The 70,762-nt window shown below is 49.8% G+C and overlaps 1 protein-coding gene and 1 long non-coding RNA gene across 3 annotated transcripts in view; one reads left to right on the top strand and one right to left on the bottom strand.

Annotated features, from left to right (window-relative positions):
- LOC103676445 overlaps window positions 1–10,981 on the top strand; it is a 172,555-nt gene extending 161,574 nt beyond the window's left edge. For both annotated transcript variants that reach the window (XR_572128.2, XR_572127.2), the window contains exon 3: window positions 10,738–10,981. This is a non-coding gene — a long non-coding RNA (uncharacterized LOC103676445). The remainder of the gene's footprint in view (window positions 1–10,737) is intronic.
- Window positions 10,982–31,597: 20,616 nt separating this feature from the next.
- ISX (intestine specific homeobox) lies at window positions 31,598–50,044 on the bottom strand. The gene is made up of 4 exons (XM_008705630.1): window positions 49,852–50,044; window positions 34,501–34,652; window positions 32,718–32,831; window positions 31,598–31,837 (listed from the first exon to the last, which is right to left on the bottom strand). Exons 1-4 carry the CDS (start codon window positions 50,042–50,044, stop codon window positions 31,598–31,600), a joined length of 699 nt encoding a protein of 232 aa, XP_008703852.1.
- Between the last annotated feature and the right edge of the window lie 20,718 nt (window positions 50,045–70,762).

The raw sequence follows: 70,762 nt of genomic DNA, 5'->3' as shown, positions 1-70,762 counted from the left end.
CCTCCAAGGTAAGCAGTTATTGATTTGTGAGGACAGATGAAAAGAAGTCCAGGTGGAGGGACTCCCCTCAGCCAGGCTGAACAATGAGCCAATCTAGGCCACGAGTTCCTTGTCTTACGATGGCTTCGTTCCCAGGGTCTGGGGGCACTGCCTCAGGGGATTCAGGGGGCTGAGCCCCCTCAAAGGCCTTGGATCCTCTGCTCCAAAGATTGTCTTGGACTGCAGAGAGGAGATGGCCATCCTTACCCTGCAGAGAAGGGGCAGAGAGAAACAGGTGCCATGGGACCAGCCACAGTGACAATATTATGACCTACTGGCACTTACTATGGCCAGGCAGTGTCCTAATTTTTACTGATATTATCTCACTGTTTGTTAACAACACCTCTGTGAGGTACATATCATTATGTACCCATTTTATAGGTAGAGAAATTGAGGTTGTGAGAGACAAAGTCCTTTCCCCCCAGTCCCATAGCTGGTAAGGGAAGGGCCTTGTCTCAGGATTTCTGGAAGGTTTTGCATGTTCATGCAAAGCATCTTGATCCCCCCCTTTTTTTTTTTTTTAAGATTTTATTTATTTATTTGACAGAGGGAGAGGGAGATAGAGAGAGCATTAGCAGGGGGAGTGGTAGGCAGAGGGAAGAGGGAGAAGCAGGTTCCCCGCTAAGCAGAGAGCCCGATGCGGGGCTCAATCCCAGGACTTAACTGACTGAGCCACCCAGGCACCTTGCAAAGCATCTTGATCCTTAAGATGAACCCCTGCCCTAGGGACCTGTGTTCATCTTACAGATGGGGAAACTGAGGCCCACAAGGAGTAGGGTATCACTGATAGGCAGCGGGGCCAGGACGCAGGGCAGGTCTGCCTGTTTCCAAGGCCACTCCTCTTTTTCCTCCTGGACCCTGAGACGGGGGCAAAGAGGAGCTCTAACTGGAAGAGGAAGTTTCGACATTGACTCTGATGTGGAGAGCTTGTGACCTTTGCTCAGTGCACTTGTGCTGGGACCAAAGCCACAGATGCAATTCCCTAGTGGGCCTGGGAGCTCTGGCCTCTGCCCTGGCCTCATCTGTGTCCCAGGAAGGTAATTCCAGCTCTATAAAGTGATTTCACATCCCTTTGCTCAACTCTGCCCAGGAGGCAGGACAAGGAAACAAGTGCCTGTCCCCAGGGCAGAGCCACTCCTGAACTTAGCATCTGATGTCTCTCCACGGCCTGGACCCACTTAATGGGTGCCTGGGCCTCCACCGTTGGAGGAAAGCAGCTGAACGCCTCCCGTTGCTTCATACCGCGGTAGGCACTTGTACTCACTACCAGGACGACGCCACCTCTCAGTGTCCTCAGTGTCGGGGAAAGAGGGAGTCACCCAAAGACCCCCAGCTAGCAGGCAAGTAAGCCGGCTTTGGATGCAGGCACTCCTGCTCCCAGCCCACACGTTTAACTGCCACGCTTACCCGCCTGCCCTGGAAAGGGGCGTGCACAGTGTACCACTGATCATAAAAGCTGACATTTCTGAATGCTTATTGTATGGCCTGCAGGGCCTTTTTCTGTAATCCCCACAGTAATCGTCTGCGGGAGGAGTCACTGTGGCCATTTCACAGACGAAGTGTTCAAGAGAAGCGAGTGAATAGCTTTCCTGGTGAGCCGGGAAGCAGGACTTGGGACTGGGGTCCATCTGACTCCAAAACCCAGCTGGACTCATCATGCTGAGACTTATTTTAAGTTCGTTCCTCATACTCAGATGCCTCCTGGCGTCACCTCTCCGCAGCTGCCCAGTTTCTGTCCTGCTGCTCAGGCTTCAAAGTCAAGTTTCCTCACTGGAAGCAGGGCATCATTATGGCTCAGCAGTCGAATGACCTGGGCATCAAGCTCTATGAGAGCTTTTCCAGGAGGTTCTCACGTGCAGCCCGGGTTGAGGACCATGGTCTAAAGGAAAAGGCACAGAATCGAGATCTCAGCCCTGAACTGATCTCACAAAATCCTCTGGTTCGGTGTCCTGTCTTTACCCTATTCACACTGGAGTCCAGAAAGCTGAGGTGATGGGATGAAGAGGGCCAGCAAGTCGGGCTGGGAGTGGAGGCTGGAGCCAGAGCTCCTGAACCCAGAGCAGGGCCTGTTCCTCACTGCTGCCCACCTCCGAGGCTGTAGTCTTGAACGTGGACTATCTCTGGCTGCTCGCTGGTCCCCAGTCCTAGAGCCTTGTTCCTCCGACCCCTGGGCAGCTTCCTTCTGGTCAGTCACAAGTCAGGGCCTCCAAAGACTTTGTATCCAAGGAGTGGTAGACATTACACAGAAAGAGGCCTAGGGAGGAACAGTTGTTGTGGAATGGGAGGGCCGTACTGTCCCCCAAACACACTAGTGTCCTCCACCTCCCAACCTTTGTGCCTGGGAGTGAGATGCAGGAGGAAGGCAGATGGGCCAGGATAGCATCTTTACTACTGATTGAGCTGAGCTTGGAGGATGTGGCTTCATTCCAGAGGCCAGAGTCTGACAGCCTGCCCCTCACGCTCACTCCTTCCCCGCATCCCTCCATGGACAGGGCTCCCCAGGGAAGAGCAAGAGGGGGGCTCATGCCGCCCATGAAAGTGTGGCTCTCAGGAGCCTGGAAAGAAAAAAGGGCGGGACTGCACAGGCCTGGCTCCCCTTCCAAGCTCCCTAGGGCACAGGCGTGAGGGTTGGGGGGATAGTGGGGTGCTGATACCTGGCCCTCCTGTGGAGAGCAGGGGTGGTGAGGCTTCCTTTCATTATCAGAGGATGTGGGGGTGTTTTATGAACACCTGTGTGATACAAGAATGTGTCTGCAAATTGGGTGGTGATACTTGCTGCCCCAGGACAGCTGAGGGGGCCATGAGGCCAACCCCATTCTGCTAAAATATGCTGCCCCATAGACACCAGTTTGTGAGAAGAACGGTGGTGTCAGAGCTCTGGACCCGAGTTCTCGTCCTGGCTGGGCTCTGTGTGTGTGGGCTTGGACATGCCCCCTCTCTGGGCCTCAGGCCCATCCTCTGTAGAGGGAAGATCGTCTTACAACCTGGCTCATTTCTCAGTGTCGTTCGAGGTCACGGGGAACACCGGGCAGGAAGATGCCAGCGGCTGCCTAGATGCTCAGGCAGGATTTGGGGCCGCTGCTTCAAGGTCAGGGCTCCTCTGGGCCTTGCTGGGGGCGAGCCTGGGCTGGGGGCCTGTCCTCCCTGGGACCGTGGACGGTTCCTGCTGGAGCAGCCCTGGGATGCCTCCTAGCTGGGCCCGCACCACTTTATAAAGCCCGGGGGGTGCTCTCCCCCACAGCTACGCCCTGGGCACATGCTTTCACCCTGCAGCCATAAAGTGGGATCAAGGAAGAATTTACGATCGAGGCTGTAAAGTCATAACAGCAAAGAGGCTATCTCATTGGGTTCAGGTGGAGGTGAGAAGGTTCAGAAGTTCAAGACCTCCAGGCAATTCCTGGCAGCTGAGGACCCTCCCTGGGCACTGGACCAGCTGATGTTCCCCGCTGCAGAGGCTTCTCCCCACCTGAACGAGGGGGCCCACTCTCGACCGTTCCCAGCTTGGACTCATGAACACCTGTGGGCTTGGGGAGTTTCCTCAAGACAGGGCACTGGGGGTGGGGCACCCTCTTCCTGGGATCTCACCTCTGTGCCACCTGCAGACTATGTCTTCCCTGGCTCCTGCCCCTCTCTGAGCACAAAAAAAGGAGGGGAAGACCATGGCCAGAGAAGTCAACCGAGCCCTCTGCGTGGGGTCCGACGGGCCTGGGTTCATGTCCTGGCTCCCACTTCCTGGCTGTGTGAACTTGGGCAAGTCTCTGTTCCTCTCTGGGCCCGATTCCTCATCTGTTCACCTCCCGTAATTGAGATCACAGCCTGGCACATAGCTGTGTAATGGAAGGAGCTGCCCCGCTCCCCTTTGCCGTCCTTCTCATCGCACTTGTGGGGTCCTCCACCCTCCCAGGACTCAGACAAGTGGATCGGAAGGGCCACTGGAATTATCCCAGGAGAGATGTGTGGGGTGGAGACAGGCGCTCCGGCCTCTGGTGCCAAAGGAATGGGTTCCGGTCCCAGTCTCGACACTTCTTCCTGGCTCTGTGACATCAAGCAAGTTGCTTCATTTCCCTGAGTCCAAGTGTCTACCTTTGTGGGGGGCAGGTCTTGGTACCAGTGTTCTGGGGCTGTTCCCCGGGACACCCCACTGGCTGCTGCCCCTGTCCTAGAGGAGGTCTTTGAAAAGTACATAGGAGGCTGAGGCCCGGAAATGGTGTGGGGACTCTCCCAACATCACCTAGCTAGGAGTTCGGTCTGAAGGAGGAAGATGCTTGCTGTGTGTCCTCATGGGGGTTACCCTGGTTTTAAGAGAATCACACGTCCACGGCAGGACAGACTTGGTGGGGTGGTCGAAAAAAGTGTCCAGTCACAGAGATGTTTGTGTTCAAATCCTCTTTATCACCACCGAAGTCCAGCAGTATTTTGGGGTCCCTTTAGGGCAGGGGTTAGCAAATGATGGGCTGGGGGACAAATATGCCTGGTCTTGGAAGTGACATTTTCTGGAGCACAGCCACACCCGTTCATTTAGGCCCCGGCTCCTTTTGAGCTCCAACAACAGAGTTAAGTCCTTGCTACAGAGACCCTAAGGCCCGTAAAGCCCCTTTATAGAAAATGTTTGCCACCCCTGCCCTGGCAGCTGGCGGGGGCTGCTGAGACTGGGATCTGCACTCGACTCCGCGGACCCCTTTCATTTTACAGGCGAGGAAGCTGAGGGCCAGTGACTTGCCTGTGGCCACATGCCCCTGGATGGCTTCTTAGGGTCAGGGCACAACGTGGCTAGCTCAGGACTGTTCTCACCCAGGGGTCACACCAGAGAGCGGGAAATGGTCCTGCCAGCCCTGCCCACCAGGCGTGAGGTGCTCTGTGGTTGGTACTGCACGTTCCGATCCCCTGTTGGTTTCCTCCAAGCCTTACAGCAACCCTCCGGGCAAGTATGTGTGTCAGGAAATGCTGAATGAATGAATGTGTAAGGGCATCCCCGCTGCATGGCTCAAGTCCCACGGCTGGTACTGGCAGGTTTGGAACTCAGAGCCCTGCCTGCTGCTTTCTGGCTTCTCCGTTGGGCTCAGAGACCTCAGGGTCCCTCTGCCCCGGAGACACAGGTCAGGGCTGGTGGAGCCTGTGCTAGGGAGTGAGTGCTCTGGACCCCGGTCTGCACTATGATCCTGCACCCCAAGCTCTGGAGGTCACAGAACTCTTCATTTTTTTTTTATTATGTTATGTTAGTCACCATACAGTACATCATTAGTTTTTGATGTAGTGTTCCATGATTCATTGTTTGCGTATAACACCCAGTGCTCCATGCAATACAGATCTCTTGAAAGACACCTCCTTGCGTGAGTCATTTGAGAGCATTTTCCTGTCCTAAAAGAAGGTGTGTTGGTGACAGGCCCGCATTGGCTGTGTGAGCCTGGGGCTTCAGGAGAGGATTCTTACTCCTTCCTCTCATTCCCACCAAACCTGGGAAGCTGCTTGTCCCGCTGCCCCCGCCCCCTCAAGGGAGAGCTCCCAGATGCTTTTTGCAGAGAGCCCAGCTCAGGTCAGCAAAAGGGGGCCAGGACCCAGCTGGAGTGAGGACCTGTTTCTTTGCTCTTCCCATGAGATCTGGGGATTGCAGCATGGGGCAGGAGAGGGCAAATGCTGGGCAGCCAGACGGCCCCGGATTTGAATTCTGAAATTGTCCCTAGCTGTGTGGTTTAGAGCCTGTTCTAAGACCCTCTGGGCATTCCTTCCTTCGTTTATAACTGAGGTCGATGAGGATTACCGCAAGCATGCAACTCACGTGTGCTGGAGTTTCTTCCACATGCCAGCAGCTGCTATGGGAATTAGATACCCTGATTCCCCCAAGGGGTCTGGGCCCAGCCAGCCCTCCTTTGGCAGCTACCGGTGTCCTGGTTCTTGTTCTTGTCCCCGGTCCTGGCTTCTCGACCTTCCTCTCCTCTGGGGCCATAAGCATGGGCTGGCTCTTCATACAGAGTCCTGAGAGGGCCCCGAGGGAGAACGGCACTCAGCAGCGTGGGGTGGAGATTGGCTCCCTGTGACACTTCTGCCTTGGTCTTGCCAGAGGCTTCCAGCCCCATTGGATCGCCCTGAACCCCAGTGCCAGTCATCGCCCCTTTGCACGTTCACCTTTGCACACGTGGCGGTGAAAGAACCGATGGAACCGTGTGGGAAGCAGCTTCCCACGTGACTCCTGCTGGAAAGGGAGCTCAGAGAGCCCAGTGGTGTCCATCTTGTCTGCTGCTGAACCCCCAGCCCCAGTGGAGCTCTGGGGACACAGCAGGTGCTGAGTGAATGGTGAAGGGAAGGAGGAGTCTTCTCTCCCCTCAAGGTCTTCCAGCTGGACTGAGAGTAAAATGGACAAGAGACAGATTCACAGGAGAAAAAGCCAGGGTTTTATTACAGGCACAGGGAGGCCCAATAATGAAATTGAGACCGAAAGAAAGGACCAAGGCAGGCGGTTTATTTACTTTTTAGACAAAGAGACAATACATCTGGGAGGAAGTCACAGGTCAAAGAACACGTAACTTTAATAAAGAGGCTCAATTAGTGAGGAATTCTGAACAGCATTTGGGCTGGGGTAGTACGTTAGTAAAAGGAACCAGGGGTGTTTCTACAGCCTTCTCGGCTCTCCATTTCTCATCTCTGGAGATGGGGGTGTCTCTCCACCTCTTGCTATCTCTGCCTTTCATGTGGGGGATTTGTTTCCTGCTTCCAGGGGGGTGGAGGAGGGTCTGAGTGTCCTTCCTGCACAAATCCTCTCTTGAGTGACTTTTATTTAAAAGAATCAATATGCCATCGGCGCCAGGGTGGCTCAGTCGGTCAAACGTCTGCCTTCTGCTGTCATGATCTCAGGGTCCTGGGATCGAGCCCCGCACTGGGCTCCCTGCTTCAGCAGGAAGTCTGCTTCTCCCTCTGCCCCTCTCCCTCCCCCTGCTCATACTCTCTCTCTCAAATAAATAAACAAAATCTGTAAACTAAATAAAAGAATCAATATGCCATAGTGGCAGATTTTGGGGGCGGCCAGCCCTCGGCCCCTACAATGAATAAACCTCTCATTCCTGAGGGTCACTTGCAAGTTGAAACTGAACTTTGCTTTGGAGCTGTAAATGCCATTTCAAAGATCACATGCTGGATAAGAAAACAACTTTGTCCCCCGCCCAGTGTCATCCGTTGCATTGTTGTGAAATTTTCAAGGAAAGACTCAAGCCCAGTCAGGGGCCCTGGGATTTCACACTCAAGTGCTTCTTGACAATTTGTTCCAGTCCAGGGTCAGGGGCCGTCTGCCCACCAGCCTTCTTTTCCTGCCTTGGGGTTTTGTTCATGCTGACCCCCCTGCTGGAAAGCCAGACCTCCATTTCTCTCCGTCTCTGTCTCTGTCTCTCTCAGCAGCTAGGAACCTATCCCACCTGCATGAAACCTTTTCAGGCCTCTCAAAGCATATGTTCATCTCTCATCCTTTACTGAAGTCCTTTGGCAGAATTACTTCTGCCACACTTTTATTTATTTTTATTTTTTTGAAGATTTCTTTATTTATTTGAGAGAGAGACAGAGAAAGTGAGTGTGGGAGGAGGGGCAGAGAGAGAGGGAGAGAGAATCCCAAGCAGACTCCCTGCCCAACACAGGGGTCGATCCCAGGACCCTGAGATCATGACCTGAGCTGAAACCGAGAGTTGGCTGCTTATCCGACTGAGCCACTCGGGTGCCCCTGCCACACTTTTAGACCCTTACCTTGGGATTTAATTGTTTGATCGCCTGTTTCCTCAACCAGGTGCCACATTTCCTGAAGGCCATGTGTCACACCTTCTAATCTCAGAGTGTGGCACGGGGCGGGGCACACGGGAGCTCAGCATGAGGACCTCAGCACTAGCACACCAACACTCACTGTGTGCCCAGGACCATGCCAGGTTGCCTTGTACATTGCCTTATGGGGGCCCACAGCTTTCTTATCACCCCCATTTTGTAGGTGAGGACATTTACAGAAGCTTGCACAGCTGGGAGGTGGTGGTCGAGCAGGACTTCCAGGGTCTGGCACAGCGTGTCACGCTCCATGGGTTCACACCCACAGGGATCAGCGAGATGAGGCTTGTCCTCTAGTTTCTTCATTTCTTGGACTATGGCCACTTTGACAAGAGGTAATTATGTGAGGGGACAGAGGTGTTAAGTAAGCATCTGCTGGAAAGAGCTAGGGCTTTGGAGACAAGAGGTCCCAGGCTCCAGAGCTGGCTTCGCTGTTTCTGTCCTTTGACCGCAGGCATGCTGTTTTTCCTCTTGAGAGCTCCGTCCCTCTTCTGCAGAGTGAAGTCAGCAGCAGCAACCCCGCAGGGCCGTGGAGAGGACCACGGTGCCATGCTCTGTGGGAGGCGGTGCACATGGTGCCTGGCCCGCTGGGACCACCCAACACGTGGAGATTCCCTCTCTCATCTTCTCCCTTTCAGTGCTTAAATTCCGCTGAAGTCTTCATCTGATTTCGATTGTGATCTTTGTAAATTTGGGGATGTAAACAAATCTCGACTCCTAACTTAAAACAAATGTCCCACAGTGGTTTGTTTGTTTTTAATTAATTAATTAATTTTTAAAGATTTTATTTGAGAGAGAGAGAGAGCGTGCGCATGTGAACGAGCTGGGGGGAGGGGCAGAGGGAGAGGGAGAAGCAGACTCTCTGCTGAGCGCGGAGCCTAACACAGGCCTTGATCCCAGGATCCTGAGATCATGACCTGAGACGAAGGCAGACAACGCACTGAGCCACCCAGGCACCCCTCCCACAGTGGTTTGTGAATTGGTCCAAGTTATGTTGAAGAGAAACATCTTGTAACATGTCACCCGGACACAGGGTGATGGAATCAGAGAGGTGCAGGTCCCACTCCCAGCCTACATTGACCTTACTTTGACTTTGCAACCACGGGCAGCTCACCAACCCCATGGAGCCCCGGGCTCTTGACATGGGCAATGGAGGTAACAGAACTCATCTCATTGGGCCATTTTTTCCGCCCTCCTTCCTAGCTTTATTGAGATACCCAGAACTTATTCCTCTTCTGGCTAGAAGTTTGTACCCTTTGACCAGCCTCTCCCCATCTCCCTCACCTCCCCTGCCCCTGGCAGCCATCATTCTACTCTGTTTCTCTGAGTCTGGCTTTTTTAGAATCCATAAGAAAGCGACATAGTGTTTGTCTTTCTCTGTCTGACTTACTGCACTTAGCATTCATTCAGTTATTTTAAGAATTAAATGAGATCGTGAAAGTAAAGCAGTTTGCATGATGCCTTACTAAGTACTCACTAAGTGCTAAGAATCATTAGTTTTGATAATAATAGTTATTCCCATTTCATGCTAGTTATATAAAAAATTCTCAAAACTCGAGAGTGAAAAAAAAAACAATTCAATTTGAACATGACTGGCATGGATGAAGACATCTCACCAGAGAGGCTACACAGATGGCAGGCCCAAGGAAAGATATTCAATGTCATTAGCCATTAGGGGAATGCAAACGAAGACCACATTGAAATTTCACTACATACCTATCATAAGGGCTAAAATTAAAAATAGTGACAACACCAAAGGTTGGTGAGGATGTGGAGAAGCTGGATTGCTCATCTGCTGCTGGTGGGAACGTAAAATGGCCCAGCCATTCTGGAAAACAGCTTCGTAGTTTCTTGAAAAACTAAAATGCAGCCCAGCCATTGCATTCCTGGGCATTCCTCCCAGAGAAATGAAGACTTAGGTTCACACAAAATCTGTACTCCAATATTTATAGCATCATTATTCGGAATAGCCACAAAAGGGAGACAACACAAATGTTTTCCAGTGGGTGAACGATCAAGCAAACCATGGTACATCTGTACCACGGAACGGTACGTGGCAACAGAAGGAGCAGATTACCCACAGCTTGGGTGGCTCTCAGAACCATGCTAAGTGAGCAAGGCCAACCCAGCAGGTCCATGCTGTGTGATCCCATTCCTATAAATTATCAAGAGGACAGAATTAGAAACTGGAAAGCAGCTGAGTGGTGGCCGGGGTTAAGTTTGGAGTGAGGGAGGGAGGGAAGGGTATGGCTATAAAAGGGCCACATGAGAGATCCTTGTGCTTTGGGGAATGTTCTATATCTTCGCTGTGTCAATGTCAGTATCCTGGTTGTGATACTATACTCTGGCGTTTCCAGATGTCACCATTGGAAAAACCAGGTAAAGGGTACCTGAGATGGTTCTATGTTATTTCTTACAACTGCATGTGAATATACAAGGATCCCCAAATAGAAAGTTCAGTTAAAAAATGCATAATCTATTCCAAGAATTGTGAGTAGTTTCAAGTGGCTGGAAAGAAATGGTGCGTGGGAGGCTTTACTGGAGGTGAGGCAGGAGAGGTCTCCTGGGGGCAGATCACAAAAGGTTGGGGGGTCTGGACCTTCTGCCTGGATGTCTTGGCAAATGCTGGGGTCACAGAGGCACTGGAAGGTTTTCAGCAAGGGGTGCTTTTGGAGGCTCACTCCAGTAGTGCTGTAGAAAGGTACTGAGTGGATGATTCTGGAAGCTGGGAGACCAACCACAAGGCTGGAGGTGATGAAGTCAGAAGCTGGGTGGGGGGAAGATGGCCAGGAAGGATGGCCTTTTGTGTGGTGTCTAACGGCCTTGTTTTTGAAGACCCCTTCCAGAAATCCCTACTGGTATCCACCTTAGGGAAAAAAGGTTGACAGCCCCTTTCTCTTCCAGGTCATCGGGACTGAGAGAAGAAACCATCTGAATACAGCAGGACGCAGCCCCCCATCAGCTCCAGAGTGCCAGCTCCTCTCCTGGGCCTTTTGGGAGCAGCCGAGGAGATTCAGGTAGCTTTGCCCTCTCCGCTGGGAGTTGGGGGCTGGGGAGGAGCACAGGCTCACCATGCCTAGGCTGTGGGTTGAGGGGCGAGGGAGAGGAGATGATAATTGTCTTCACACATCACCTCTGTGTTGTTGGAATCACTGCAGCAAACATGCATCCTTTTGTCATTAAAAAAAATCAATAAAATAAGTAAAAACGGGGAGAGAAGGACTATATTCTAGTTCTCTTGACACCACCGTGTGCTCCTGAGCAAGGCCCTTGGCCTCTCTGTCTCCCCAACCCCCTGTTGTAAACTAAGAGTTGGCATGAGAGACTTTTCAGGGCAATGATTCCTCACCCTGTTGTCCTCACAGGCTTTTCTGCGTGCTCACTCCCAGGATCCTCCCGGGGGAGGCAGGGATGGTATGCATTGTTGCCTCTGTGCTGCTCCCAGGGGCTCCTGTGCCAGCCTTCCTCACCCCGGCCAGCACGGCAGTAACCCAGTGGGACCCAGAAGGAAGTGTGTCTGTGAGGGAGGTTCCCACCCAGCAAGAGGCAGGGTGCACTTCCTGGACTGTTGGCTGAAGACCCCTGGACATCATGTCCACAGGAAGGGGCTCCTTCTCATGGCAGGGGGCTGTGGGTTCTGTAGCGTTGGTCATGGGCAGCACTGCCCCCCCCCCACTCTGGTTTTGATGTTAGTACCTAAGGCCTTAAAGAGAAGGATTAGCCAATCATCCTTTCTCATTCTACAGATGGGGACACTGAGGCACAGGGCTGAGGGGGCCACTGTCCAAAGGCATCCAGCAGGCAAGGAAAGTTTGGGTTTGAATCCAGAATCTTCCACAGCTAGCCCTGGATCCTCCTTCCTCAGCCCTGGGCTACATCTTCTCAGAGGGCTTTGGAAACATTCTGAAAAATGTGTAGCGGGTGGGTACCTGGAAAGCAAAATTGCTAAGTGGTGCCTCCACATATAATCCGAAACGTGGGACGCCCCTCAAGCCCTCAGTGAGCATCCAGGGGCAAAGCATCCCCCCAGATTTCCCTGGAAGACAGCATGCTTGAAGATCCGGGTCAGGTAATTCTAGGAGAGAAGGTTTCCTTAAAGCTGATGGAACATCTTTAATTCCGTCCTTGAACTCATTGGAGGTGTTTCAGGCACCATCTTCCGCTTCTTTGGAGGGAAATGTGAGCCTGTTAGCAGAAGGCAGTTGGTTCACATCTGGGGGAGCTTGTGAGCTGGGCTCATTGCCGCCGAGGGACTGCAGATGCCGCCTCATCCTGGCTTTGGGGGTAAACCTGCAGTTTATTGGCACGCAAGCTGCAGATAGCCTCCCTCTGATGGGCCCAAGATGTGGGCGCTTTCCCTGCTCCTCAAAAACGTAACCGGGCAGAGCAGGTGTGATTGGGGAAAACGGGTTGCGGAGGCTGATGCTGTGGGCCGGGCGCAAGCGCAGTGAGGCTGCGACTTCTTCCAGCGGCAATGATGAAGTGCAGGCGAGGCGGGCAGGTGCTTGAGAGATGCCGAACCCGAGTCGTCTGCAGAATAAGAGAGTCCCCCCCCCTCCCCGCTGTGGTCTCCAGCGATGAGAGCCCCTGCCAGCGAACAGCGCAGCCCCTAGGGTGGCGGGTCCTGCCCTTTCTGGACCTATCGAATGCTTTGGGGGTCTGGCTAAGCTGTGGGCTCCTTTGCTGAACAATGCTTTGGGAACGAATAAAATACAGAAGAGTTGAAAGGAAATCGATTCTACTGAGGCTCAGCTATCAAGATAGTAAAATGTTAGCGACACCAGAGTACCTACACGGGCTTCTTTACTAACGGGCTCCGTATTTTGAGCTATTGCAACAATGAGAGAGGGCGAGAGAGAGCGCCAGCGCATCTGTGGGGACAAAGTCCCAGGTAGTGTTAATCCCCCACGAATTCGTTGTCTCCCCGTCGCAGTGGTGGGAGATACTACAATGGAGTTAAGAATTCCCTGAAAATACAGGGGAACGTGTCTATAGGGTGTGGGTGTGGAATAGGAAAATAGTCTGCGTCAAAGGCTCCAAAAAGGTTAGTGTTTTGAGTAAACTGACTGCAGTTAAGGTTAAATGGAAATGTATTAAGTACTATCCTTGCTTGCTTTACAAAATCTTTTCTGAATCCTTTAAAAACGTTTTTTGAAAGGTTTTATTTATTTAAATAATCTCTACTCCCAATGTGGGGCTCGAACTCATCGCCCCGAGATCAAGAGTCACGTGCTCTTCAGACTGAGGCAGCTGGGCGCCCCTAAAAAATATTTTAACAGGGTAAAATGTGTGAAATATGTATTTTGTAGTAAAGATAACTTTTTTTTTTCAACGTAGGAGGGAACACAGACTCATTTCTCCCTCTGTCAGGCCACAGCTAGGCTGTAAGGCTTGGTTCTCCTGACCGGGAAATATTATATGCCAGGTCCAAGAAAACCCCCATCAGGGAATCTCGTGAAGGTGAGATGTCCCTCCTTGAGAGTCCTTGGAGAGTCAGTGTGGTGTGGAGTCACAGGCAAGCCCTTTGGAGTATGAAGCTATCCTGCTTCTTCTGGGTGACCATTGACTTTTCCTTGAGCCTCCTTTCCTCCAATCTGTGCCGTGGGGCGTTTAATCTGACCCCACAGGGGTGTGGTGAGGATGAACAGAGTGGGGGCTAAACAAATATGAGTTCCCTTAGGGTCCTCTGGCCTGTGCACAACCTTTGTAACTGTACCCAGCGGTAACCTCTCCTTGGACTGAAAGATTCCTCCCCCCGCTTTCATTCAGGTATAATTCACAATCAAAGATGTATTCGAGGTGTGCAATATGATGGCTTGATAGGCACTCTGAAGTGATTACCACAGTCAAAGTAATTAGTACATCTGTCACCTTTCCCAGTTACTTTTTGGGGGGGGGGGTGGATGCGGTGAGAACACTTAGGATTTACTCTCTTAATACATTTTAAGAATAAAATAGAGTATTATTAGCTATAGTCACCATGCTGTACATTTGATCCCCAGTACTCATTCATCTTATAACTGAACGTTTATACCCTTTGACCAACCCCCTCCCCATTTTTCCTCCCCCCCTTCCCCCCAAGCCCCTGGTAATCATGGTTCTACTCTCTGGTTCAAGAAGTTCAAGGTTTTAGGATTCCACATATAAGTGCGATCGTACAGTATGTATCTTTCTCCATTTGGCTCATTTCATTTAGCGTAATGTTCTCTAGGCTCATCCATGTTGTTGCAAATGGCAGGATTTCCTTCTTTTTATGGCTGAATAATGTTCCATTGTACATATATACCATATTTGCTTTATCCATTTGTCTATAGAGGGACACTCAGGTTGCTTCCATATCTTGGCTATTGTAAACAGTGCTGCGATGAACATGGGAATGCAGATATCTCTTTGAGATACTGACTTCATTTCGCTTGGATATATACCCAATAATGGCATTGCTGGATCACATGGTTCTATTTTTTCCTAAATTTTAAAATGTATTTTTTGTCCCCATGTACTACTTAAATTTTTTTTTAATTACTTAAGTATAGTTGATATACGATGTTATATTAGTTTCAGGTACACAACATAGTGATTTGACAGTTCTATACATTACACAGTGCTGACCACAAGCGTGGTCACCATCTATTGTTACAATATTATTGACCTTTTTCCCTATGTTGTACTTTTAATCTCCGTGACTTATTTTATAATTGGAAGTTTGTTACTTCTTAATCCCCTTCACCTATTTTGCCCATCCCCCATGCCTCCCCCCGGGTAACCACCAGTTTTTACTCTGTATTTATGTCTATTTCTGTTTTTTTTGTTGCTGTTGTTGTTGTTGATTTGTTTTTTAGATTCCATATATCAGTGAAATCATATGGTATTTGTTCTTCTCCGACTGACTTATTTCACTTAGTATAACACCCTCTAGGTCCATCCATGTTGTTCTATTTTTAATTTTTTGAGGAAATTCCATACTGTTTTTCACACTGCCTGCACCAGTTTTCATTCCCATCAACTGTGCACAAGAGATCCCTTTCCTCCACATCCTTGCCAGTGTTTGCTATCTGTTGCCATTTTGATGATAGCTATCCTAGCAGGTGTGAGGTCATATCTCATCGTGGTTTTGATTTGCATTTCCCTGATGATGAGTGATGTTGAGCACATTTTCATGTACTTGGCCATCTGTATGTCTTCTTTGGAAAAATGTCTATTGTCCTTTGCCCATTTTTAACTGGGTTCTTTTTTTGCTATTGAGTTGTAAGAGTTCCTTATATATTTATCAGATACATGGTTTGCAAATATTTTCTTCCATACTTTGCATTTTGTTGATGGTTTCCTCTGCTGTGTGGAAGCTTTTTAGTTTGATGTAATCACTTATTTATTTTTGCTTTTGTTGTCTGTGCTTTTGATGTTATATCCAAATAATTATTGCCAAGACCCACGTCAAGGAGGTTTTTACCCTTTGTTTTCTTCCAGGCGTTTTATGGTTTCAGGTCTTACATGTAAGCCTTTAATCCATTTTGAGTTAATTTTTGTGAGTGGTATGAGATAAGGGCTCAAAGAAAATCCTTTTGCATGCGGAAATGCAATTTTCCCAACATCATTCATTGAAGAGATTATCCTTTCTCTACTGTGTATTCTTTTTTTAAAAAAATTTTTTATTATGTTAGTCACCATATAGTACATCCTTAGTTTTTGATGTAGAGTTCCATGATTCACTGTTTGCGTATAACACCCAGTGCTCCGTGCAATACGTGCCCTCCTTAGTATCTATTGTGTATTCTTGACACCCTGGTAATAGATTAGTTGACTACGTATGTGGGGGTTTCTTTCTGGACTCTATTCTATTGCCTTGGTTGATGCGTCTATTTTTATGCCAGTCCACACTATTTTGATTACGATAGCTTTGTAATACAGTTAAAAATCAGGTCATGTGATGCTTCCAGCTTTGTTCCTCTTTGTCAGGATTGGTCTGGCTGTTTGTGGTCTTTTGTGGTTCTGTACACATTTTGGGATTATTATTTTTTATTTCTGTGAAACATGCCGCTGGAATTTTGATAGGGAGGACTGAAAGACTCTTGATTATCCTCATGCTATAGAGGTGGGTTATATATATATCAATGCCACGTGATTCATATGAGGAATTTCCTACTGAGAATTTGCAAGGTTGTGTAGATGTTCCCAATTGAGAGCTCCGAAAATGGGGGTGAGGGAACACAAAGACCTTAGAGAATATTTTATTTACATCCCCTAGAAACTTTTAATGTAAGCACATGCTAGCTAAGGTGTACTTAGTTAGCACCTACTACGTGCTAGGTGATTCTCGGTGCCTCCGTTCCCCACTGACAAAGAAGGAATAGTAACGGTGTGTACCTCCTAGGGCTGTCAGGAGGGATCAATGAGTAATATTTATAAAGTGCTTCTAATGACACATAGTACTCTACCTTTGCTTCGTAGATAAATATATAGGTACCAACCCATGCAGCCATTTTGCTCACTAGGCTTGCTAACTATGGCTTCCGATTGTCACATAAGGGAACGAAGTCCTGAGCCTAAATTGTTGACATTTGTCAAGGGAGAGAGACCCTGCCATCTCTTTCTACTCAGTCAGAGGCATAGTCATGGATTCCCAGAAACACAAGGGTGCACAGGGTTGTAGGCCACTGGATGCTAGAATATGCCATACCCTTCCGCTCTCATCCACAGTGTTCTCTTACCCCACTCACCAAGCGTCACCACTCTGGCCTTCCTTGCGTCTGTGAACATGCCCAGCCTATTCTCACGGCAGAGCCTGTGGACTTGCTGAATTGTATGCAGGGGACGCTGCCCTGATCTGCTCGGAGCTGGCTTCCTCCCATTGCTTAGGCCTCAGTCCAAGTGTCTTGATCCCATAGAAGCTTCGCTTGCTCACCCTAACTCAGTTAGCCCCTGTCCTGCTACTATCACATCATTCATTTAAAATCTTTATGGTTCTCTGAAATTATTATGTTTATTTTTGTCTGCTCAGTTCTTATCTGTTTGTTTTTCCTCCCCATCAGTATATAAACTCCAATAGAGAAGGGAGTTTAACTTGCTCACTATTGTTTTTCTACCTTCACCTTCAGATAGTGCTTTGAACGATATAGATTCTCAAATATTTACTAATTGACTGAATACCACACTCCCGAGGGCCCATTCAGCTTTGCCTCAGACACACGTGCTGCCATTCTTTCCTGACGCCATGTGCTCTGCTGTCTGTGACTTTGACTGTTAGAAAGTTCCTTCTTTAACTGAATTGGTTCTGCCCCTTTGTTACCCACAGAATAAATCTCTTCCTGTTACCTTAGGACATGAGCTTTAGTTGGTAGCCCCATTTTTGGTTTGTCAAAAGCTTCTCTTTGTCCTTCCTTTTCTCCCTTCACATGGCCTTTCAGGTAAGACATAAAAATGGAGGTTGTGCCCCGCCCCCCCTTTATCTTCCAAAAGTATCTGCTGATGGCTGACAGCCAACTGCTCAGTGCAATGACCTGTCCTAACCAGGGGCGTGTAGTGTCATGGAGCAGAAACCCATTTAGTCTTTCAGCCCAAGAATGAGAAGGAAACTTGGACAAATTGGTTCATGTTTCTAGAGGTTTATTGTGCCATTAATAGATTTCCTGTGGGAGTGAAAAGGTTCAGTGGTCAAAGTCTGAGACACACAGACTTTTACTGAGTTCAGCTTTCCTGTAAATCCTGGTTTATTTTCTGTAGATCTTCCAGAACCTTGAGATGCCATGGGCTCTCTAATTCTCTCTGAGGGACCCAGGTTACAGATTTCCCAAGTGGACTCACCCTCGGAATGCTCTTTATCCAACACCTACGAACATCTAATGAACCATAAATGTATATAGGGTTTCTAATTTGGGAGATAATTTACTAGATGTTTCTTTAGTCTTTCTGGTCCTGAGATTTCATGATTCTGGAGAGGAGCCAGCTAGGGATAGAACTTTTTTCTCCTACTAAATCCACAAGGAGAGGGCTGCCTCGTCCCCATCTGATAAAGGCACAGGCACACCGATGGGGCGTTCACATCTTTTTCTTTTCCCATCACCATGGGCAGCCATTTTCCTTGTCTTCTCTTGTCTCTCCCCATCCCCCAACCAGGTTCTTAGTTTATGACCCCCTTCAAATAACATCTCAGGATTCTTGGGGAGATAAGAATCACCAGGTAATTGTTTGGGAGCTGTAAAATGACTTAAATTGGTTAGGATTCTAATTACCACAAAATGACTTTATTGCCTCCTGGCGATAACAGGGCTGTAACCTACCCCCCCTTGGGAGTACAGGTCCCCACCCCCAGGGTCACACAGCGGTCAGGGCCCTGGCAGCTGGGGAAGAGGAGAGAGGCCTTCTTCTCCCAAACCCCCACACTCTGACAGTGCCGGGGAGCAGCCCAGGCTGGTGGAAGTAGCCCCATTGGGACCGCATCGGCTCCTCCTCTCCTTCTGTCACTCTGTCGACTTCCCGGGGATCTTGGCAGGTGGCCAGTGGCAGGAGCCACTCTCTGAGTCTATCTACTTATCTGCAAACACTGCTCTTCTACTCCATATGGAGTCGTGGAGGCTAGTCCTGTTGATCTATCCTAACTATCCAGAAGTCTACCATGGCGGGGGGTGTTGTAGGGAGAAGCATATACAAAACTAGTCATAATGCAGGATTTATTCATTCATCTCTCCATCCATTCTCAAATATTTACTGAGCATTTACCATTTGCTGGGCAGCATATGTGTGTCTGTGGACTGATACAGGCATGCATATAGCGTTGGTCCACTCATATGATGAGTAATAGTGTGTACATACGCAGTGGGTCAAAGGCAAATCTGAGTTTAAACGAGACCTCTGCTATGTGACATGGAATAAATTGTGTCCCCTCTGACACTTACATCTTGGGACTGGTGTGAGAATGAAAGCATCTGGCACATAGTAGGTCCTCAAACACACGGGAGCCCCTATTATCATAATAGAGATACACCATGCTGCTGGAGTAAAAAGGAAGATCCATTATAAAAGATAAGATATAATTGATCTTTGTTATTGGTCTATAAAGATAACGTAAGCTCTTTCTAAACTTCCAAGTCACATGCAGGTAACAGCCAACAGCGTGTTCTGAGCACTCGTAGGGTGTTATTTCGACGGGGAGATGGAGGGCAATGGGGAAGGGCAGGGTTGAGTAGGGCCTCGAAGCATGCATAGAATTCCGACAGCTGGGTTAAGGGGAGGGCATTCCTGGCCAAGGAATGCTCAGGGCAAAGGGCATGAGATAGGAATGTACCTGGGACCTACTGGGAGCCTCGTATGATGTCGTGTGGCGGACACTCAGGGCTCCCGAAGGGTTGTGCTCTAAGAAGGGGTTGGAGAGGGGGGTAGAGAAGGGACCTTTGGAAAACCTTGTCTGTAAGTTCTTTGCATTGACCTTACACTTACCTTCCTGTAATTTCCACACAGGTCCCACTGTGGCCCACTGGGGCTGCACAGAGCAAGCCTTCCTTCTTAGTCCAGACAAGCTCTTCAAACACTTGAGCGCACACTTAGATCTCCCGGAATCCCTACATCTGCCTCCCAAGCAACCCTGGCTATGTCACACCACCCTTGGGAGACCGGGTTTTGAGAAGTTATGCCTTCTAGATCTTTTTTCTTTTCTATTCTGTTCTTCCTTTCAATTTTTAAATAGATGAATGGCTTCTGGATTAAAATATTTTTATTATGGAAATTTTCTAGCTTATACTAAAGTAGAGAAGAGAGCTTATGAATCCCCCACGTGCCTGTCAACAAGTCTCAACAATGACTGACATTTCTCCAGCCACGTTTGCTCTGCTCCCTCCTCCCCTCTTTTCCTTGTGCGTTTGTTTTGTGGAGTATTTTCAAGAAAATCCCAACCATTTTCAAGCAAATCCCAAGATTTTAGTCTCTAACAAAAAAGGACGTTAGAAAACCAGACCATATTGTTTTGACAATCAACACAATTAATAGAAAGTTTCAGTATTTTTGATTACTCAGTTTATATTCAGAATTTCTTAATGGTATCTAAGATTTTTTTTATGGTTGTTTTTTAAAAATCAGGATGCAAAGAAGATTCCCATCTTGCATTTGCTTGTTGTATCTTCTAAGCTGCTTTTATTCTGTAACACTTCTGTCCCCATTTTTTTCCATCTGCCATGGATTTGTTGGGGAAATAGAATCATTCGTCCTGTTGACTAGCTCATATTCTGAATATGGCTGATCTCTTATTCGTGGTATTTAATTTGTTCTTCCGTCCTCCATATTTCCTGTAAATAGGTAGTTCAGTCTAGATCACGATTGGAGTCAAGTGCAATTTCTAAGGCAAGAACAATGCACAGATGGTGCTGTGTGCTACCCTCCGCACTGCCTTACATCAGGATTCGCACAATGGCGCGTTGATCCACTCTTAGTGAGACCAAGGCTGTTGGGGGTTCAGATGGTGTCAGCCTCATCTCCCCACAGATCATCACTGCTGGACAGAGTCCAGCTGGTCTATTCTGCTCTCTTAAGAGGAAGCACCAAGAAGGGAATGCATCACTGCCCCTGGGGTTGGATTATAGAGAAGACTATTACCTCCTTCAGTCTGTACCTAATGCTTCCACTCATGCAGCTGAAGGCTCCATGAATTCATTTGGGGACTGCAGCACCCTGCTAACTTCCACCGAGCTCACCTTTGAATAAACGACCTACACCTTTTTCTCACGGACCATTGCTAAGCCACCTGTCTTCCTGGTTGGTTTTCTGGTTCCAAGGGAACCTTCTATTTATATTATATATTTATATATATAAACTTTATATTATAGATATATGATATTTACATATATTATATCTATATTATATTATTTGGAGTAAAGTTTTGTCTTGTTTCAGCCAATCTTCAAGGTTCATTTCCATTGTCATTTTGTCATTGCAGAAGGCTGATAGGAGGAGGGACTGCCAAGAGCACTGATTTTAGGTCCTCCACCTGATAGTGGAGGGAAGTGAAGTGCAGAGAAATGTCCTGTTTTCAATTAAGTTTCTCAGGATCATGTGCCATGGGGCTGATGGTTACTCAGGCGACTGCCATAAACCGCACTTCTGGATCTTCATTCAGTCGTGTAGTCCCTGCCCTCATGGGCCCTGGGTGTGGCCATGTGACTTTCTTTGGCCAATGAGAGTCTCCATTGCAAGCAATGTTCGTATGGGCTCCATGAGCACTTAGATACAGGTGTGTGTCTCCCGGGAGCCCTGAGTCTGGGAAGGCTCATGTTCGGGAAGGACCTCCAGAACAAAGAGGTAGGCTGATGGGGAAGGACCTTGAGAGCAAAGATGTGGGCACAGAGCGCTCCCTGGGCAACTGAAACACCTGGATAACTGCGTTCTGCTGCTCCATGAACAAGGACAGCAGAGGGCTGACTTTTGGGGCATCTCCAAGCAGAGTCTACTGTTGAAATCCTTTAATAGAGACTCCGGGCTTCAAACCTGACTCCAGGCAAACGAACCAACAAAGACGAAGATGTGATTTTGAGGGTCTGGAAATAAGGAATGGTGACCCCATATGCAATCGCATGGTTTGGTCTGGCAGGGGACACACAGGGTACTTGAAACCAGATTTCCATCCCTTGGTCACACTGCTTTGAGGATCCTCATCAGGGTTTAGTACAAATAGCCTGGCATTGCTATTAGGAAATGCAGGCTGCCCTCAACAGTTTGGAGACAAAGTTTGCAGAGAAAGCTCCACTGAGTTCTCCTTCCAGGTTGTGTGTGGGATCTGCCATCTGCAGCCAATCCTTTTGTTGTCTGGGATGACTGAACCCACTCAGGTATTGTCTGAATAGGTACCCGGTTTGGGTAGGTGTCCCCTACCTGGTTACACCAAGGGAGACTTGGGGATCCGGCTTGGCATAGAAGAAAAATGCTACCCCAGACATCCGTATTTCTGGGTTTGTGTACTATCTTTTACATTTGGCAGCAGATACAATTTTGTGGAGCCTGAAGTTTAAGCAATTTGGGGGTCCCTTTAAAAGCAAGAAAGTGCAAAATTAGATCTTGGAAGGTGCCTGTGCAAGGTAGGGCCCTGAAGCTTAACTTCATAGCTTTCAGTAAATCCAGCTCTGTTTCCATGTATACAATCATTCCTTCAGCCAAAGTGCTCTTCCTCCTACTTCTTTACCTCTCAAACTCCTACTCAACCTTCAGGGCCCAAGTCAAATGTTCCATCCTCTGGGAAGTCTTGTCTGGCTTGCCGTGGTAGATTGAATCACCTCAGTACAGTGCTCGCATGTGGCTCCTATGCCTCCTATCTCCCCCCCCCCGCCCACCGGTCCTGATGTTCTGCTTAAGTGTCTGTCCCCTCCTGCTAGACTGTCTACCCATGAGACCAGCAACCCTGGTCTTTGTTTCTCTGGGACCAAGAAGACAGGAGAGGACTCTGTAAATGTTCCTGGGACGCATGCAATCCTTGTTTGAATCTGGAAATTACCCATTCCACTGTCAGACTCAAGGTCAAACCAGCTTCTTTAAAGCTGGAACATGCCTGATAGGGAGGAGAAACAGTAAAGATAAATTGTGGTCAGAGACCTTTCTCTACCACACACACACACACACACGCACATGCACACCCACAGACTCACAGCTTCCCAAGGTGATATCAGTGGGTAGGGCTCTGTTGTAAGGAGTGGAAAAGTGCCATTGTGTGATGGCATGAGCTCCTTCAGCTCTTCCACTGCATTTCACTCCAGATCAGGGCACCAAACAATTGGCTGGAGTGACTCAGGCCTGAGGGGAACCATTTTGTTAGCGGTGACCCCAGAGAAACATTAGCAATAGCTTCCATTTGGAACCTTCCTCGGCAGAGCCTGAGGCTCATGACAAACCACAGTTATTAATCTTGATCTCTGCCTTTGTGGAGAAAAGGGTTCAGTGCTTATTTGAGCCAGTTTCTGACTAGGACCCTGGGGATCATAAAGGAAGTCAGTCAGTGTCTCCTGGGAACTCAGGCAACAAGTGTGGGCTCAGACCCTGGCTGTCTGAGGAACAAAGAATATCAGAACCGGAAGGGATCTCAGGGGCCATCTTGACCAGTGTTATTTTGCAGTTGAGGACACTGAGTTGCAGTAAGTGGGAGCAAATTGACCCACAGCGCCACGTGATAGGGATGGGACCCAACTCAAGCTTCCTGAATTCCGAGGCAGAAGTTTATTTTATACCATGAAAGTCTGAACAAAGAGCTCCTAGGGACCCATTGTGGAAGAGGTTAGGTCTTAACAGGTCTGTGGAAGGGGAGAAGGAGAGAGAAGCAGGTGACTGCCACTCATCCTCTCCACCTTCTTGGGGCTTATTGTCTTTTAATGAACTGATTCTCCTCCTTTGTGTAAAAGAAACATAATCTGTTTACTTGGTTGCTCTTGGCTCCCAGACTGGGTTTCAGAGAAGTCATAGCAAAGGAGAGAGAGCTGTGGTTCTGGATTCAAAAGTTTTAAGATCTAGTTCTGTGCTTTCTGACCTTGTCACCCCAGGCAGTCACTGCCACAATGTCTGTGTGGCTGATAGAGTCGTTTTTGATTACCGAACACCCATTCCCAACCTCCTACCCCATTGCCAGCCTCCACTGTACATGCTTGGAAAATCTAAATACTTGCTTCCTCTGCTTCCCTTCCATCTGCGTGTGGCTTTGTGACAAAGTCTCGGATCAAGAGTCTTAAGGAATGGAAGTCTTTTGGGGGGGTTTCTGAGAGAGCTTTGTTTTTCCTAATAGACGAATAAGATGACACTGACACTGCTTTCTCTGCTTCTTCCTAACTTGAATGCAGATGTGATGGTTGGAGCTAAGGCAGCCACTCAGTGGCCATGAGAGAAAGATCAAGAGAGTTATTGACATGCTGGTCTTATCTCCAGGTTTCTTATTATGTGAGACATTTAAGTCCATATTTGTGTAAGCCACTGTTGGTTTGGGTTTCTATTTTTTTGCAACTGAAAGCATTCCTATGTGTAAAAATTAGATAATATTGTGGGCTTTATAGCATATATCTATTGTTTGTCAACCCAGAATCTGTTTTCCTTTCTTCTGGTACTGGCATACTAATTTTCCCGGGGATCCCCTGTTTCTCTACTCTCAATCCATGTGGTTTTGGTGGAGCTAACTTTACTTCTGTCTGCATGCTAGGGTTGGTCAGGACATTGGGGCCCCACCTCAGGCTTATGGATAGATAGTGTGAGGGATGGCCTGTGCCTCAGACATGGCCAGTGGTGCTCTATCCCAGGACCTTTGTGTTAACCATTGGAAAGAGAATTTCTCTCTCGGCACAACCTTGGGAAGATGTCAACTGGAGACTCTGGATGATGCAGAGTGGAGCAGCCTGGAGAGATGGGCTCGAGGCCCGGAGACATGACTGAGTTTTAGATCCAGCCCCACTTGGACTTTTCAGTTACTTCTGCTGACTTGCATTCATTTCAGGAGTCCAGACTGGGTGGTTGGGTGGGGCCAGGTAGCCCTGAATCAAGGTCCTGAGCACAGGGCAGGGGCTCAACATCTTGTCAAAGGTGAATCCCATGTTTGGCCAAATTCTGCAGATGTTTTGTTTATGGCAGGACACCAGGAGCCAGTCCTCCGGCACCTTATCCTCGGATCTCCGATGATGTGTTGTTCAGACCTTTACATGAGCATTTAGCTCAAGGTGTTGCTTCTGTTCCAATGTGGATCTGCCCTCTCACTGGATTGGGAGGCAGCGAATGAGCTTCTTGGCCTAGTTACCATATGGGGTGTTTTCCTACCTGACTGTCTTCTGCATTTATCTCCCTGAGATTACACTAAAAATCCATCCCACAGGGTCACCTGGGTGGCTCAGTCGGTTAAGCAGCTGCCTTCAGCTCAGGGCATGATCCCAGGGTCCTGGGATGGAGGCTCACATGGGGCTCCCTGCTCAGCGGGGAGCCTGCTTCTCTCTCTTCCTCTGCTCCACCACTGCTCGTGCTCTCTCTCTCAAATAAATGAATAAAATCTTTAAAAAAATATCCAGCCTAGACCTAAGGGTCTTGGCTAGCTACTTCCTCTTCCGAATTCTGGCTCTACCTGCTCTGTGTGCTGTTTTCTGTGAATGGACTTGACACTCCTTGCTTTTGGTCCCAGATCCCTCAGTCCTCTCTTCCTCATTGTCCCCTGTGTCTGTCCTCCCCGCACCAGAGAATGAGTTCCAGCCCTCTCTTCTCCTTCCTGTGATTTTCAGCACTGACTCATTGGGTGAGCCCCTGTCCCCATAGGGGATCCCTCCAGCACCAGAGGAGGCAGAAAACCATTTTCTTTGGTAGCAGAATGGAAATCATAAAGCATAGGAAAAGTGAGAAAAAGCATTTACTGTTCCGTTTTTATTAACATTTGATTTATAAAAATTATATACTTATGACAAACAGTTTAAACATTCAAACACTGCACGGCAGTGGGGAAAACAAGCATTTCTCCCTCTATCACGTGATACCACCAGCCCACTTTCTGGAAGTAATTGCTGTCACTTTTTGTGTATCTGGGCATATACAGATGTGTGTGTGTGTGTGTGTGTGTGTGTGTGTGTGTGTATGCACGTGCATGTTCATGTATGTATAGCAAATATTGAGTGCCTACTATGTACCAAGTCCTGCTTGGACTACTGAGAACATAGCAATGTACAAATCAGTTAAGATCCCTGACCTGATGGATTTTTCATGCTAGTGTCAGGAAATAGACAATAAACAAATGTATAATATATCTGGTGTTGATAAGTGTTATAAAACTAGTGAGATGGGGCAAGGGGCGACATGGTGACAGGCTGTGTATGTGTGTGCTGTTGTTGATAGGATGGTCAGTTGGGAGTGGATCTTTGTGGGTGGGGGCTGGGAGGAAGTAAGGGAGGGAGCCGGGCAAATAGCTGGAGAAGGATGGGTCAGGCAGAGTGACAGTGTAAGAGCCCAGGGGGTAGGTCGTACTCGGGTCCTTGGAGCAGCAGCTGGTAGGAGGTCGGGGTGGCTAGTATGGAGAGCACTGGGGACAGAGGCAGGAGGGCATGTTGGCCATAGACAGGAAGGACTTGGGCTTTTTTCCAAGTGAGACAGAAAAGTTTGAGGGTTTTGAGAGTCGTGATCTGACTCACGTTCTCCCAGGATCACTGGGCACCACGTGAAGAACAGAGCCCCGGTGTGGGTCGGTGAACACAGGGAGGCAGTGGGGAGATGCCTGGGGCCGGCATCAAGGAGGGGGAGCTGGACGCTGGATTCGCTGCTGCATTAGAAAAGAGAGTGGTCAAGAGCGCTCTCAGGACCCTAGCCTGAGTGGCTAGCAGAAAGCCGGCACCATTGCTGAGAAGAGGAAGGCTAAGAAAAAGGCAGGTTTGGGGTGGGTAGGAATAGAGTTTGGTTTTAGACATATTAAGCTTGAGGTATCAATTGCATGTTCAGGAGGAGGTGCGGAGAGAATGCAGGGAAGAAGTCTGATGAGGTCGCCATTCGGGGCTTAGGGTGGATTGTAGACATGGCCACACACTTTGCAGCTCTTCTTGTCAGGAGGAGTCCGTTTTCCACCCCTCGAATCTGGGCTGGTCCTGTGCCTTGCATTGACTGATAAAATGCAGCAGAAGGGACCTGTGAATTCTGAGCCCGAACCTCAAGAGCCTTGGAGCCCACTGTGCTCAGAAGCCTGGTGAGAGACACATCGCCAGGTCACCCTGTCGCCCAGTGTGTCGGACTCGCAGACCTGTTTGTGAATGAGGCCGTCCCAGACCACCTGGTGGCCATCCACTGGCCAGCTGACCCCGGCCTCGTGTGCAAGCCCAGGCTGAGATGAGCCCAGTCAGCCCAGACCCGATGAAGGACTGGTCAAGCCAGAGTCACGAGCTAAAGAAATTGTTGTTTCAAGCAGCCGGGTTTCAGAGTGATTTGTTATGGAGTGAAAGCCGATGTATGCACAAATTCTCAGCATAGAGGTGATGTTTTTATATGTCAGGACGTCGTTATCCTTTTCTTACCCAAATGAGATCATAATGCCCTTCTGCAGCTTGTTCTTTTCACTTAATGACGTGTCTAATGACAATTCCCCACAAGGTGCATTTCAGCCTCTCTCACTATTTTTAATAGCTGGATGAATATACTGGAATCTGCTCAGCCAGTATCCTGCGGGGGTGGTTTCCGATTTTTGCGATCACAAAGCCTTGGTGAACATTCTTATATACAGTATTTCTACCCATGTGTGTTTATCAGATAAGATCTTGCAAATAAGATTATGGGTCAAAGAGCTTTGCATTTAGAATATTAATATTTGTCAAGTTATCTTCCAAAATGTTTTCCTAATTCGTACTTCCTTACGTGTGAGACGGAGTGTCTATATCAACCCCTTACCAACACTAAGCATTTGTCAATCTGAAATGAAAAAAAACGTATTTCCTTCTGTTTTATTTGCATTTTTAAATTATGGATGAGGTTGAGCATATTTTTATATGTTTAGTATCTGTTTGTATGTTTTTTTCCTATGAATCTCTTATTTCTGCTCTTCGCTCATTTTCCATGGTTTGTTTAGCCTTCTTAAGAATTGAACTATAAAAGGTCAATGGATATTAAAGAAACATTACCATCTTTCTAAACAGCTTCTGGATATAGACGTTTAAACTTGGGTTCTAGAGGACTTTGCAAAGCCATACAAAATAATTTCCTGCATTCATAAAGTGTTTTATAAGTACGAGATGCTTTAAAAACATCATCTACTCTAATCCCGCAGTTGTCTTCCGAGGCAAGTTTGTTATCCCATCGATTTAATGATTGAGAAAGGTGAGATGCCGAGATCTGGTACCTTTAGGTGAGAAGAAACCGCGAAATAGTCTGAAATAGGCATGAAAAGGTTACGAGGTGTTTTGTCTAGCACAAGTCTCTAGGATATGAGCACCTTCCCTGTCTTTGAGCTCCCTTTCAACTCTTTAAATTGCAGGAAACTGATATTAATGCAAATACTTCTTGTCCATAGAAATGCAAATGAATTGCGTCTGGCGGAGATGCAATTGATTCTGGCCTGATGGCGATGGCGGCTGTGTCTGGATTTGTCACTCCTTTCAGCCTTCCTGCCTGCCTGTGTCTCCCTTCTTTCAGCTCTCCTTGGAGCCGCTGTGACATCTTCCTGGCTCTCTCATCAGCGAGTTAAATAAAACTGGCACTTGTTCATTTTATGTTTGTAGGTACGATTTTACCTTAAAAAAGTGGTCCTTTACTTTTTCTCAAGTTTCTCATCCACGCGGCCAGACTTAGGAGCCTGTCAGGATCTGACTCAGGGATGTCTGAGGGGGATTCTTTGTTAGGATTATTTTTAGCTGCAGAGTGCTCTTTGAAAAGCTGATAAAAGCAATGGACCCTTTCCCTGGGAAAAACACACACCATTTTGCATGCTCTTTTGAGAGTTCCTTGGCCTCTGGGACAGTGGTTTAAGAACTCCTAGGATAGGATAGGCTGGTGATGGGTAGTAAGGAGGGCACGTATTGCATGGAGCACTGGATGTTATATGCAAGTAATGAATCATGGAACTTTACATCAAAAACTAGGGATTTACTGTATGGTGACTAACATAACATAATAAAAGAGTATTACTAAAAAAAAAAAAGCCCCAAAAACAAAACTCCTAGGATGGGGCGACTGCGTGGCTTTGTAAGTTAAATGTCCGACTCTTGGTTTCAGCTCAGGTCATAATCTCAGGGTCGTGAGGTCGAGCCCCTTATTGAGCCCTGTGTTGAGCGTGGAGTCTGCTTAAGAGTCTCTCTCCCATCTGCCCTCCACCCCAACCCTGTGTTCTCTCTTTCAAAAAACAAAACAAAACACAAAAGACTCCTAGGATAGAGTCTGGGGTCAGAATAGTTGCTCAAAATCAGAAGTAGAAAGAGGTAGAAGGGAGAGTGGGGAAAACGGCTTTTCTTCTCTCTACACTTGCCGTGTGCCAAACTGTACTAACTCATTTAATTGTCATAGGAACCCTGAAAGACCAGAAACTGCTCTACAGAGGGGACATGTCGCTTGCCCAAGGTCACACAGCTTGTGTGGGTTCTAAAGTGATTCCTTTGCACCACAGATATAAGGTACGGGAATAAAATAGTTCTTACGGGGAGAACATAAATCCCTAGGGAGGAAGACTTGCTCCCCCGAAATCAGCTTCAAATTGGTACTGAACCTGAGATGTTCTGGTCACCTGAACCTCTTATGGTTGGCGAAACCCTGTTTCTGGAGGATTTAGGGTGGGGGGGGTATGTGACTGGGAAGGGCTGGGGATTGTGATGGTTAATTTTATGTCAGCTTGACTGGGGCCACGGGCTGGCCGGGTGTTTGCTAAGTGTTATTATGCGTGCACCTGAGAGGCTGCGCTGGGTGTGATTAATGTTTGAACGGTAGACTGAGTAAAGCAGATCGCTCTACCCAGTGTGGGTGAACGTGAGGCCTGAACGGAACAGAAAGGTGAAGGAAGGGAGAACCGGCTCTCTGCCTACCTCTGAGCGGGGACTTTGGTCTCCTCCTGCCTTCGGATGCTGACGGGTGCTTGTGCCGTCGGCTCTCTCCTGGGTCTTTGGCTTGCCACCTGCAGATCGTGGGGCTTCTCAGTCTCTGTACCTGTGAGGGCCAACTCCTCATACTCAGGAAAAAGCTGTACATACAGTCCTGTTTCTTGGGAGAACCCAGACTTACAAAAGGAGCCCAGAGCAGAGCGTTCCACGTGGAAGGTGGGGCATCTGTGATCTCATCCGTGGCCCTCCTGTGGCCAGGGCCTCAGAAATGGCTGCAAGAGGTCTACAGGGAGAGTCCCCTGCCTGGCCTAGGCTTTCCATGACCCTGGAGGGGTGGGGGGAGCTGTCAGCTTTTCCTCCAGTTCTTGAGAGGTGGTCTGGAAGCTAGAGAGGAGTGGGGGCATTCGTAACTTGAGGGGGTGCCTCAGCAGGGGATGTGGCGTGAACCCCGGCAGGGGACGGAATGAGGTGGTGCAGCGCCAGGGCGGAGGGGTCAGGGCCAGGCCGGCTGAGGTGCACCCAGTGGATGCCCTGGGGGGGGGTGAGAGAGAGGGCTGGGAAGCAGATGTCCCCTCCCTCCAGCCACTGCAGTGGTGTTTGTGTGAACGGTTCCCAGCCCCACCCTCTGTTAATCGGCTCTTTGGCTCCCCCAGCCCTTAGCCTTCTCCTTTCATCTTGAGCTCACTGGAGACTAGGTGTCTGTGGGTGATAACATTCATGGGCTCTGAGCGATTTGGCACTTCTAGGTCCTGTTTGCCAGCTGTAGTCGGATTCTGGCATATTGCGTGCCTGGAGGACAGGGCTGGTGTGGTGGCCTCCAGTGTACAGGTGCGAAAGCCGAGGCCCAGAGCGATTGAGTGGCAAGCTTCTACAGCACATCAGAGGGAGGGCAGGACTAAGACCCAAGCTTCCTGACTCCCCATCCAACTCCTGGCTGCATCAGGGACCGGGCCAGATTGCAGAGGGTCTGGAATTGGGGGCAGATCACCCAAACTTCTGATTTGTACACAGAGGTCAGTCCAGCCTGCCCAGTTAGGAGGAGCAGGCCCCGTCCCCAGCAGCAGGGTACCTCTCCGCTCGGCTCAGGCAGAAGGGAAGGGAAGGTCGGGGGTGGCCTCCCTGGGAGTAGGGGTGGTGTATTCCAGGACCGGGACCAAAAGCAACCCCTTTCCTAGTGGGATCTGAGACAACACCATCAGCTCCACACTGGGCCCAGACCTCACACTTGGCGAAGCACTTCCTCTCCCTTTCAGAGCCTCCCGATTGCTCTTTGAGGCAGGCAGGGTGGGACTTACTACCTCTGTTTTACAGATGTGGAAACTGAGGCTCAGACCGGGCATGCGATTTGCCCAAGGTCTCACTGCAAGGAAATAGCAGAGTCCTTAGGCTCTTTACAACGGGGGGAGGCTGGCCTTCCAGCTGGTCCCTTGCACTAGTCCTGGGATATAAACTCTAAAAAGAGCTTACTGTCAAATTCTTTATTCAGACTGTAAATGCGACATCTCTCCCCAATCCAGCAGGATAACCAAAGACACCACATTCTGTTTTAAATTAAAAAAAACTTCCCCTGTATTTCTCTCCCACTTTGTACATTCACATCAAAGCCATACAGAATTTGCTGGGCATGGGCCAATGGCAAGGTCACTGGGCCAACCGCAAGGTCACGGAACACCTGTTCTTCTTGCAGGGGAAGTTCAGCATAAGCCCTCGGGCCAGCCTGGACTGAGCTCCTGGGGGCAGAGCCTCGGTTGCTTGTGTCTAGATCCAGTTCCATTTATAGAGTACTCAGTAGGCACTCAATAAATGCGTCATGAATGAATGAACAGACAACCCCTCCTTGGCCTCCTCTACACCTCTGTTCTCACCACGGTTCACCTCACTGAAGGAAGAGCCAGAAGGGCCCTTGGAAGTCACCGTGTCCAACCACCCGTGTTAGAGATGAGGTTCAGATGAGGTTCAGCTGGAGATCACACAGCGAGTTAGAGGAAGCAGGAGTGCAAGACGATGCCTTCCTTGGTCCAGAGCTCATCTGGGGATCTCACACGGCCTCTGTCTTCTGAGCCAGGAGGGCAACCTTGGGAGCAGTGATGCGAGCCCCTGAATTGCTCCCTTTGCTACTGAGTCCAATGCATCCTTCCTCCGTGTGTGCTCAGGGAGGCTTCCCAGGCTCTGGGCCATCTTTGGATGGCGAGATGGATTCCTCCAGAGGCCTGAGCACCCTCCTGTCACCTGTCTTCACCTGGAGAGGAGAGCGGCTCCTTTGGCGAGAGGTGATCCGATCCCTATGTTGAGGTGGCACAAGGGCTGTCCCATTTGGGGTTCGCAGGTGGAAGGCAGCACAGGGCAGGCAGGCAGGTTGGCTGGATGAGAGGGCCTAGGAGAGGCCGTGTCTCCCACAGGTGACATGGCAGCAGGGTGATCTGGCCGGGGCACCAGGCAGAGGCTGGCTGGCCTGGAGCTGGTGCGTAACACCCGGTGCGAAGGGCCAGCTGGGGTGGAGCAGAGGGCGGCTGCCTGGGGTCCTGTCACAAGGGGAAGGTCAGGAGAGAGAAGTGAGTCCTGGGCTTCACCGGGGGCTGTCCCGCAGCTTCCCAACCTTTCCCTCCAGGACTTGGGCAGCTCAGGGTGGGCACAGGACCATGTTGGGGAGAAATGTGTACGCTGGGGGCCAGGAAACCAGGTCCTAATCCTGACATTTATAGGACTTGCTTGAGGTGAAAAAGTCACTTTGCTTTTCGGTGTCCACTCTTTGCATTTGCAAAACACAGCTAAATAAAGACACCCTACCTCCTAGTGTCACTGCGGCCACGCACAAACCTCTGAGCACAGGCCTGTCTATACTGTGTACTGCCGGCTGCCCGCTGTTGTGCAGCTGACACACCGCCCGACATGCGTGGACCCCACGGACAGCCCACGCTCAGGGCGCACATCCTAGGTGCCGAGCCTTTCCATGTCTCAGTGATTTCACCCTCACCGAACTACTACTGTCCTCCGAGGGGCGAAGTGACTCTTCTGGGCCGCACGGCTGCTACGTGCAGCTGAGATTCGAACCCGGGCAGTCTGACTCCAGAGCCTACCTGCTCAACCTCCGTGTGCTGCCCCTTACTCCCTGCCTGCCTGGTCCTTAAATCATGAAGTTCTGCACAATAACACAAACCAGTCCCTGGAGAAAGGGGAGGGACTATGATTGTCACTCAGGGGATGAGGACGTGAGGACAGAGAGGGGCAGTGACTTGTCCCTCGTCCCATGGACATCCAGAGCACTGTTGGCTATGCTCTTTCTGGAGGAGTCTCCCTTGTACTCTTTACTGTACATGGAGCCCCCGGGGTCCTCACTTCTGGGTCTGGGTGGGATGTTTGCAGACAGTGTCCCCCGCCCCCCTTGGTGCTTCAGCCACTCACAGCCACATCCGGGTTCGCGGCCAAGGCCAAACTGGCCTCACTCAGCTGCTGCGGAGCCCCAGGGCTGCCAGTCTTCTGCTTCCGCCACTTGGCACGCTGGTTCTGGAACCAGATCTGGGGGGGTGGGAGGTGAGAGAGAGGATGATCAGCCACAGGGTTTTTCTCCATCCAGTACCTTCCCCAGTGTGTGATCGTGAAGTTTTCCCAGGGACTGGCTCTTGACGGTGTAGAAAGCTCCATGGCATCAGGGTTTCCTTGGCTCTGGAGGTCTGCCCTCTGAGAGGGGACTAGGGATCAGAGCCTTCAGTGGCTGTGGGGCTGGGGGCTCACGCCCGAGTGGAGCAGCTGGAAGCCATATAAGTAGGAGCGGTGGGATCCATGGGGAACAGAGCCCGGAGGGCACAGCCTCTCAGCTTCGGCCACTGGGTATCCTGCAGAAATGCGAGCTTGGCTTTGCAGGCCCATCCAATATCTAAGGCGGAGATCTCGGTTTTTATGTGAACACTTTGAGATTGAAAACGGTGCGCAGATCAAATAAAACTCATCTGTGGGCTGTTTCCCGCTGGCAGGCCACCAGCTCGCAACCCCTGTGGGCCCCTTGGCATCTATAGGTTGAATATTGGCAGCTCCCTGTCTTCGCGAGTGCCCTGGCTGTCCCTGCCACGTGGGCGTTTGTCCTTGGCCGTTCTGCCGAGGCAGCTTTACAGCGGAAGCAGGTGCTAGCCACGTTCCGCCTGACTGGTTCTAAAGGGGAAGAGAAAGGGAGAAGTCTAAAACAGGGGTGGTTCTTAGCCAGGAGAAAAGTAGGCTGGGATAAAGTCAGGAGCAAAATGTTGACCTGGGCCCTGGCTCAGATTTTGAATTCGGAATGAGTCCATCATATTTGATTGAAAAAGAAAAAAAAGAGTGGTGTAGAGAAGTGTTCTAGAGCCAGCCAACAGTTCCACAGTTGGATTTGGATTTGCTAGAGTGCCACTTGCAAAATTGGGGGTGTGCAAAGAGGTGGGACATGCCCCTCGTGATTGACAAGGGGCTACTGTATCTCTAACCACAGAGGAAGCCACGGACACTCCACGGTGCATAAATGATATATTCTGGATTAGGTGGATCTTGGACCATGGATGGCACTTTCCACTTCTCTGTGCTGCCTTCAAAGTGACACCATGCCGTCGGGATCAGGGGTTGGCAAACTAAGGCCTGCAGGATAAATCTGGCCTTCCTACCAGTTTTTGTATGGCTTATAAGCTAAGCGTGGCTTTCCCATTTTTAAACGGTTGGGAAAAAAGATAAAAAGAAGAAGACTATTCGTGACACATGCAAATATACAAAATTCAAATTGTAGGGCTCATCAGTAATGTTTTAGACATGACCGTATGGCCTCATAAAGCCCAGCATAATTACCATCTTGCCTTTGACAGAAAAAGGCCACTGGTCTTTGGTGACCACTGGTCTAGATTGTCAAGATCTGTTTTGCGAATGGGGCTGCATGGTGAGCGATGTTCTGGAACTACAGCCAGGTGGAGAGGGAAGGCAGGAAGTGGGTATCAATGACCGTCACTGATGCCGCCTTGATCCATTTCCACCTCCCAAAGAGAGAAACCATCCTGTAACTATGGTGACCTCATTTCCTGGAAATAATATTTGGCAAAAGTGACTGTATTCAAGAGATAAAGGCAATGGGAAATTTCAAATGGGGCAGCCCTGGACGGTTCATGATCCACAGGGTCTCACCCATGGCCCCCAAAGCATTGAGGTTGGGAGCTGAGGGTGGGGACAGCTGTACCTGCACCCGAGCTTCTGGAAGTTTGATCCTGGCTGCCAGCTGGTTGCGAATGTGGACGTCTGGGTAGTGGGTGAAGTGGAAGATCTTCTCCAGCTCATGCAGCTGCTCAGCAGTGAAGGTGGTTCGGACCCTCCGCTTGCTCTTTCTTTCCTCTGGATGGAAGACGGTTCAAGTTGGGTTAGTGATCTTGCTGTTGGCACCCTGGTGAGGCTTTTGTGTTACTTGGTTTCACTCTTTCAACCCCCACCGCCCACTGTAGAGTCTTGGCCACTGGCTCCTCTGCTTGGAGTTTTGCAATATTTTGCAGTAGAAATCCTGCCCATAGGTTGACCCCTCTGATCCATCCTGAACAGTGGGGTCAAGATAACTTCCTAGAAACTCCTGTGATTGTCCTTTTTGCTGCTCAGATGCCTTCAGTGTCTTGCCTTTGTCTACACCAGGGCATGGCAACTATAGCCTGAGGGTCAAACCTGGCCCACTGTTTGTTTTTGTAAATAAAGTTTTATTGGAACACAGCCCTCCCGTTGGTTTATGTATTGTCTATGGCTGCTTTTGCAAGCAGCTTTGGGTAGTTGCAACAGAGACCATATGGCCTGCAAAGCCTAAAATAATTACCATCTGGCCCTTTACAGGAAAATCTTGCCAGACTTAGTCTACAAAGTAAAGACTGAACTCCACAGCAGTCAGTCCCTTACAATCTAACTGTCCAGACTCCTGTCCACTTAGGGCTGGCTACATCATCTCTGAGGCCTAATGTAAAATGAAAATGTGATGCTGTTGCTCAAAAAGCAGGAAAAAGCTATTTATTTTCTTCTGCAGTCTCTCTCTTGACCTGTCAGTGTGGTTTTTTTTATTGTTGTTGTTTGCTTAGGTTTTTAAATTTGCTGTGTAAGGTCATGCTCTCTTGGGCACAGGAATACTAATAGGGTGAGTGTGGACCCTCACGGGGACCCAGGGCCCACCCGTTGGCTTGGCACCAGGGTGCATGTACCTGACCTTGACCCTCCTCCATACCCTGACACCCCTCGCATCCCTGGAATCACATGGGATGGAGGAGGCAGCAGTCACTGGGTAGGAATGGGGAAACATCTGGCTTAGAGTCCATCCCAGGGAAGCAGGGAGGTGGTAAGAGGGGCACTGAGCATTGAGTCAAGGCTTCAGGACCCTGGTGCTTGCTTCCTGGTCTCACTGAACTTCAGTTATAAAGCACAGATTCACATGTAAAATTATTAAGAATTTCAAGATGACTATAAGTATTAAACCCCAGTGCCAGGCCTCCGTCTGTGTGCAGTACTGTGGGCAACTACACTGGTCCCATCCGTGCCTGTGAAGCCAGGTCTGCGCATGTGTGTGTATGATGGGGAGTCACCTATTGTACTGGGACGTGTAAACTTTGAGACGCCTATTGGATAATCAAAAAAACTCTCAAATAGGCAGATGAATTTTGTTTGGAGCTCAAAGGGGATCTCAGGACTGTTGTTCAGATTTGGGAAGAGTCAGCATATATTTGGCCTTGGCAGTCTGGGCATGGCTGAGATCACTGAGGCACAAAATGCATGTGGAGAAGAGTGGGGGGTGTGTGTCTGGGAGTAAGAGTGGGCCCCCTCCACCGAGTAGGGGCTCAGCAGCCCATGAGGAAGCAGAGAGAAACCAGCGGGGGACCACAACGAACAGGTCCCTGAGATAGGAGGCAAAGGAGGACACCTGGTGAAGAAACTGTCTCAGGAAAGAGGCTCTGCTGTGTCCATGCTGGGGATAGATTAGTCATAATGGGGACAGAGAATGGTCATAGTGCTTCCATGGAACAGGCCGTGAGGGCTCAGTGGGCAGTGGAAGGGGGCCAATGGGGGGCAGCACGGCAGACAAGTCTGCAAAGGTGTGCTGGGCACATGGAGGGGGAATGGCAGATGCTAGCTGGAGAGGGAGTGTATGATCCTGGGATTAAAACAGAAAGGACATGATAACATTGTGAAAAGCCCCCAGTAATTGTTCTCCAGCAAATCTCTATGTCAGTCCGTTTTCTGGGGAACCTGATCTGAGACGGAGGAAACTCAGACACAAGCACACATTTGGGGAAGAGAGCTTTGGAAAGACAGGAGTGCTGATAGAATTAAAAACAAGAGAGGGTGAAGAGGAAGAAAAGCCAGGGAATATCAGTGTGTTAATCGAACACCTATTATGTGCCAGGTGTGGTGCTGGACCTTGACCTTGGCCTGAGTGCATGCACACATGTGTATTTAGCTTGTCTTGTTCTGAGATGAATTTGAGGCACATGGTCCTGAATTTGGCATTAGGGAGGACATTGAGGACCACAGGAAGACTACTTGGGGAGAATTATGATGGCAGAAGCCAAGGAAAGAGGATCTATGTATCACCCCAAACACACCCAATGTGGCGTCTGGTATTTTGTAGAGACTGACAAATATACGTTGAATTAAAGTGGATGGAGGCATGAGTGGTTAGGAAGTGGCAGCAATAAGTAGGAGAAGAATTCCTATCTTGAGAAGGTGCTAGAAGGGGAGGGGGAGGCTGGGGAGAAGTTTCAGAGAGTAGCCTGGACCACTTCTGAAGACCAAGGGGGAAAGAGGGCTCTGGAGGGGCGCTGGATAGGGCGGCTGCAGAACAGACTGGTCAGAGACACTCACTACACAGGAGAGGATATCGTGGGAGTTTCAGGGCAGATGAGCTAGAAGTCAGGTCTCCAGCAGAGAGTGAGAGAGGTGGAGGGGTTAGGGCAGGAAGGATGAAGAAGGGCTTTGGGACAGTTGCCCTAGAGAAGGGCCAGGGAAGCAAGAAGAGTAAGGAAGATTGTCCACTTGCAGCCTCCCCCGTACCTACTGATGGGAACAAGGGTCACAGATGGTGGAGGAAGGATGGAATCAGGTGGTGGTGCATTTGTTTTCCTGACCATGCACTTCCGAGGAGAAGGCTGCAATTCTAGTTTTACTTGGAACAAAGTCCACGTGATGTAATTTTAGGAATTATAGGAAAGGTACAAACCCCCTCCCCAAATTCCCTTCACTTTTGTGATGTCAGATATCACAGGTCAGATGGGATGACTAGAAAGGAGGGTGGGGAACTGAAATCCTGCTGAGGTCTCCTTTCTCCCACAGCTCACTTCCTTTTTCCTTCCAAATAAGAGGTAAAACCACTCACTACAGGCTATGAATTGGAGTAGACACTGGGTGAAGAGTAGATTTCAGTTGTGATGGTTTAACAACAGAAGAGAGTGTGTGTGCGTGTGTGTATGGCATGTGTATATGTACATGTGTGTGCATATGTGTTGTGTGTGTGCATGTGTGCATGCTTGTTATCCATCCTGCTATCATTTGCTAGAAGGAAACCCACTGAACTGGACATCAGGAGACCCGAACTCTGTTCCTGAACTCTACAACTTGGGCCACATTTCATTTACATTCTGGGCCTCGGTCTCCCCATCTGTGGAATGGGGGAGGAGAGCAGGCCAAATACACCCTGACATCCTGTAATTCTCTTTCTCTTCGGATGGAGGCTGAATGGCTTAAAACACCTTGCCTTGGGCCTTCCCCAGGGAACCAGTTTGCCTGGTGGAAGATGAGGGCCAGAGAGGAGAGATTTCTGCTGAAGCTACTCCTGCATCTCTGGGATTAATCAGGCCCAGTTGTCTCAGTGGTAGAAATGGCATCTCATAGTCTGCCTTTGGTTTCACCCCTTCCTACTACCCCTCAAGCTTGTTGTTAATCATTTTCTCTTCCCTCAAAGGACTTTGACTCATTTCACTGACTCTTGGGAGCTTCCCGGGAGTCATAGACAGTGAGGTCTCAAACATTGTCACCTGCTAGAGCAAGCCCTTGGACTGTGAACCACCTGATTGGACCTGATCTCTCTCCTTCCCTATCCTCTTTCCCTCCCCAAGTCTACCTTCTTTTTAAAAAATTTAAGAAGAGATATTTATTCTATGTTTAGAGCTAGCAGTGTGTTTAGGGGTAGAACTGAAGCTAATCAGAATTGATGCAGAGAGAGACGGCAATGTCAACCCATTGCCGGGTCTTACTGAATACGTCCTTTGTGCCCAGCATCTCGTAGGCACTGGGGGCCCATCTGCAGGAGTACAAAAACGAACAAGCCACACTAACAGTATCTCATTCATTCATTCATTCATTCATTCATTCATTCATTCATTCACAAGGCCAGCATTTTAGGTGATAGTAATACTGTACAGTTCTATAGGACATTGCAGAAAAAATTCACAGGATGGAAGATGCCAGGTTGGCTAGGCAAACTGCAGTGTCCAGGCCAGTATGGAGTTAGGATTCTCCTGGGAGTAGAGCTATGGAATGGGGGATCCTGGACAGACAATATAGGGTGCAAAACCAGAACATGGGAAAGCAAGCACCATGTAGAACAGAGGATTAGAAATAGAATGTAGATGATGACAGAAAGAAGCCACCTCCTCCGTTCTCTCCAGAGGGAAACAGGCAAACAAGGGTTCATGAGTAAGAATAGACTATTTAATAGAATAATTTTTTCGATGCTTCCATTTGTGTAAGTAAAGGAGCAACCGTTAAGATACATGTGGCTTTTCCCTATTCTGGCAGGACTGGAGGGCATAATTTGGAGGTGGGGTGAAGAAGGAAAGGATCTACTTCTTTTCTGCATAATAAGTGACCTCTAACTTTGTAGAGAGTGGGCTGCCTGGCAAATTACTGGTCAGTTAGAAAAATATGTTTTCATATCAGTTCTGAGCTACACATTCTCAGGAGATAGATGTTTGTCTTTGAGAGATGATGATGATGATGATGATGATGATGATGATGATGATGATGATGGTGATGATGATGATGATGGTATGATGATGATGGTGATGATGATGATGATGAAGATGGTGATGATGATGATATGATGATGATGATGGTATGATGATGATGATGGTATGATGATGATGATGGTGATGATGATGACGATGATATGATGGTGATGATGATGATGAAGATGATGAAGATGGTGATGATGGATGATGATGATGATGGTGATGATGATGGTGATGAATGTGTGTGTGTGTGTGTGTGTGTGTGCATGTGTGTGTGTGTCCAATGGCTGTAGTGACTTCTCCAGGGAATAAACATGTCCCAAATCCACACCGGTGGAGAGATGGAGGCTGAGCCCCAAATCCACCAGCCTGCAGGACTCAGAGTGCCAAAGCTTCTCCTCCAAAACTGACCATGAGTTCTTGGGGTGCAGATAGTCAACACTGTTGTCCCCCAGATCTTTTTAGGATGTTATTCTAGATTGAATGGCCTCAAATTGGAGGACTATAAAAAAGAGTGGTAGGGATGGAGGGGTCCTAGAGCTGAGATCACTCACAGTAAGTGGGGCTCCCTGAAATTTGACTCATGAGATTGGACCAGAAGAACAGTTTAGGGAGGGTCAGATAGACTTGGACCTGGCTTCAGGAAAACAGTGTTTGAATCAGAGGCAAGACTTTGTTAAAAGTTTAGCTCTTTAGATTTGCAGTGTTCAATATGGTAACTACCATCTCCATGTGGCTATTTAAATAAAATAAAATAAAATAAAAATTCAGTTTCTTAGTCATACGTCTATATTTTGGGTGCTCGTAGTTTAATATGACTAGTGGCTATCATATTGGAGAACATAGATTATGTAACACTTAGCATACATACAGAACATTTCCATCATCAGAGAAAGTTCTAGCTGATAGTGCTAACTTTAGAGGTTTTTCCCACTGGGTTCATGAAAAAGTCATACTCTGGGTCTTCCTTTAAGCTTCCCCCTGTGTTACAGTCTCCTGTAATTTCCACATATTTCTGGAAAAGAGAGGATCTGTCAGCTATAGAGCCGACTTTGATGGCATTGGGGAAATGGGAAGTTTGGGGTGAATAAGAAGGGTGGACTGGCCCAGGCCCACCTCTCTGCTGGTGCTTGGGGAGGAGGAGGATGTCCAGAGGAGGGGATGGGCCCAGGAGCTCTGGGTAGTAACTTGTAGCAGTGGACCTGCCAATGGTATATGGGGCAGGGTGGGATGGGAAGAGACGTGTCCGAGAGGTTGGCTAAGGAAGGATGAAGGTCCACTCTTCAGTTTTCCTACCAGATGCAGGAGGGGGCTGCTCCAGGAAAGGAGTGGGAGGGACCAGCAAGGCAGACACGGGTTACAGACCACAGTGGATGATAAGGGAGAGGAGGCAGGTGAGAGAAGCCAGAACAGCATGGATGGATATAGAGGCAGAGAAGAAGGTAGAACACAGAACTCGGCCTGTGGAATTTTGGAACCAGAAGGAAACGCATTCAACAAGAAGCTGGAAATAGAAGCTCAATGTGGGAGTGGTCCGTGCACTGGATAAGGTTCTTGATCATCAGGAAGGGCTGGGATGTCCTGGACGCCCCCGAGGGGAGGATGTTGGGGGAGCTGGGTCCCCTTTTCCCAGCTCTGGAAGGAGCACTGGATTGGGAGCAAGAAAATCTTTGAGCTCCTATCCAGGCCCAGCATTTCCTAACCAGGTTCTTGGCAGAGAAGCTGAGGAGCTGGTGGCCACAGTGCAGCCCACCCACTGCTGTGGGCCAAGGGCACCAGGGCAGGGCAGGGGATGGGCGGGGAGAGGGCGGAGGAAGGTGGCAAGGACTGCCGTCCCTTTCATGTTGCTCCTCTCCCTGTTACTAGTTGCGTGAGCTGTGAATCACACTTCAGTGGGTCTTCAAAGAGAACGAGTCAGCAGAACTTAATTAAACCTGAGCCGTTTAGCACATTGATCATAAGAGATACACAATTTACACAGGTGATTAGGCCACCTAATTATAAACCAATGTTTCTCTGCGCTCGGCTCCCTCCCCTGATTGCTCCTTCTCCACAGTCTGCTAATTGGCCATGGCTGCTCAGCTAAAGGCCCCGGGGGGCTTTGCCACTGGAGGAAGTCTCTGGAAATGGGCCTTGTTCTTGCCTTCTAAGGCAGTGGATTCAGCATGGAGGGGATCCAGGGCACCCTTTGGAGCCTTCCTGCAAGCTGGGGACACCGCCTGGACATGACGGGCGGGGTACAGGGCAGGAGACTGCCAGGGCAGACCGGGACTGGGCTTTTCTCCCTAGCCTGGTCATGGACTGGTGCCCATAGCTTACAAGGCAAACTCCTTGGCATGGCATTCAAGGCTCTTCAAGTCCTTCCTTTCCAGAATCATCTGCTTTCTTCCCAATCCCTATTTCCATTGTTGTTTTAATCCCACCTGATCATTTCTAGATTCCACAAATGGGTCATACCCTTTTATTCTCTAGGTGCTTGGTCTCACTGCTCCCTCTGCCTGGAATACCTGTCTTCTTTCTTTGTCTGGTGAACTCCTACTCATCCATCAAAGCCCATATCAATCAAATGCTTCCTTTTCTCCAGGGTCTGTTGTGAATCTCTGTAGAAACACAGCAGTGTTTTTTTTTTTTAATACTTAAAAAGATTTATTTATTTGACAGAGAGAGAGTGAGAGAGCACAAGCAGAGTGAGTGGCAGAGGGAGAGGGAGAAGCAGGCTTCCTGCTGATCCCAGGACCCTGGGATCGTGGCCTGAGCTGAGGGCAGACGCTTAACCGACTGAGCCACCCAGGTGCCCCAGTGTTTTTTTTTTTTTTAAATAACTTTAAGGAAAGAGCACTTTTGGCTTGTACCATCAGCCTCTGCATTTTAAGAACAAAAATCTCTCTTAATTTTTCTGTGTTTACGTATCTTTCTATCAAAATGTTAATGGTGGTTAATACTACGTGATGAGATGGTAGAGTTACAGCTACATTTTCTTTTACCTTCTTTATGTTTATCTGTTTTTTCTATTTTTCTATAATATACATGTATTATTTGCATGAATAAACAACAGCAAAGAGAATACAGCCAGGGTGGGAAGAGATGAAACTAAAGAAATCACTAAGGGCAACAATGGGCCAGAAGACCCTGAGAATCCCCCTGGCAGAAGATTCGCCAGCACGCTGCCAGGGAGGACAGGTGGGCGCTCTGTCAGCAGAGTGAGGATTGTTACTTTCCACGTGGAAGGCATCACTTGCATGCTTTTTACATATGGATCTCAGCCAATGTGCATACGCACGCGCACACACACACTCACTCCCTGCACTTTTCATTTGTGTATCTTTTTTTAACAGCAGGTGTAGCCTTTGTTTAAAGGGAATTGTGTGGGGAGCCCCACAAAACAGATCATGGTGGATCTCCTTTGTTGATGCATGTGGGGGGCCCCCGGAGCACAGCTTGCTGAGCTCCCCTTCATCCAAGGCAGCTCTGGCCCCGTATCTCCGGAAGCCCGCCATTCCCCCAAACATCGGTTTTAAAGATGCTGATGTGTGTAAATAAAGGCCAAAGTTCCTGGCTTGGCGCACTTGACCTTCGGTCTCCTTATCTCCCTCCTCTCCTTTGCCATTGCTCTGGGATTTTTAAATGCCAGCCATGCTGAGATTTCTTTGTTTCTCAACTCCTTTTACGCGCTTCCTTCTGCCTGGCTTCCTTCTGCCTGGTGTGTCCTCTCCCCTACTCTGCCTGACTCCGTCTCAGAGGTCACCTCCTCTCTGAAGCCTTCCTGGAACGCCTCGAACCCAGTTCATTATTCCCTCCTCCGTGTTCAGAGCACTTGGTCAGGTTCGTATGCTCTGTGTCACGACAATGTGACTCTTACGACAGCATGCAGAGGTCTGGTGAGACTCACACATGGGGAGGGGGGTGGGCACAGAGCCAGGACAGGGTGGCAAGGGGCCGATTTCATGGGCTTCCAGAGTGTGTGCGTGTTCTCCCCTCCTGCCCCCATTCCTCTCCAGTCTGTACTTGTGGCAACGCAGGAGAATAGTCCGATCTCACAGACTGTGGAGCTGGAGCATTTTTCATGCTGGGACATAGGAAGTGTTACAGAACTAGTCCCTAGGCAAAGGGGGGATCCATATTTAGTTACCCTTCCTGCCAAGCATGGAGGAGTTCTCTGTGTGGCCAACCCAAGGGCAGGGATGCAGGGTGCTCGGATTAGAGGTGTGCAAAGCCACGGGGCCCTGTAAACAGTGGGGAGAGCCATTTCTGGCCGGAAACGGGTTAACAACTGCCACCTTTCAAGGAGCATCTGGGGGAGCAAACCTCTTTGGGAACACGCCATTGATGAAACAACAGCAACAGACAAACAAACAAAAACACTTAGAGAGTTCCAGATCTATAGACTGAAGATGACCCTGAAATGAGAAACCATCATCCCAGCGTGAAACAGTGTGAGAGAAGAGCATCAGCAAGAAGAAGACTCCGGACAGGGCCCAAACACACCCCCTCTCTCAGCCGCCTGGAGGTGGGCATTTCACTCAGGCCTGGCCAATGGGTCCCTCCTCTGGGACTCTTGGACTTGGGACTTTAGAGAGCTTGAGGGAAGTTACTGGAGGCTGATGTAACTCTCGGAGCGACTGGGTGTCATTTGGAGGGAGAGAAGTTGAGCCGGTGCACAGAGGAGCAGCTAGACAGACCTGATGGTCCCGGTTCTGGCTCCCATCATGGCCGAAGCCCGCTTATGATCCTGCCCTTCCCATGGCTCAGTCTGAGAAACTGCTTCTCAATGTTCCCCGAGGCAACACATTTCCTTCTCTATTTCAGCTAACCCAAGATGATTTTTGTCATTTGGAACCCGAGAGTTTTCATTCATGTGGATCATTGCACCTTTTCCCACCTAAAACCCTACGTATGGCTTTTCATTCCTTTCGGGAAACAAGGCAGAAATGCCCTTGATGGTCCGGCATGGCCGGACTCCTTTCTAGCTCTCAGACCTCATCTTGCTCCATTGAACATCTTGTCTACCACCAAGTCCTTGCCCTTGGGGGTTCCTCTGCGTGGAATGGGGAGATCCACATTTCCCCCTACAGACTGCAGCTCAGCCATGACCTCCTCTGGAAGCCTTTGTTGGCAGCACCAAACATCCTCAGAACCATGTTACCTTCTCCCCAGCACTTAGCTCAGCTGTCACTCATGGTTTTTGGGTGGCTCTTTGTCGCCCCTAGTAGATTAGAAGCTACATGAGGGCAGAGGCTGGGCTTGTGTTTTGTTCTCTACATCCTCCCACTCCCAACTAAGCACCTGTGGTGGCTTTAAGATAGGTTTGCAAATTCTTGGACGCTTCTCCCTAGGAATTCTTCTCATCTTTAACGTGGCCCAACTCAGTGACTCACAGAGCATATGGAATGCAATGGGAATGCTGCTAGCAAGTTTCCCAGGCTGGGTCATAAAAGGATGTTAAAAGGATGTAAAAGGACGTCCTTTTACGACGCACCTTCCCCTTGGCTCGCTCTCCTTTGGATTACTCTCCCTGAGAGACGCCACCGCCATTTTGGGAGGACACTCTAGTGGCATGGGGAGAAACTGAGGTCTCCTCATACAACTGAGCTGCCACCAACCCACCAGCCATAGAGTGCCCACCTTGGAATCATCCTTTATTCTGGTCCAGGCTTCAGGTGGCTGCAGCCCCACACGACATCTTTACTGCAATCCCATGAGGGACCCTGAGCCAGAGCTCCTCAGTGAAGTCACTCCCAAATTCCCAATCCACAGACTCAGAGTGAGACAATTAATTGTGTTGTTATTTTAAGCCACTGAGTTTGGGGATAATCCCTTGTGCAGCAGTAAATATTCCTGCACTCAGATTTTAGTCAGTCTTTGTGGCTTGGATGAGGAATACAATGGATACATCAGATTTAAATGGCAGCCAACGCTTTGTGTGTGCCCTGTCTGCTCTGGTTTCTCCTGGCTCTGATGTTCTGCAGCCCTATCATTAGAGTAATGTTGTCAGTGCCCTGCTTGTAACCCTCAGAACTTTCTGTGCTCCAGATCAACTTCCTACCGCCAGGATGTGTGTTTCTGCGCTCAGAAGCCCAGATAATTCCAAGGAGTATAGTTGCTCCATTTCCCAAAGGATTTAAGCTTCAGTTTCCCACCGTGGTCACTGGCTTAATCACACATGCCTTCTTTGTGTGATTTTGCTACCTCCATGCTGTGTCCTTGCATGTCCCACATAAATCCCTTGTGCTCCAATCCTTTCCTTCTGGTCTGCTTTTTGGGGGGAGCCCCCAGGAAGACAATGCTTTTTTTCCAGCTGGGACCAAGACTTGTTCTTCCTTACACTGCCACAAGGCTTAAGATGCAGCCAGGTTCTCAATTCTAGAATCAGCCTCCAGGTGCCCTGTAGGAGTGTCTCCGTGGTCTCCTTAGGCTGAGGTTCTGGTGGCAGGGACTGAGAGAGGGGGCAGGGCAGAGAGAGTCCAAAACCACACTTAATCCTGGGGGACTCCTGGCTTTTAGCTTTCCTCCTTCAGCCCCACTCCTGTCTACTCTGATGGGAGCCCCTGGGTCTACCTGTCTGAGAGTCAGAGCTGCTCATCACAAGGCAATGAGACACCCGTGGGTCTGGCCACAGCCTGAGGCTGGATTCCCAATTCCCGGGACCAGGAGCAGAGCAGTGCCGCTGCCTTGGGTTCCAGACAGGGTGGTCGGGGAGGGAGGATGGGGAAGAGAGAGGAGAAAGAGGAAAACCAGGGGCTCATTCAGACTTCAGCTCTCCAGACCTGTTAAGAATCAGTTTCTGTTGTTTTAAGCCACTCCTGGATGGTGGTGATTTGCAGCAACAGGACCAGGAATGGAAGGGGTGGGGGTGGGAGGGGAGCAGAAAGGACAGGGAACGCAGCAAGAAGAAGGGGAGGAGGAGCAGTGGCTTTTGAAGGGCCAAGGTATGGAGGCATTTTAAGGGAGGGAAAGATCAGAAGTCAGGCTACTCTGTGTGCCTGGAGGGTGAGCCCGAGGCAGCAGGGCAGGTCTGTGAAGGACTTTGAATGTCACACTAAGGGATTTAAGGTTGGTAAATTGCAGCCCGAGGCCAATTGGCCCTCCGCTGGCTTTCTAAATAAAGTTGCATGGGAGTACAAACACACCCACTCAGTCACACATTGTTGACTTTTCAGCTGTGAAGGCAGAGTCCAAGTGGCTTGTGCAGAAAAACTTTGCTGACCACGGCAATAGGGTTCCCTCAAAACCCAAGGATGCCACCCTGTTCCTGGCCAGCTCCACTACACAAGCACTGCCCCAAGGGGGTGGCACCAGGACTCAACCTGCTGGCCCCACACCCGCTCCACGGGTATGGTCACCTCCCCAGGGTCCAGCCCCTCCAGAATTAGCACTCAGCAGTTAGCCATGGAGTGACTGAATGGGTCAGGAATGGATGAGAACAGAGCTGAGCCCCGGCAGGCCAGAAGCCCTGCCCTGGTTACCCACTGGCTGGCCTCTTCCTCACCCTCCCCTCCTCTTTGCCCCAGGCATCAAGATTTCCCTGCAAAGCGTCCTGGGCACAGATGACCTCTCTCTTCCCTGGGTCTGGTTTCCTTATGATTGGGCCTCCTGTGACTTTGGAGGGTCCTGGGCTTCAGGGTGGGGTGGACTCTTTCAGGAGTGAGCAGACAGCTGGGCTCAGCATCCTTTTAAGTAGGGAGACCCTCTTGGATTTTTCCACTGGCTTGAGACATGGGAGGGTCCGAGCCTGAGATTATGAGGGTCACTGCCGTGAGAAGCGAGGGAGGTGGGGCACTGGCCCTGGCCTGGGTGACCGAGCTGACCCTGAGTGTGCATGTTTCAGCCCTGTAGCTCGGAACAAGCCATTTTGCCTCCCTGGGCCTCAGCGTCCTCCAAGAGTAGGTCCTAGGACCACCTACGGCAGGGTTGTTCAGGAGAGCTTGCTAGGATGCAGATTCCTGGGCCCCACCCTAGACCCAGGGTCAGAGTCTGGGGTACTAAGCCTGCAGTGGTCCACCTGCCCATCCAGGTGATGGGGACAGAGAGCGCATGCTTGCCAGTCACCTTCTGTGAGCCACTCTGCGAAGCCCTTTCAGTGTTAACGTTATTTCTCTGTTATTACTGTGGAGGGGGCTGGATGCACGTTTCTGGTCCTGTTGCCTTCCATTCTCAGTGGGGCCCCACAGGCCGGGAGGAAAGCAGGACAGAGAGGTGGAGAGGCATTAGCAGCAGCAACAAGTACTGGGTGGGGATGGGGCCCCTGGGAAGGCATGGTGGGTGCGGGAGGGGAGGCAGATGCTGCTGAGGCCATTTGCTCTCTTGCCCACCGCTCCCGGCTATCCGGCTCCCCGCCTGGCATGGACAGCCTCCCCTCCTCTCTGCAGGGAAGAAGGCTCTGCTGGAAAATGACCATGAGTGACACCACCGAGGCTTTCCAGCCACCAGTTTGTCGTGGAATCGGTCATGGCACATTTGAGCCAGAAGAGACCTTAAGAATATTCTAGTCCTGCTCTTTCATGTTCCAGATGGGGAAACAGAGGCCCAGGGAGGGGAGCGGCTTGCCTGAGGTCCTCCTGTGAATTAGTAGCACCAGGTGGGGGCTCAGAAGCTGGATTTCTGGAGTCCGGTTCCCCATCCTTTACGCCCAGGGCACTGTCGTAAGTTACTTTTGTAGTTTCTGACATGTTGACATCCCATCTATATTATTATTTGCTTAGCATTTCCCCAAATAGGCTTTTTGTTTTACCTCTATAAATAAATCCATTTTAAGAGAAAACCTCTCATCATGACCATAAATGGAGCACCAGTGTCCTGTGTCAGAAATCGAAGGTTAGCGTAGGAATAATTACAGAACTCTTGACATAAATATACGCTCAGTCTGCGTAGTCCTCAAATGCGTTTTGGAAACCACCATTGGGATCTTCACTAGCCTTTTGGAAATGCTCCATTCCAGCGTAGTGGGAGATGTATAGCTTTAAGACGCATTCAGGAATAATCTCGAGTGGACGGCCGCAAGCCACTGGGGTTCAATTCTAGTGCTATCTACTCATGTGGTTTATGCAGGTGACTGCTCTTCTTGGGTCCATCATCTATAAGGTGGGGCTCACAACCATGGCAGTTCCGTGGGAAACAGCCAGGGGAGTGCCACGAGAGCCACAGGGCACTGCCCATCCTGACACATGCTACTTTGGCAAACCCTTACTAGGGGGTCTGCTCTGGGTCCAACAGGAGAGCTGACCTGGAGCACGCCGGCATCTTCAGGGCAAGGTTTAGAACTAGTGGCTCCCTTTTTGCCATCAGCCATTTTCAGGCTAGGGGAAGGGAAGCTGCTCTGGTAGGGGGATTGGACCTCTCCTCCCTCTCTCCTTCTCTCTCCCTCTCTCCCTCTCCCCCTCCCCCACCTCTCTTTCTCTCTCATTAGGACAGAGAGGGCAGTGATGGGTTTTAGGTAACTGCAGCAGGAGAGACTCGGGTTAGACCCCTAGAATTGTTTCTAATGCTCATTTAATTCCCTGGAAGATATTCGCGAGCTTCAGAGGAAACCCTCAAGCTTCCTGGGGACAGGCAGCCCTCCAGGGTTTTCCCCTTGTCTGCAGTTGAGCACGAGCCTGTCTTGGGAGACTGAACTTAGGGGAGGCAGCAGGGCTCGGTGATGGTAGGAGAAGGCATTGTGGGCTCCCTTGAGCTGCCTTTCCAGCCTTTCCTAGGATTCTAGGGGTTGAGAGGGGAGAGAACTGGGAACCCCACGAGTGAGATACTCCAATCTTACCGACGGCCAGGCTCCAGCAGACCCTTGTGACCTCCCTAGCTGCCTTCCTCTTCCCTCACTCAACCGATTCCCTGAGGGTAAAGTGAAGGCCAGAGAGGAAGGGACCTTCCTGAGGTCACGCAGCGGGCCAGGGCAGGCTGGAGAGTGACACGGAGGATTCTTGCCTCCCAGCAGGTGCATGTGTCCACCCCGATGCCCTTCCTCGAACTGGTTCTCAAGGACAACTGAGATCTGCCTCGTCGTTGTTGTTTGGGGACATGCCCCGGGGTGGGCCGCTGGGCTGGGAGCGTGATCAGGGTGGGCAGGACCCAGGCACAGCTTCGGCCATGCGAAGCCGTGCAGGCTGGACTCTGCTTACGAGGAAGGCCAGGTTGGACCGAGCAGGTGTTTGGGGCAGCCGGAGCCAGGACCTGCTCTCAGGCTGTGTAACGTGGGGACATCATCTGCCTCTTTCACAGCTGAGTTTCCTCATCTGTCAAGTTAGGGTAATCATGCTTTTCTACTGACATGAAAGAGGAGACTCTAGGACAGGCGCTACCACAATGGGAATGCCGTGTAAATAAAGGGGAGCTGACATTCTCAGCTATGGCCTGCTTACAGGAACAGGCCCGCGTCCCGGCATCTGACGCTGGGGTCTGCATCTGAAAAACCCTAGTCTTGGCTAGACAGAAAGGGACTGGCCCAGCACCTGACCACTCTTTGAATTTTGGGGCCCTCTCTTCTATGGATATGGAGAAGCTTTTTCTCTGCCTGAGCCCAGGTGGCACTTGGGGTCCTGGGAATGGAAAAGAAATGACCAGAAGACACTTACCCTGGGGCTGGGCCTGTGGGGGCCTCTCTGGTCCGGAGCTTAAAGCTGCGGCTGGCCCGGTGTCCCGTCCACCTGCCCCTTCCGGCCTGACCACATGGCTCCTCTCGGTGGGCCTCTTTAAGATCTCCTCAATGGAGAAGGACAACCCCAGCTTCTTGGGGGCCCCACAGCACCCTGAGCTTTTCCTCTCCATACCCTACAGAGGGCTGGCCTTGGTGCACTCTGAGGGAGGCTGTGAGGAAGGGCAGAAGGGGACCTTGTGTGTGCCCAGGGCAATGCTGGTGGAGGGTGGTGTACTTCCTCCCCTGAAACTTCTGGAATCAAAAGGGCAAGTGGAGGTGGAGCACGGGGGGCCTCATGTCAGATTCTCCAAGCACGATTCTGTCTCCGCACGGACTTCCATGGGCTACGCTAAAGCCCCCCGGGTTAGGAAGCAGATCACATTGGGAGAGCTGGAATGGTCTGTATCCCAGGCCTGTGGGCTCAGAGCTCTTGCAGGCTTGATGTCACGGGCGCCACCATTGCCACGCTGGGTTCAGTTGTACTGCCAAGGGTCTTCTGCGGGGTGGTCGCTTTCAAAATCCCCAGGCAAATTGGAGTCCCTGAGGTCACCGTCAGTGGGTACTAAGGCAAGAGCTGGAAGGAAGAGGACAGTCCACCTTCACCTTTTCTCTGGCTTGTGGCCCTTGCCTGCTGGCTCTGGTCAGCCTCTGGAAGGCTGGAGTGCCACCTTGGGGCCCCAGGTGGCCAACTCTGATCCAGGCCACCTGCAGCTTGGAAGGTGCTCCCAGAAGCCCTCTTGGACTTCGAGTTCTGCTGCTTCTGCACTCCCGAATAGGCTGTCTGGAGCACCTGGGCTTCCGCTGTCTGGCAGGTGCAGGCTTGGGTAGGGGGTTTCTGGACCACCCCAGGCGGGCTGTCCGTGACGGGGCTGGACTGAGTGCCGGTATCTCTGGCCTTCCTTCCAGTCTCCCTGGCCTCACTTTGCAAGCCTCTCCAGAGGTTCCTGGTCCAGGGTGACCCTCCCTTTCTTTTGGTGTCCTTTATGCTTCTTCCTGGCTGGCAAGCCCTTTACCTGTTCCCCGAGACAGCACTGAGGGGACCCTTTCAGTCTGTCCTGTAAACTGTTGGCTGGGAGCTGACCAGGCATCTACCTGTCCTTATGGGGAATTCTGTTTTCAATTACTGTGTAATCAGGGAGGAGGGGGCAGTAAAACAGCTGATAAGAGAAGAAACTCTCCACCCTCCTTAAGGTTGGGGAAGCAGGTGTTGGGGGGAAGGGGCAGGGGGAAGAGTGGAGCTGAAGGGTGGGCAAGAGGGCCCTGGGGAGGTGCCATGCTGGGGAACTGGCTAGTTGGGAGCAGGACGAGGGAGGGTGGGAACAGGCTGGCCAGGAAGTGTCCCCAGGCCCAATAAAATGTGTTTGCTTAGTTAGGAGAGTTTATGGGTCACGTGGAGGCTGGAGGCTGGGCCGGGGTGCAGTCTGTTGGGTGTCAGCTATGGCCAGTCCCTGTCAGACGTGCTTCCCTGGGCTTGCAAATATCAGAGCAGGAGACGCTTCAGAGTTCTTACAGTATATGTGGGGAAACTGGGGCCCAGATCAAGGAGGCATAGTGGATGTCATGGCGCGGTCTGATTTAAATACTCCACCGGGGAGTTCCAGGATGCTGTGTTGGGCACAAGAGTGACAGATGCCCCCGGAGAGATGGTGAACGTGCCTGGGACACTAGAAGCCAGACCTTCTCACAGAGGGTGGGGGGCGGGGAAGGCTAACCCCCACTCCCTATGGAGGATGAGTCCAGAGAGTGAGGGACTCTCCCTGAGATGCGGAGCGGGTAAAGATCACGCGTCCTGCTTTAGAAGCGGTGCCCCTTGGGAGTGTCAGGCTTCCCAGTGGAGCTGGGGGTGTGGGCTCCGAGGCAGTAATGAGCCAACTCTACAATCTTGGGAGCGTCCTTGCTCACCCACGCCAAAGCCTGATACAGTTGGACATCTGACTCCTTCCAAGCAGGGATGATGCTACCACCATCCAAGTTCTCCCCAGAAGAGGAAGGAATTTTAATGAGTCAGAAGTGGAAGTGTAACTTAATGTAACTTCTGCTCATATTCTGTGGCCAGAATGAGTCACATGACCCTGCCTACATGCAAGAGGGCTGGGAAATGGAGCTCTCCCTGTGCCAGGAGGAAAAGGAACCAGTTTGTGAATATACCGTGAAATGCCTGCTGTATATCATTGTGGTCAGAGGCCAGAGTCCCACAGTGGTCAGGCCACGGTCGGTTGGCTAAAGGAGTCATTGATTGTGAGGACATGTTTCCCTCCACTGGGGGCAGAGAAAGGTGTGAGGGTGCTCGCAGTGGCTGGTCAAGAGTGAGGACAGGGACTTTAGGGGCCGAAGCAGCAGAGGCAGTGAGGACAGGAGGAGAGGCCGTGGGGTCAGGGGCCGTGCAGTCACTGCCTCATTTAATCCACCCGATGGCCATATTAAGTGGGTGTCATCGCGCTGGTTTACTGCTGAGATGTGCCTAGAGAGGCAGAGTGGTGGGTATAAGGTTACACAGCTAACCAGTGGAAGAAGCGGTGTTGAAACCCAGGTCAGTCCTGCATCCAAACCCTGCTCCCTTTGCCATAATCCCCAGAGACCATCTGGTCCAACCCTGTCATTGTACAGATGGCTCGAGTCCCAGAGAGAGAAGCTGCCAGAGGTACTACACCTGTCATTTTCAGCACCTCCTTTGATTTCCTTATATTTTGCTTCTCTTGGGGGGTGAGCCTCACTCCCCAGCAGGTTAAGGAAACACCCCTTGTCACATGGACCTGGCCACTTGCTGTCCTTCCAGCCCATCACCCATGGCTAGCCACGGCCCTGGCATTCATGCTGTGTTCATTCCACAAATGTGCCTCGAGCATGCACTGTGTGCCAACCGCTAGGGATGTGTAGATGAACAAGACACAGACCCTGCCTCGAGGGGACTCACCTTCTGGGGTGGGGGAGGGCAGACTGGGGATGCGGACGTGCCGGTGAGACAAAGTGGAAGTGGTTGGGGGTCAGGAGGGGCTCTAGCTGGACCGCAGACGAGGCGGAGCTTGGGTGGCCACCTGGATCAAAGGCCGCCGTGACACGGAGAAGGAGAGAGGCAGGGAGGCCACCGCACGGGAGCTCCCTCATTTATTCTTCTCGAACACACAGGCAAGTAAAAGCACCCTGCATGTGCACTGTTCCTAGTTTCATCGAGGGGAGAGGGATTTCATTTTCTGAAGAGGTATTTAGGAAGAACATGCTGGAAAAGTGGGTTGGAGCCATCTGTTCATTTATGCACCCATCAAATATTTTTGAAGCACCCGCTCTGCTGTGCCAGACCGTGTACGGTGCTGGATCGTTGTGATCCAGATAGACAACGCTCCCTCTTCTCCTGGAGCTTACCTTGAGACTAGAGATGACGAATAAATGCCCAGTGTAATTTCCATGCGTGATAATGTTATGAATAAAACAGAACAGGAAGATGAGCCAGAGAGCGCGGCCAGGTGAGGGAAGGCAGTTTAGTTTCTTCAGATGTGAATTTCATGCTCCCGGGGCAATTCAGAACCAGGGGTGTTTTTGTGAGCAATGGTTCCTGAACCGAGCTGTAGGGTTAAGGCAAACATCAGAGACAAAAGGGAGAGAAGTTATAGGCCGAGCCTGTTGGTGTCTGGGAGGGAGTGTGTGTCAGGATGCGTTCAGCTGTGAGTAACCAAATACCTAACACGAGAGGTGTAAACACTAGGGGTTTGTTCGTTGGATTGGTTATGTGTGCAAGTGGGAGGATCCAGGGCTGGTTACTTCAGGTATGATAACAGTGTCAAGGGCCAGGCACTTTCTAGCTTTCTCCTCCGCCATCCCCAATGCATTGGTTTTGTCTCTGTGCCTGTCCCCACATGGCTGGTAGATAGTTCCAGCAGCTCCAGGCTTCTGGCCTCATACACACAAAAGTGGGCTTGCCATCCCCCACTCTTTTTATCGTGGAGGAAAACCTTTCCCAGAAGTCTCTGAGCACATTCCCTTGATTTCCCGTTGGCCAGGCCTATGTCCCCGCACTTAAACCAATCCCTTCCAGAAAGAAAGAAATGACCACGACAGATGAAATTATTCAGGGTTCACTCCCTGGGATGGTGCTGGAGCTGCCTTTCCTGGTCATTCTACTGCTCAGTTCCTGGACAAAACTGGGGTCTGTGAGCCAGGAGGAAGACGAGTGACTGCTGTCGCAGAGAGGCCAGCCGTGTCTGCTTTGGGGAGTGGGTGGCGGGGTCAAGTGGGTTTTGCTTTGGGAGATTGTGCAAGAGGGGGCGTGCACCCAGGTGTGCAGGGGCGGCAACACTTCCTGAGCAGCTGGTGCGTTGGCTAGGCCCTTGCTGGGATGCGGGGAAAAGAGGAAGAGAGGAAACGGGGAAGGAAGGAAGTACCATCGCCCAGTGCCCCCCTCTTTGGGCAGCTTGGACATGTCTCATAGCGGGACCCTTCTCAAAGCCATTACTGCTCACAGCCTCCATGGGACAGGGAGTCATCATTTCTGTTGCGCAGTTGAAGGGATTAAAGCCTGATGAAGGAAGTGACTCACTCAAGGTCTCTCTGTTAGTTGCCAGCAAGTGGCAGAGTCATGGCTTGGACCTAACCTCAGTGTCACCCAACGCAACCTCTTTCCAGCACTCCACACTGTGTCCGAGAGTTATTTTAAAATTCTGAGTTTTTATAAGGAACTCCCAAAGAAGCATCTCCACGGACACCTCAGTGGGTTGATGGTTGAGAGATTTGAAGTCTGTGGGACTCCCACTCTATTATTTCCCTCCAGAGCATTTTTTCTGGGCCTAGCCCTCTGTGTCTTTGGATTCTGTGGTGTTAGCTTCCTGAGCAGAAGAGGGCCCTCTTTCTGTGGGCCAGGTTAGATGGGCTGAATGATCAGGGACAATGACATGAAGGTGGTCTGTCATGGGGATGGTCTGATGAGAGGATCAGGGGTTCTCAGTGGACCCATCCCACCTTCATCCTTGCACTATTTGCCCCTGAGACTTGCTTCTGCCATGGCCTCCTGGGGGGATGGAGATGCCCAGATCTGCCATTCTGAGCTCACATTTGATTCTTTTTCACTCTGGATTCCTTTGAGAGCATTCAAAGCTCTTCCATAGACTGTCAGGTCCTTAGGCTCCCTTGCTTGTGAATGAGAACTTGTCCTTCTGAGCAGGCTGGGGAGATCCTAGAGGCATCTACATTGGCACACAACACAAACCACAAAGCCCTTTCCTTTGGGGGTTTGGTAACCAGTGAGGTTGGACCTGGTGTCAAGTTGAGTCACATCTCCCCGGTCGGGTACATGCAGTCTGCTTGGGGCTTGGGTCGTATGTGATGATTAAAAGCCTTCATTTACAGCACATATTTAAAGCCAGTCATCATAACCTTTGAAGACCAGACTATCAGGACTGATACAGCAGGGTTCTGCTTGAACTGCTCTGGAGTCAACGAACAGTTTCATATATAAGTGACTGTTTCCTGTATTTAGAGCATATCTCCGTATGGACAGCTGTACCCAGCGAGAGGACAACTCCTCACCAATGGGTTTATTTCTAAATTAGTCTAGTGTTTTTGAGTGTTAGCACATGGCATGGTTCTGGGGAATTTTCCATTTGATCCTTCATTCAGCAAACATTCATTTGGTGCCCACTGTGTGTCAGATACAAGGTTAAGTGGGAGAAATATATGAAGACCAACTCCTGCCTGATAGGGTTATAGATCAGAGAGAAGACATGATCAGCAAGCAGACAAAGAGATAAAATAATTACTGTAAATCATATTACAGTGAGCCTGTCTTATTTATTACTATGTTTAGGAGGTGATTTTCAGGCAGGGACAAAGTGACAGTACTCCTCCCATCTCAACTGTGGGCATTGCCATGCCCGAGGCTATTTGGACTCATGGTTGTACCTCAAAGGATGGGGCTATTGCCAAGAGGCGAGTGGGACTTTCACATTGATGAAAAGTGCTTGTTTGAGCATCTCTTGAAATGCCAAGAGATGCCTTGGATTTACTTTCTCATCCATTATCAATGGGTTGTTGGCAAGTTAAAATTGGCTTTGTTGGTTCATTTTGACTTGGGTAAATGTGGATTTTGTCACTGTGGTTCTTGGTTTGATAAAGACTGTCAAAAAGCAACAAGAAAACAAATGAGCTTAGAAATAATACAAGTCTCAAACTGTGGCCAGGGAAGCGAGCTGATGTGTGAAGAGGGGCTTGGGGGAAACCACAATAGCTACTATAATTTTAAATCTTGCCGTACGGTGGTGGGGGATCACGTAGGGGGAGAGTTCTCAAGGATGTGATGCAGGTGAGCCTGGCGATCCTTTGCCATACTCTTGAAACTCTCTTGGGAAAGTACCTTGCCGAGATATACAAACTGGCTCTGGGGAAGACCCACGTGGCGAGCTTTCTCTCTAGGGTTGGAAGAAATTGCTGTTTCTGCAGGTAGGTTCTAGATGGGGCAGTTGGCTTGCATGTGCCTCATGTTGAATGGAAACAATCCATTTAAACCCCCGACTCCCGCTGGCATAGCGACAGGAGAAGAGGATGGGAAAACTCCAGGGAAGACCCACTGAGAGGCAGCTGAGGACACCTCCTGTGTCAGCCCCCGGGCAGTGCCTCTCAACCTCGAGCTGTAACTTAGGATCCTGAGAGAGGATCTTTCACAGAATTCTCCCCAGTGAGGGGCCCTGCCCACACCAGTTATGTCTGAATCCCTTAGTGAGGGAGTGCAGGGACAACTTCATGCCTAGTAAAAGCTCATGGGAGTCAGATTCTGGGATATGGTTCCCTTAGCAGGAATCTGGAGTGCGTGGTTTCTGAGGGCCAGTTCTGAACTGAATCCCAAAATCAGAGCTTCTCAAACATCCGTGTGCATCCAGTTCCCTGGGGGGCTTATTGAACTGTGGATTCTGATTCAGTGCCCCTGGGTTAGGGCATGAGACTTGGCATTTCTGACAGCTCCTCGGAGGCACACTGGAACTGGCTGGGGCCTGGGTGATATGTAGAATTAAGCACCATGACATCGGAGAAGCATTCCTTAGAGCAGTGGTCTCAACACTGGCTGCCTTTGACATCACCCAGGCAACTGTTAGAAGACACCAGTGCCAGGGCTCTACCCCTAGAGACTGCAATTCAGTTGTTTTGGGGTGAGGCTGGGGTATCAGGAACGTTCACAAATTCTCCAGGTGATCTGAATGTGCAGCCAGGGTTAGGGACCTCTGCTCTACAGGCTTACTATTTTGTTTTTTTTTTTTTTTTTTTTTAGTTTGAGATCAATAGAAATATGCATATGTTAATTATCTATTATGGTATAATAAATTATGTGAGACTTAGTATTTGTCAAGTCACATGGCTTCTGAGTATCAGGAATCCAGGGATGGCGTAGCTGGGTGATTCTGGCTCAGGGTCTCTCTTGGGACTGTAATCAAGATGTGGATTGGGATGCAGTCCATCTGAAGGTTGGACTGAGGTCAGAGGACCTGCTTCCAAGGTAGTTCACCTACATGGGTGTTGGCTGGAGGCTTTAGTTCCTCACTAGGTAGGCCTTACTAAAGGACTGTTCACAACATAGAAGCTAAATTCCCCTGGAATAAGTGACAAGAGCGGGGTGGGAGAGGGAAGTGGGGTGGGGGCAGAGAAAGAGAGAGAGAGAGGGAGAGAGAGATTGGTATCCAGGAAGAGAACAAAGCAGAAGTTGCAGGGTCTTTTGTAACCTAAGCTTGGAGTGACATGCCATTACTCCTGACCTATTCTGTTGGTCACACAGACCAACCCTCCTACAGTGTGGGAGGGGACTGCCCAAGGGTGTGACCTCCAGGAGGAAGGGCATATTGGGGGCCATCCTGGAGATGTCTACATAGTCACATTTAATGGCATTAATTTTCATAGCATATTTTACTTACCCAACACATTCACATATTATTTCAACGTGTAATCATAAAATCCTTTTTTTTGGGCTGAGTTTGAAATCTGATGTGTATTTTATACTCATAGCTCATCTTAGTTCGAGATTCACCACATTTCAAGTTTTCAAACTGCTAAGTTGCTGCTCTCCTTAATTCTACCCATATGGTCTCGTCTGGATGGACCCAAAGGGTAGATTATCCTACTTTGAAAGGCCCATCCTCTGTTCCCCCTCAAATGATTGACCGATTGGTGTACTTGATATTCCAACTAAGCCATCTGTCAATGTCCTCTTTTATAAATCACAAGTCTGGGTTTCTTGGGCTGATATTTTGTAGGAGGAAGCTCTTGGGTTTTCAGCACATTTATTCCACACTCTTGACCTTTTTATGCTACTTGTGCAAAAATTTGTCAGGAACAATATAAAAATTGCAACAGCAATGACTGATTTTGGCCTTTGACTCAGCGGAGGGAAACTAATTATGTGGAGAGAAACCGATTATGGGCTAGACTGCAGGCATTCAGTACTACTCCCGTCCTGCCACGGGCACTTCTACAGAATCCGCACCTCGGTGAAGAGTGAGGGCCGGCCGAGGGAGAAGCCATGCCCCGAGGAGCCAGACCGTAATTTCTAGCACAGCACCAGAGACGTGTGCTTTGGTTCCTTATCTTTGGGTTAAGATAGGTTATAATCTTACCCTTTAACAGGTAGTTTATGGCTTGAGAGAATTTTTGGATGAGCTGAATGAATTGCCCTTTGCGATGAGGAACAGAAAGTTTAAAGTCTTTTCTATGCAGATGACATGGTTTTATTGTCACGAATCAGGAATGGCCTCATTACTGTCAGAAAAAAATGGCTCAGAATGAACTGCTTCAACCCCCCAATTGTCATTTTTGGCAGATGTCCTCCAACATTGAGTTGGCTTTTATTCAACAACCTGTGAATTGTGTTCACTCGTTTAGTCACTTAGGGCTATGACTTCTTACTGAGCCATTTGGGGGACTCACCAGGAGGTGATATTTTGCTTAACATTAGGTGTCTGGGGTGCAGAATTAGGGTTTTTCCAAGAACTTCCTGGGAGATGTGTAAAGTGTACTTTGAAAAAAAATTTTAAACTGAAATAATTATGGCTTAGCGTGATGGACTAGGACATTATTCCCCAGGTGTTCCCTCGGGTCTTCCCACAGGTGTTCCCTCAGGTCTTCCCACAGGTGTTTCCACAGGTGTTCCCTCAGATATTCCTTTAGCTTCCCTTTATGCAGAGGTTGGTTCACTTTATTACTAATGCCCATTGATCTTCCCTCAGCTGGTAACAAATGTCTCTGTCACAGGTTGCTTCCTACCACAGTCTGTGACTTCAAACTGTCTGCTGTCCACATTATATACCTAAAGAGATGGAGAGCAGTAATTTCACCAGAATTCCCCCGAGGAATGGGCTCTTGCAGAGGCTCACCTGGTGTTTCCTTATGAAAACCCACAGTAGAATTCTTCTCAGACGACCAAGCTAGAAAAAGTCCCCTTCTCTTGAGCAACTGGGTATTTCTCTAACTTTTAGAATCCCTGTCATCCTGACCACCTGCAGATGGTCGTGTTTCTGTTGTCTTTGTGGCTCCTAGGAAGGAGTTTAAAAAACTCATTTGGCCTCTTGAAAGTTAGAGTGTGCCGGGCTTGCTTTCCTTCACCCTGGCTTCTCCATCCATTCCTTCCTCTGAAGTACGTGCTGGGTCGTCTGTGTTTAGATGAGTCTCTTAGAACCTTTTCCAAGCTGAGGCTGGGATGTAAATAAACACTAGTATGAGGAACAGGACAATCCACCTGTCATCCTCAAACAACTAATGAGTTTTGTGAAGGACTGGGACGTGGGCCTCCTGATGGCCTCACTGGCGTTTTCCTAGTTGACCATGAACTGGGCACATGAGTTTAATAAGAAGAGGTTAGCTGTTGTAGAGGCAACACATTCCTGCCTAACAGATAGAGATCCTGGATAAAATGTAACCAAAGGTTCTTCTGATACACTGGTGAACTTCAAACTCAAGGTGTTGAAACCCGAGGGACCTCAGCGGAGGCAGAACAAAAGTCAGCCAAAGGTGTGAAGTCTTCGTGAAAAACTAAATCCTGTGAGGAAGCACATTGTGAGGGATGGTGGCAGCCCAGCGCAGAGAGGGGGAGTACCTCCAGTCGCACTCGCCTGGGGGCTTGCCAAGGGGAGGGGATGGTGACTATTCCAGCAGAGGGAACAGCCTGGGCGAAGGCCAGGGGACAGGAGGGAGCCTGGGTGGTAGGGAGAACCGCCAGAGGTTCAGGATGGCTGCAGTCTGTGTGTGCACACGTGCGTGTGTGCGTGTATGTGTGAGCTGTGCACGTGGAAGTGTATGCTTGGGTGTGGGGGGGGAGGTCCAAACCCTTCGGCCTGGCAAACAAACTTTCCAGTATCTGTCCCTGCCTCTCTGCCTGAAACCTGCCCAGGTGACTCCCTGTTCTTGAACAGGGCGCACGCAATTTGGGTGCCTTTCTCTGCCCTCCTTGGCTACGTCACGTCCCCTCCTTTGTACACTGTTACTCCTCTGTGTCCCTCAGTTCTCCAGACTTCCCACTGTTCGAACAAAATGGCGACCAGTCTTTAAAACCCTCACGCAGACAAAACCACTTACGCCACGTGGGCAAAACGAAATCTAGCCTATTTCATGAATGTGAGCAAAATTAACTTCGGTTATTTCTTGTGAATGTCTCTGATAATCATAAAAGAGATGTAAGTCATCTTCCTAAAATGGTGAAGACAAGTCACTTTTAAACACTCCCCGCCTTCTGGAAAGCCCGTTGTGATAACCGATCGCTGTACAGGTTGAACGACTTCCTCACTTTCACTTTATAAGCCATCCTGTAACGTCATGCCTTGAGCTTCGTAGCGGGTTTGGGTTTGAAGAATCCCTGTTCGCAAATAGTTTGTTTCTTGTTCAATAAAATATTCATACCAAGTGAAGCTCTCTCAATTTTTCTTTTGACACCATTATCATATCATAGTTTCCTTGGGGAATCCCTTGCACTGAGACCCTTGAAGGGCCAGGGCTGTGACTTACTCGTGTTTCCTACCACACACCTAACACAGTGGTTAGCACATAGCAGGTGCTCAGGGAGGGTCTGCTGAATGAAAATGCGTTGTTAGCACATTAGTCAGCATTATGTTTGGCTGTATGTTGCAAAATACAGAAATACATGCCTTAAAAAAGACAAATTTATATTTTCTGTCATATGAATGGAGCCCCCGGGTTGTCAGGTCAGCACTGTGTTCGGCAGACTCCCTGTCATCAGGGTTTACTACCGCAGTATTGTTTTCCGTTGTCAAGGTGGCTTCACAGTCCAAGCTGGCTGCTCGGGCTCCAGGCATCAGGTTCAAATTCCAGGCAGAAGGGTAAAAGTGGCAGTCTTTAATCCGAGTCAGCCCCCTCAGGAGCTTTTCTGGAGGGAACCTCACATAGTGACTTTCTCTTTCGTCTCATTAAATCTTCCCTCTCAGCTGCAAGCAGGGCTAGGAAATGCAGTCTTTAAAAACCTGGGAACATTGCCACCCCAAATAAAGTCAGGATTCTATTGGTAACAAGAAGGGAAGCATGAATATGGGCTACACTACAGGTCGTTGTTGGGAGCTACGATGAGCAAGTCCCCTAAAAACCCAAAGAAAGGAAGTGAGATGGACTTTTCGGTGACAAATTTAAATATGAACACATGATACTCTGAAGCAGAGGTGTGCAAAGGCAAGGTGGGATACGAAGCCTGTAACCCATCAGGAATATATCAGCGTGAAAGGGACTGGTCAGCTCTTGGGGCAGAGGAAACCTGTAAAGGTGCAAATGTGGGGGGTACCACCACTTCCTGACCGACAGAATCAGGTTATGGCCAGGGGGAGAATTTTAGGGAGAATTTGGTAATTTTGGTACCACTGGGAAGACCATACCATTGAGATATGAGTATAACCAGTGGCCTAGAAATCCAAGTCCACATCTTCATCTTGGGGTACAAGTTGTTGTAAAATTAAACAACTTAAACCCTCAAGCATGCTGGGATTCTAATAAGTGTAAGCATGGCAGGCGATAAATGCCTTGAAGGGGGGGCGGAAACCAGAGACAAGAATGGAGGGGAAGTGCCAGAGAGTCAGGGAAACCCATCAGGGAGAGTCAGAGAGCAGACACAGAGGGGCCAGAGTCTTCATCCCAGCTCTGTTGTGGACGTGCTGCAAGTGGCTGCATCACTGGGGCTCAGTCTCCCCCTCCGTGGAATGGGGCCATTGGACCCGGTGGCCAGAGGAATGCAGTGATGAAGAGCGCGGACACTTGAGTGGGTGCTGCCTACCTTTGGACCCCAGCCTGTTAACTGAGCAGGTGACTTAATTCTTCTGAGCCTAGGGGCTCCTGGGTGGCTCAGTCGGTGAAGCGTCTGCCTTCGGCTCAGGTTATGATCTCGGGTCCTGGGACCTAGTCCCACATCAGGCTCCCTGCTCAGCGGGGAGCCTGCTTCTCCCTCTCCTTGTGCAGCTCCACCTGCCGTGCTCTCTCTCTCTCAAATAAGTAAATAAAATCTTAAAAAATAAATAAATTAAAAAAAATTCTTCTGAACCTCGCTGCCTTGTCTGTAAAACGGGGATGAGGGCGGCTGCCGCATTTGCTTCAGGATGCTTCATGAGGAGCACAATACAGTGCCTGCGCGGAGTAGGTGCACAATTGTTAGCGATTTCTACCCCCGCCCACCCCAGCTGGACTAGGAAGTGCTGTCCTTTCTTGATAATCTGCTTCCAGCTGTCGCTGCCGCCAACTCCAGACTCCCTTTTGCAGCCCGTCTCCCTGGTGACAGTTGCTATGATTGTCTCAAAAGTTCAACGGCTACCACCCATCGCGCGGCGGCCGCATGCGCTGCTGTCTGGAGTCCTTTTAACCCACGATTTATTAGGTTTGTCATCCCCTATGACTTCTCAAATGAGCCCATAAATTAGAAATATTAATAACACATCCCTGGGGGCTGAAAGTGATAGCTTGTGTTATGGGGTCCATTTATGGACCAATTATGATCAATTGACATTTCCATCTGCATCCTCATCCATCAGGGCACAAATGGCTCTAGGACGCGTGCTCTGCGGGTTGGAGGCAGACATCAGCTGAGGGGTGGAGGGTTATGTAGTAGCTACAGCCACGTGGGTCTTTGTTTTTCTGCAGCCACAGGCTCTATTTATTCTCGGGTGTATCACTTAAATACGCTTCACACCCTCTTGTCCCCCTTCTGCGTTTCAGAGCTTTCTCTGGGTGGGTGATGCCTCATTCATTCATTCATTCTTCATTCACTTACTCCTTCCTTCTTGCCCTCCCTCCTTTGTTAATGTTTACTGAGACCCTCTTAATCTCTTTGGGCAAGTCTGTAATTGTGACAAGTAGAGATGAGGAAGGTGATAATGATTTTAAAAAATCCCGTTTCTGAGTATTAATACGTGCCAGATTTTCCAGAAGGAAACCAGGGCACAAAAGCAGTCAAATAACTTGTCAAGATCAGAGAGGTTCAGCGACTTGCCCAAAGCCACACAGCAAAGGAGAGAAAGCAGGAAACTTTGGGCAAGTTACTTCAACACAGTGCTCCAGGCAGTCTCTTCTCCTGTCAAATGGGTTTACTGGTAGAACTCGGGTCATGGGGCTGCCACCAGGACTGAGCACAAAGGGGCAGCGGCGGCAACCAGCCCTGTACCTGGAACTGATCAGTTACTTGAAGTCTCCCAAAAGCCTCAAAAAAAAGGACATGCAGAGAGCATCCTGCCCCAGGCTGCCAGCAAAGACGCGGCAGGGGTGGGATGTGAACTCAGGTGCACCTTGTTACAGAGTGCGCACTTCACCTCCAGCTCTCATCCTAAAAACCAAAGCTGAAAGTGATTATCAGCAGACGCGGAGAGAAGAACTTGCTCCGTTCCACTTACACGTGGAACCCAAAGACACGCAGAGCACAGAAGCAGAGAGTGGGGCGGGGAGGCGGAGGATGGGCGGGGATGCAAAGATGTGGGATAGGTGAGTCTAGAGGTCTGACGCACGGCGTGAGGACCGCAGTTAATAACACCACCACGAATACTGGAAATATGCTAGCAGAGTGGATTTCAGGTGCTCTCAACACACACCCCCCCACACTATGTGAGGAGACACGTTCATTTGCTGGACTATAATAGTCATTTCACTGTGTATATGCATGTCAAATCATCATGTTGTACACCTTCAATATATACAATTTTTATTGAAAACGAAAAGAAGATGAAACTGCCTCTGTGGTTTCAAGTGGAGGGTTAGATTCTCCTCCCTCCCCGGGGAAATCAGGGAGGACTTCCTGGAGGAGGTGGCACTCGCGCAGTCTCTGAGAGGATGGGGAGGAGGAGGTGTCGTAGAGATGGGGACAGTAACCCAGAAGGTGGGGCTTGACAGAAGAGAGTTTGCCCAGAACTAGGTATTGGGTGGAGGGAGGTGCAATATGTCTGCCAAGGGCTCTGGGCCTGGCTACACCCTCCTGGGCCATGCCTTCACCTCCCTAGCACTGGTGGGGATGAAACAACTCTCCCTCCCCGGTTGTTGCGAGGGTCAGCGGAGACGGGGTGTGTGACTGTTGTAGGAGCGCCGTGGACGGTGTTCCGGTGACTTGCTTTTGCAGATCTCATTGTGGTTGGAATGAAGCCCTGACTTTGAGCTGTTCTTTTCCTGATTGTCTGATTAAGGGAAAACCGAAGAGAGGAAGGGAGTGCATGTTGGGGCTCAGCAGGCATGGCGTGAGGTGGGTTTGAGAGGAGCCCCGAGGGTGTGTGTCCTCACAGGGCTGTTCTGGGAGGTTTTCTGTGTAGAGAGCAGTGTGGTCCATTACTCATTCTGAAAGGATCCATGGAACCCTCTGGAACTTTCTGGAAATGGCAGTATTCATACAGACAGAGGGTTTTTGAGCAGAAAAGGCCTGGAGGGACCATCTAGGTCAGATGGGAAACTTTGGCCTATGAGGGAAGCAAGTTTCCCAAGGTCCCAGGGTCAGTTAGTGGAAAAGCCAAGACTGCCAGCCCCCTAGTCTCTTGACTCATGATTTCATAGCATAGAAAATGCTAGAGCTGGGGACCCCTAGAGGTCGTCTCTCGCATATGACAGCAGGGCAGAGAGGAGAAATAAGCTCCCTGGGCTGGGGAGGGGGCAGGGCCACACAGTGACTCAGGACACACAGAATGTCCAGTCAGGCAGAGCCATGTTCATGTCTGAATCTGTCATTTACCAGCTGTGTGAGCCTTGTCCAGTGACGTCTCTGGGCTCAGTGTCCCTCCTCTCTTAAGTGGGACCGATCATGCCTGTGTCATGAGCTTGTGGCAAGTGTTAAATGAGACCATATGAGCAATGCACAGAAAATCCCCAGTGTTTCAAGCCTGTACATGGCGGTGGTCCTACTGTGGTAGGCACTGACCCCCATCACTCATTGCTCCCTTGCCCAGTTGGGTGGCTGCACTTGAGTTTGGGGAACTGACCTAGGCTCCAGGCCTGAGCCCAAACTGGCCAAACCCCCAAACCAAGGAATTATCCAACTCCTTCCCCTCACATCCCACATCTAATCCATCAGCAAATTCTGTTGGTTAGACCTTTCATATATGTCTGGAAACCCACTGTTTCCCACCACCGCCTTGGCTGCCCTCTGGGCGGGGAGCCAGCTGTGCCCCCCCCCCCCCCCCGCCTTGGACAGTTCTGCATTAGGTTCCCTGCTTCTCTCCTTTCCTCTCCGGTGTGTGTAGTCCAGACAGACACCATTGCTGGTGTCCCTGCTCGACCATCTGTCCTGGCCCCCCATTCAGGAGACCCAGTAGCCCAAGAGCCCCTGTGAAATCTGACCCCCGTGGCCTCCTTTCTGGAGCTGCACAGACCTCCTCGCAGTTCCTCTGAACACACAAGACGCACTGGCATCTCTGACTTGTTGTTCCCTCTGCCTGGAATGCTGTTCCCCACACAGCCTCAAGACTCACTTTTTAATCCTCCTAGCCTGCTTAGACACCGCGTTTCCAGCCAGGCCCTCCCTGCTTACCTCTGCTCTGGCATTCTTGCTCCTCCTTTTCTTCTCCTAGAGCTCTTAGCTCCTTCCTACTTGCTATGCCATTTACCTATTTGGTATGCCTGTGGCTTAGAGCTTATCCCTTATCCCTCTCACCAATTAGATGGTAAGCCCATGGTGGTTGGGATGTTTTATCTATGTGTTCACGACTGTATCCCAAGCATCTAGACCAGTATCTGGCACGATATTTATTGATGAAAAGAAAGGAGGGGTGCCTGGGTAGCTTAGTTGGGTAAGCGGCGGACTCTTGATTTCAGCTCAGGTTGTGATCTCGGGGTCTTGGGATGGAGCTTGGCGTTCAGCATGGAGTCTGCTTGAGATTCTCTTCTCCCCCCCCTCTGTTCCTTCCCTCACTCACATGCACATGCACACACTCTAAAATAAATAAATAAATCTTTAAAAAAAATGAAAGAAAGAAGGAAAGTCTCCCTTTGTTTCCCCTGGCCTGGGCCCCTCTCCAGCCACACGGGCATTTATGTCACACAAGGGCACGTTTTCAAACCCCCATCTGGACTTCAGCTCCATTTCTGCTCAATGCCAGCCCTGTGTGTCACCCTCTTGGATGGGACCAACCTGTCACTGAAAAGTGAAACTAAATGTAATGAAAGCAAGTAAATTGTATCTTATGTTTAACACTATTTTACTATAATTAAAATAGCGCCCTAATTTTCAGAATGAACAAAGAATGAATCACATATTCTCTTTCTGGTGGGATTTTCCTGACAAGATGGTATAATGGTCTGTTAGGACAACCTTCAGTTCTTATTAGATTTTCATGGCACAACTATAAAGAGGGTCATTTTTACAAAAATGCTTGAGGACCTCATAAGTTTTCCTAAGGGCCTCTCTCTGTACTTTGATATTGAAATTATTCTCTTTTGAGGTACTCATTCATTATCCTCATTGAGTTCCTCTTTGTTCATTATTATCAGGCCTCACCCTTCTACACAGTGCTAATAACTAGCATTTTTTGAGTGCTTACCATGTGCCGTTTGTATTAATGGATTTATTTTTGCTGCAACTCTACGTGGTAGGGCACATTATTACATGTGTGCTGTTAGGAAATTGAGGCACGGGGAAGTAAAGTCAGCCACTCAGCATTGTGTAGCTAGTAAATGGAGAGGGAGGATTGGGGACTGTCGCGCCTGCTCCTTCATTACTCATTTATCAGAGACTGTGTGTGATTTGAACCATGCTGTAATCTCACTCGTTGATCTCAGGAAATCCCGTCTTGTTGGTGAGATTTGCATTTTCACGTGAAATTAACCTGCGTGTCATCTGCACAGCATTACGGGAGGGGAGCGTTCTGCAGTCTATGGGATTGACCGCTAGCTGGCCCAATGGTGCACTGGGCCATGATGGCCACTGGTGTTAAATGGGGTGGGACATTTGAGCCAGGATGTCTTTATAAGTGGCCAGTTCATGGATGGTTCTTGTGTTTGCCCCTGGAAGGAACTGCATGAGAACTGCTCTGGGGGATAACTGAATTCACAGCTGTGTGTTTAGAGTGAAGAGCCCAGACCTCCCCCTGGGCTATGTCCTGGATTCCTTCTTTGACATAATGGAAAACCGGTCACAGCCATTTGATGGAGGTGGAGCCAGCGGTGGAGTGGGGAGATGTAACGATGGGTCGTCAGACTAACATTTGTTGGACACCAACTCTGTGCCAGACCTTCTGGGAGATGGCATGAGTCTTGACCACAAGCCAGGGAGAGAGGTATGATATGCCCGTTTTACAGAGGAAGAAACTGAGGTATGGAGAGGTAAAGTCACCTGGCTTAGGGACTCAGAGCCAGATTTAAATTTGGGTTTATGAGCCTCCTAAACCCAGACTTTTTCCATTGCACTGCCTCCTTGCTAGAATAGCTGAGGGAGACCCCGGGGACCCCTAACAGAATGGGTCTGGGAGGCAGCCAGGGTAGCAGGAACTGAGACCACTCTGGATAAACACAGTGAGGCCAGCTTGCCAGCATCTGTCCCCAGGCTCCTGGGCCTCTCCCATTCCCTGTGTTATTGGAAACAAACTGGCTTTCTAGGAATGAAAAGGGGAGGCTGGCCCCTCCGATGATCTGATTGCTGCCACTTACAGAAGCTGGAGAATGTGTCACTCCCCACGTTAGGGGTTGCAACAAAGTGTCTCCTCTGCCAGCCCCAGAAATGTCAGGTTGTCCAGCTGGAGAAGTGCCAGAGCGAGGCAGAGGGACACAGGGAGGTTTCCACAGGGCCGCATGGTACATAGAGGGAGTGTGTCTCTTGATTCATGTACCAATTACGCCCAGTGTATTACATTACAGGGCTAATAGGGAATAAACCAGAGAAGCATCTGTCTGCACCCAGGCCCACGCAGGCCTCTGATTGCTCAGCCCTGGCTGGCCACCTCCTGGCCTGGCCCCTGGAGGCTGACAAAGTGGATATTTTTGGCACATCCAGGAATCACTGGAGATGGGGCCGCACACGTGTCATAGTTACTCTGCATAGGCTGGGAGATCTCCTCCCCCACTCCTCGTTTCCCTCCATGGTTGGGGAGGTGGACAGCATCCTTTTGGTCCAGGTCCTTTGAGTAGGGTCCTCGGCTGAAGAAGTGGAAGATGGGTCTCCTGCACCCTCCCTCTTCCATGGCCAGAGCTGTGGGCCCCCACGCAGGGCCTGTGGCCAGTCAGGAAGAGGCACTCCTTGGGGCGAAGCAGGAGGGCTCAGAGCCCGGTAAACAACAGAGCTGGGTTTCCCAGCCCTCTCGGCGGGGCACAAGCTGTCCAATCACGGGCCGCCAAGGGGCCCAGTGCGGACAGAGGGAATCCACCTGCCAGGATGGCAAGTGGTCGGGCTCCAGAGGCTGGCACTGAATTCAGGACCTCCCTCTGCCTCCCCCTTCCTCTTTCCTCAACCCCCTAGCATGACTTCTTTCTGTTTCCTCTTCCTTCTCTTCCTCTTCCTCCTCCTCCTCCTTCTTCTATTTAAGGTATATTTATTTATTTTAGAGAGAGAAAGTGCATGAGTGGGAGTAGGGGGAGGGGCAGAGGGAGAGGGAGAGAGAGAATCTTAAGCAGGTTCCATGCTCAGCATGGAGCTGGACTCAGGGCTCGATCTCATGTCTCTGAGCCCAAATCAAGAGTCGGACACTTAACTGACTCAGCCACCCAGGCACCCCTGAACACTCTTTAAAAAGTGATCACTGCTTAGAAGTGAGGCATTGATGTCAAAGAATGTGAAAAAGGCAAGCTGTGTAGCTGAGGGTCTTAGAAATCCGAAGGTCTGGGAGGAACCCATTCCTGGCTCTGCCTTCTGGTCATGGTATGAACTTGTCCCCAAAGCTTTTTTCCATCTTGGCATTCCTTGATCTGTAGACATGTCACTTCAATCTCTGCCTCCTTTGGCATGTGGATTTTACCCCGATCATCTCTCTTGGGGTCTCTTCTCTTCTTAGAAGGTCACCAATCATAGTGGATTAGGACCTGCCTTAATGACCTCATCCTAATTTGATGACATCTGCAAAAACCTATTTTCAAATAAGGCCATATTCACAGGTCCTGGGACTTCAGCATCTTTTCTGGAGAGGACACAATTCGACCCATAACAGTAACTAAGGCACAGAGCTTGGTGCTGGTGCCTTGTAAGTATTCAATACATATCAGTCATGATCATGGCTTCTGAGACTCAAAGGAGATAAAGTACGTTAAGTCCCTTTGCAAATGGCAAAACACGGCAGAGCTGTGGTTGGCTCTTGGTATTTTATTTATTTGTATTAATGGGAGGTGCCTTCAGACAGAGGCAGAAGCTGTGGGAATTCTCAGGGAAGAGGAGGATAGGGCTAATGAATAACTCTGCGTGCAGGTGTTAGCTGGGGAAGGCAGGGTGGGGAGAAGAAACATACCGGGCCTGCAGTCTGCCATCCACACTGCTGGCTGGCTGTGGGATGAATGGCAGACACACCCGGACAGGGCTCAGAGTGTAGGCAGCTCAGGCAGGACCAACAGAGGGCAAAACTAGGAAGAAGATAGCCATCTCTTGGACTGGAGTCTTCCCAGCCGGGACCTCTTGATTATCCTGCATGCTCCCAGGGTCCTATTATCTTTATTGGCAAAATATATCCCAACCCACACTTTTCTCGCCTCTACCATTCTCTTGTTCAAGCCACCATTGCTTCTTACCTGGACAACCATGAATGCTTCCTGACCAGCCTCCCTGCTTCTCCCTTTGCCCTCCATCACCCCAGAGTCAATGTTAGACACAGCAGCCAGATTGCTCCTTTCAAAAACATAAGGGAGATCATGCTTCCAACCTGCCTACAATTTCTAAAGTCTTCTCACTACACTTGGATTACCTTGACCTACATACTCCTTTTGATTGGCTTCCCCACCATCCTTTCCCCTTGCTCCCCTGAGCACACCTTCCTGTTTCTTTCAGTTTCTCCAACACACCAACACAAGTCTGGCCCTGCCTCAGGACCCTTGCACTTGCCGCCTGTTCCCTCTGCATGGAAAGTCTCGGCCTGGCTTCCTCCCTCTCACCGCTCATTCCTGTTTTTGCTCAAATGTGTCTTCTGACTGCCCCATTTAAACGAACTCCCTGCCCCAGTCCCTCTCTGCATGCTTTCATTTTCTTCCTAATACTTACCTTGATCTGAAATTATCTTGTGTTTCGTGTGCCTGTTTCTGCTGCCTGAACATAACAGGCGCAAAGAGATCAAGAGTTCCGACCTCCTTGTTAACTTTTGTATCTTCAGTGTCAAGAACAGGGTATGGGATGTGACAGGAGCTCAGTCAAATTTGCTGCACGAATGAAAAATGGGTCTGGGACCAGTAGGACCCGAATGTGTGTGGGAGAAGGCAGCAGAGTATTTGGCATGAGCCCTTCTCACCACTCCCTTGGTCTT

Source organism: Ursus maritimus, unplaced genomic scaffold (genome assembly GCF_017311325.1).
Source record: "Ursus maritimus isolate PB19 unplaced genomic scaffold, ASM1731132v1 scaffold_21, whole genome shotgun sequence".
In the NCBI taxonomy this organism is placed as follows: Eukaryota; Metazoa; Chordata; class Mammalia; order Carnivora; family Ursidae; genus Ursus; species Ursus maritimus.
The sequence above is the reverse complement of the archived record's forward strand: the minus strand, read 5'-3'. Positions and strand labels throughout refer to the sequence as shown.

Excerpts from the sequence above, each read along its gene's own strand:
- ISX (XM_008705630.1), bottom strand. The coding sequence starts at position 50,044 with ATGGAGAGGAAAAGCTCAGGGTGCTGTGGGGCCCCCAAGAAGCTGGGG. Across the intron at positions 34,653-49,851 it reads CCCACAGGCCCAGCCCCAGG|AGGAAAGAAAGAGCAAGCGG; the intron begins GTAAGTGTCTTC and ends TCTTCCATCCAG. Across the intron at positions 32,832-34,500 it reads TTCCAGAAGCTCGGGTGCAG|ATCTGGTTCCAGAACCAGCG; the intron begins GTACAGCTGTCC and ends CCACCCCCCCAG.